The 64,260-nt window shown below is 36.9% G+C and overlaps 5 protein-coding genes across 5 annotated transcripts; 2 read left to right on the top strand and 3 right to left on the bottom strand.

Moving 5' to 3' along the window:
- Positions 1 to 3,734: 3,734 nt before the first annotated feature.
- On the top strand, positions 3,735 to 4,286 carry LOC116116603. Its single transcript, XM_031402669.1, has one exon. It carries the CDS (start codon positions 3,735 to 3,737, stop codon positions 4,284 to 4,286), a length of 552 nt encoding a protein of 183 aa, XP_031258529.1.
- Positions 4,287 to 21,140: 16,854 nt separating this feature from the next.
- On the bottom strand, positions 21,141 to 25,069 carry LOC116116980 (cyclic nucleotide-gated ion channel 1-like). Its single transcript, XM_031403022.1, has 7 exons — positions 24,772 to 25,069; positions 24,081 to 24,549; positions 23,739 to 23,945; positions 23,135 to 23,415; positions 22,868 to 22,979; positions 22,548 to 22,784; positions 21,141 to 22,206 (listed from the first exon to the last, which is right to left on the bottom strand). The coding sequence occupies exons 1-7, from the start codon at positions 24,774 to 24,776 to the stop codon at positions 21,748 to 21,750; spliced, it is 1,770 nt and encodes a 589-aa protein (XP_031258882.1). The 5' UTR covers positions 24,777 to 25,069; the 3' UTR covers positions 21,141 to 21,747.
- A 14,999-nt stretch (positions 25,070 to 40,068) lies between these two features.
- LOC116116279 (cyclic nucleotide-gated ion channel 1-like) lies at positions 40,069 to 41,676 on the bottom strand. The gene is made up of 3 exons (XM_031402380.1): positions 41,467 to 41,676; positions 40,780 to 41,060; positions 40,069 to 40,429 (listed from the first exon to the last, which is right to left on the bottom strand). Exons 1-3 carry the CDS (start codon positions 41,560 to 41,562, stop codon positions 40,363 to 40,365), a joined length of 444 nt encoding a protein of 147 aa, XP_031258240.1. The 5' UTR covers positions 41,563 to 41,676; the 3' UTR covers positions 40,069 to 40,362.
- A 7,219-nt stretch (positions 41,677 to 48,895) lies between these two features.
- On the top strand, positions 48,896 to 49,675 carry LOC116116594. Its single transcript, XM_031402661.1, has one exon. It carries the CDS (start codon positions 48,896 to 48,898, stop codon positions 49,673 to 49,675), a length of 780 nt encoding a protein of 259 aa, XP_031258521.1.
- Positions 49,676 to 58,774: 9,099 nt separating this feature from the next.
- LOC116116584 lies at positions 58,775 to 63,143 on the bottom strand. Its single transcript, XM_031402649.1, has 2 exons — positions 62,208 to 63,143; positions 58,775 to 58,858 (listed from the first exon to the last, which is right to left on the bottom strand). The coding sequence occupies exons 1-2, from the start codon at positions 63,141 to 63,143 to the stop codon at positions 58,775 to 58,777; spliced, it is 1,020 nt and encodes a 339-aa protein (XP_031258509.1).
- Positions 63,144 to 64,260: the final 1,117 nt, after the last annotated feature.

The raw sequence follows: 64,260 nt of genomic DNA, 5'->3' as shown, positions 1-64,260 counted from the left end.
GTGTTGTCTCTAAGATATGTCGATTTTTTCTCTCGGCAATGCTATTTTGTTGAGGAGTTTGGGAACAAGAGGTTTCATGAATGAGGCCATGGTGTTGGAAGTAAGCCTGGAATTTTGTATTGACATATTCACCTCCATTGTCGGTACGGAGGGCCTTAATGTTAGCAGAAAATTGTGTTTGAATCATCACATGAAACGACTGAAACACTCCAAACACTTCATCTTTCCGTTTCAGCAAATACAACCAAGTCATTCTAGTGCAATCATCAACAAATATGACAAACCATTTATTTCCAGATGGAGTAATAACAGGGGAAGGTCCCCATACATCTGAATGGAATAAAGAAAAAGGCATGTCTTTTTTTGTGTGGCTTACGGGGTAAGGAACTCTATGACTCTTGGCTACAATACATGTCTCACATTTAAATGATAAGTGTTGTAATGTAGAAAACAAAGCTGGAAAGAGATGTTGTAAATATCCAAAGGAGGGATGTCCCAAGCGATTATGAAGAAGCCAAATTTGCCGTTCTTTGTCAGTGGTTGTGTGTCTGATCTGATTGGCTTTCCCTAAACTGAAGTCATCCATGTAGTAGAGTCCCCCTTTTTTAGTACCACGCCCAATGATCTCCTTGGTGAGAATATCCTGAAGAAGACAAAAAGTAGGATACATTAATACAACACACTTAAGGTCAGTTGTAACTTGACTGACAGAGAGCAATTTATTTGATAAAGATGGAACAAGTAAGGTATGGTTTAGGGAGAGAGAGGAGGATAAGGCCACTGTTCCCGCTCCCGTGACTGGATATTGGACTCCATTAGCATTTGCAATACAAGTTCTCCTGGGTTGAGTGATATGTGAAAAATCATGAGAATCGAAAGTCATGTGATCAGTAGCCCCGGAGTCTATAATCCACATGCTATCATCGTGATCATGACATGTAATCAACACTTGTCCACAGTTACCTTGATCACTGAGAGGTGTGGAAGGATTCGTCGATTCTGGTTGAGCAATGAAAGATAGTTGTGGTTCAGCACTTGCAACAGCTGCCTTCCCTGTGCCTTCATTAGTGCCAGGCCCCTCACGTTTTTTCCTTGCCTGAAAATCATTCCACCACTCAGGATACCCATGTAACTTAAAGCAAGTTTCACGGGTATGTTTCATGTTGCCACAATGGGTGCATTTCCCTCCATCAGATTGAGGTTTTGATTTTGGTTTTCCAGGTTTGAATCCTCTGGATGCCATAACTGCACCTGGAGCAATGTCACTACTGGATGTCATTACTGCTTGCCTAATGTCTTCACGTCGGACATGAACATATGCCTGCTCAACTGTAGGGAAGGGTTGTAATTGAAGCATATCACTTCGAACCTTGTCCAATTGATCATCTAAGCCATCGAGGAAGACATATACTCTATCTTCCTGTAAAATGGAGTTATATTTCTGAATATCCCCTGCACATTTCATTGGGTTAGGACGACGAAAATCAATTTCGTGCCATAAACCTTGAAGATCATTGTAATATTTTTCAATGGATCTACCCGCCTGTCTCATGCGAGTTACACGACGCCGAAGGTCATATACTTGGGATTTATCAGTTCCATCAAAAAAAGTTGTAGCAATTGAATCCCATACCTGTTTAGCAGTTGGGAATCGAATAAAATTACCAATCAAGGAGGGGTCCATTGAGTTGATTAGCCATCCTTTGACAATGGCATTTTTAGTTCTCCATTTCCGGAAAAATGGATCAGTTTCGAGAGGTTGTGGAGAGTCGCCAGTAATATATCCCAGTTTGTCTTTCCCTGAGATATACATCTCAACAACTTGGGACCATTAGGCATAGTTGGAATCACCCAACTTAATGCCAATAGGAGCATTTGAGGAATCGGATGAGGTCTGAGAGGAGGTATGGACTTTGGTCAAGGCCTCTGTTATTTTAGTTGTCCAGTCATCGAGAGTGGACTCTGCCATGGTTGCCGAGATCCTAGGATCTTGCTCTGATACCATGTCAAAAGTTTCTGTTTTTTTCCAATCTATTTTTCCCATAACAGAGTACACTAGTATATGTAGATACACGGTAAGCTATTCTAGGATATACATGATCTAAGGCTATTGCTATGGCTGAAGAAGACTCTGTATTCTGAAGAAGCAAGAAGAATAAACAACAATTGCTATGGCTGGAGGTTTGTAAATTACTTTTGCATATATTCCATGAGTATTTAGATGTTTATAATTGATTGTATTATGAACTTTTATATGAACATTGGAATAGAAATGTATTTACATTTGGTAACAGAGCCTTGTTTGAATCTCTGCCTTGTAAGAAATTGTTTGTTGCAAATTTGGACAATATTGCATAGATTTGGAATTTTTTCAATTAAAACCTGTACTATAAATCAAGCATAACTTTTATTATAAATAGAATCTGTTTTCGATTTTGGTGTCATTGGAATCCATGTTGAAAAAGCTTTCCAACGATATATTATTTGTCAAAAATGGAGTTATGATTGCAAAGTTATGCTAGTTTAAAATTTCGGTTAGAAATTGTCATTTGGGTGTTTTTGGTAGCCATTTACGGCACCGATTTGAGACGAAAATGTCATTTGGGATGTCACCGATATAGGTCATACATCCGCATTCAAGTTTCCCCTCTAAAACGCTGAAAAAATGGCCAGAATCGGGCTGTTAAAATCTGCAAAAAATAGGTTAAAAGTTACAGAAAACGGGTCAAGAAGAACCGATCCAATTGGGAAAACAGGTCAAATCGACTTGGCCACAGTCAAAGATTAGAACGGGTCAAACGACCCAGTCAAACCAGCCAGAAACCTGACGGGTCAACTCAACCCGGTGCGTCAATGAGCCAACCGGTCAACGAACTGGTCAACAGGTCAAACTGGGTCAATGAACTAGGTAGAAGGTCAACCCAACCTGGTCAAATGGGTCAAACTAACCTGAGTTGACTAATGGCGCATATGGGTGCGTGTGCTTGCGTCAGGCGCATGGGGATATGTGTACAGGCGCATGCAAGTGCGTGGTAGTGCCATGTAGGCGTGTGGTAGGGCCGTGTAGGCGTGTGCAAGCACGTGGTGGGCCCTTAAGGCGCATGAAGGCACGTGCAAGGATATGTTGGCTTCTGGAGGAGCGTGAATGTGCATGGGGATATGTGGCTGCGTGCGGTTTGGTCACGGTGGCGCATGGGAGTTGGTGACATCACGTATGATAGTTTTTAAGTCATGTATTACGTTGTTATGCATAAATAATGTGTTATTCTTGTATTGATTTGTGTTCTATTATATTATATGCAATAACTCATGTTATAATTATTTGATGTTTTATGATCGTATATATTTGATTAATTTAGAGTAGTCACAACATCTAAATTATGATAATATATGCATTAAGTAATATTAGTTTGTGATCATATTAAAGTTAATAACATCGTTTTGTAGTTAATCATATTAATACAATCATTTTACCCACAGGGAATGTTATATTTTCATGATTAATTAGGGATGAAATAGAAATTATTCTTATTTCTTAATTAGCCCACAGGTATTATGAAATAATAATAATTTCTAGTTTCATCATTAAAGGATAATGAATCATAATATGTAATGTCTTTATCCACAGGGAGATTTTATGATATGTCGATTCATTTATGATTTATTATTTGTTTTACATTAGTAAACTTATAATTGTTATTGATGGTTTGCGCCTCATAATTTTTTTAGTAAGCATGTCTATTGATATACTTATAGTTGATCAAACCTTGATGATGGTTGAGGATAAGGTTCCTAATTTAAATGGTGATAACTACAAATCCTGGAGAGAGGCTGTCCTTCTTCATTTAGGGTGCATTGATCTTGATTATGCTTTTCGTAAGGAAGAGCCACCTACACCAACATATACTAGTTCTCAAGCTGGGATTTCTTTGTATGAACGGTGGGAGCAATCCAACCGTTTAAGCATGATGTTTATCAAATCTCACATTACGAGTAGTATTCGTGGGTCAATACCAGAGTGTGAAAATGTCAAGGATCTAACGGATGCAATTCATGTACAGTTTGAAACATCAGACAAGGCATTAGGTAGCACCCTAATGAGTAGATTGACATCCATGAAGCTCACTGGTATTAAAGGAGTTCATGAGCGTATTACGAAAATGAGGGACATTGCTACTCAGTTGAGATCCCTTCAGATGGTGATTAATGATGATTTTTTGGTGCATTATGTCCTGAACTCTCTCCCGTCTCATTATATTCCTTTCAAGATATCTTATAACACATAAAAGGATAAATGGTCAATCAATGAGCTTTTGACCATGTGTGATCAAGAAGAGGAGAGACTGTTTCAGGAAGTGAATGAAACTGCACATATGGTGATAGGAAATGTCAAGTACACTTCAAATAAGAATAACAAGTGGAAGGGAAAAGGCAAGCTGCATGAGGTTACGAGCAAAGGAAATAAGGACAATATCAAGTGTTTCTTCTGTAAAAAGAAGGGACACATGAAGAAGGATTGTCCTAAAAGGAAGGCCTAGCTTGATAAGAAAGGTAGTGTGTCATGAATCTAATATGATTTGTGTTTCACATAATGATTAGTGGATTGATTCTGGTTCTACAATCCATGTTTCTAATACCATACAAGGTTTTCTGGATCAAAGGAAGTCGTTGGGAAGTGAATGCAGCATCTATTCGAGAAACAGGATGCCTTCACATGTTGAAGCTGTTGGAACATTTAGACTTATTTTAAGCACTAATTATATTTTGGATTTGGAACGAACCTTTTATATTCCTAGTTTTTCTAGTAATTTAATTTCAGTTTCTAAACTTGTACCTTGTGGATACTCTTTCAACTTTTATGGTAGTTCTTTTAATTTAATTAAGAACTCATATATTGTTGGAAATGGTACTTTGGTTGATAGTCTGTTTAAAATTCATTTAAGTGATGTTATTCCTTATAGTCTTATGACTTCACATGCCAGTACTGGTATGAAACATATTGTTATGTATGAAAACTCTTCTTTTTTGTGGCATAGGAGATTAGGACACATCTCCATTGATAGGATTAAAAGGTTGGTAAATGCTGGAGTTCTTGAAACTCTTGACTTTACTGATGTATGAAAACTCTTCTTTTTGTGGCATAGGAGATTAGGACACATCTCCATTGATAGGATTAAAAGGTTGGTAAATGCTGGAGTTCTTGAAACTCTTGACTTTACTGACTTTGATACTTGTGTAGACTACATTAAGGGAAAGCAGACTAACAAATCCAAGAAGGGTACCAGTTCTAAACTTGTAGAAATCATACACACATATATTTGTTACCCTGACATGAGCTTTAGTGGCCAGAAATATTTCATCATGTTTATTGATGATCACTCACGATATATGTATCTCTATTTGCTTTATCACAAGGATGAAACGTTGGATGTTTTCAAAATATATAAAGCAGAAGTAGAGAAACAATGTGGAAAACAAATTGAGATCGTGAGGTCTAATAGAAGTGGTGAATATTATGGTAGATACACTAGTACGGGACAAGCACTTGGTCCATTTACTAAATTTCTTCAAGAGCACACCTTGACTAGCACACCATCTCAGAATGGTGTAGCAGAACGGAGAAATAGAACATTAATGGATATGGTACGGAGTATGCTGAGTAATTCCAAACTTCCTCATTCTTTATGGATTGAAGCTCTCAAAACTACATCGTATATATTAAACCGAGTTCCAACTAAGGTGGTTCCTAAAACGCCATTTGAGTTATGGAAAGGTTAGAAACCAAGTTTAAGTCATTTACACGTTTGGGGTTGCCAATTGAAGTTAGAGTTTATAATCCATAAGAACGGAAGTTAGATCCTAGGACTATTAGTGCATATTTTATTAGATATGCAGAAAAATCCAAGGGATATAAGTTTTATTGTCCGAACCATTCCAGTGGAATTGTTGAATCAAGAAATGTCAAATTTCTTGAAAACAATGTGGTCAGTGGGAGTGATCAAATCAGAGACTTAGTCCCTGAGAAAATTGATGTTTTAGACAATGCTCCTCCATTAAGTAAAAGATTGGTTGTTCATCCAAATAGTGTGAATAATGAGGAACCACTCAGTCAAAGTACACATTCTGATGAGATTGTTCTAGAAGATCATTTTGAACAACCTCCACTACAGAAGAAATAACCAGTTGTGCAACAGTCTCAATAGGAGACTGTTGATACAACACTAAGGAGATCTACTATAATAAAGAAATCAGCAATTCCTACTGATTATGAAGTGTATATGAAAGAGTCTGACTGTGACATAGGTATTGAGGATGATCCAGACACGTTTTACAAGCTATGGATAGTAGTAAATCTGAGTTATGGTATAATGCCATGATTGATGAGATGAATTCTATGGTAGATAATAAAGTTTGGGACCTTGTTGAGTTGCTTACTGGAAAGAAACCTATTGGTTGTAAATAGGTATTTAAAACCAAAAGAGATTTATTAGGCAACATTGAGAGATACAAGGTTAGGCTTGTTGCCAAGGGATTCTCACAAAGGGAAGGGATAGATTATAAAGAAACAATTTCTCTAGTTTCTAAAAAGGATTCCTTTCGTATCATAATGACATTAGGTGCCCATTTCGATTTAGATTTACATCAAATGGATGTGAAAACAGCTTTGCTCAATGGAGACTTAGAGGAAGAGGTTTATATGAAACAACCTGATGGGTTCATTTCAAGTGATAGTAAGCCTTTGTTTTGCACGCTTAAGAAGTCCATTTATGGACTTAAGCAACGCCTGACAGTGGTATTTAAGATTTCACACTGTTATCTCTTCATTTGGTTCTGTAGAGAATGTCATAGATCAGTGTATATACCACAAGGTCAATGGGAGTAAAATCATCTTTCTTGTGTTATATGTCGATGATATTCTACTTGCAACCAATGATTTGGGTTTGCTGCATGAGGTGAAACAGTTTCTCTCTCAACATTTTAGTATGAAGGACATGGGTGAGACGTCTTATGTCATTGGCATTAAGATTCATAGGGATAGGACTCAACATGTTTTGGGACTATCTTAGGAAACCTATATTAACAAAATTCTTGAGAGATTTAGGATGAAGGATTGTTCACCCAGTGTTGCACCCATTGTTAAGGGTGACAGGTTCAATCTGAACCAATGTCCTACACTTGAGATTGGAAAGGAACAAATGAAAACTATTCCTTATGCTTCAGCTATTGGAAGCCTAATGTATGCTCAAGTTTGTACTAGACCTGACATTGCTTTTGCAGTTGGCATGTTAGGAAGATATCAAAGTAATCTAACTTTGGATCATTGGAGAGTTGCAAAGAAGGTCATGAGGTATCTTTAAGGAACTAAAGGTTTCATGCTTACTTATAGACGGTCCGACATTTTAGAAGTCGTCAGATATTCAGACTCAGACTTTGCTGGTTGTGTTGATTCTTGGAAATCAACATCCGGATATGTTTTTATGCTTGCCGGAGGTGCTGTATCTTGGAGAAGTGCCAAATAATCTTTGGTTGCCAATTCTACCATGGAAGCCGAGTTTGTTTCTTGTTTTGAGGCCATTACACAGGGTATTTGGTTGAGAAGTTTCATTTCTAAGCTTGGAGTTGTTGAGTCTATCTCTAGGCCAATAAGGTTGTATTGTGACAATTCAACTGTTGTATTCTTTGCTAAGAATAATAAGAGTGGAAGTCGAAGTAAACACATCGACATTAAGTACTTCGCAATAAGGGAGCACATTAATGCCAAAGAAGTGCTCATCGAACACATACATACCGAGCAGATGATTGTTGATCCTCTAACAAAAGGCATGCCACCAAAGATGTTCAAGGATCATGTAGTTCAAATGGGACTATGTCCCGCTTTGTCATTATGAGAGGTAATACTTTCATTCTCTGAAACTTTGTAATTTAGTTTGTTTTCTCTTTTAAGTTGTATACATTTTGGTTAGAGACAAACAAACATTCTGGAGGACCTGGAACAAACATTTGAGGTTTGTTCTTAAAGTAATATTCCACATTTAAGCGTTTATTTAGAAAGAGAAAAATTGCATAGTAATACATGGAAGGTAATACTTGTTTAAAAGGGATTTACCGCTATGATTCATGTAATTTTTTTTTTTTCTGATTAAACATACAACATATACATCTCCTATGTTCTGGATTATATCATAAAAGTTTGGACCAAGTGGGAGAATGTTAGACTTTTAATTATATTATGGTCCTACACTTTTAATATAATTATATTATGGTCCTATACTTTTAATATAATTATATGATGGCTGATGTGGATTATAATAAAAAATACATTAAAGGAGATTTTACAGGTCCCCATTTGATGCAATTTTTCATTTTTGATTCCCAAAACCGTCGCTCTAAAAATTGCAGTTAGTGGAAGACTCCGTATTCTAAAGAAGCGAGAAGACTAAACAACAATTGCTATGGTTGAAGGTTTTTTAAATTACTTCTGCATATATTCCATGAGTATTTAGATGTTTATAATTGATTGTATTATGAACTTTTATATGAACATTGGAATAGAAATGTATTTACACAAAAAGCATACACAAGACACTGACTTTCTTAGTTCAACTATTTAATATTCTACATACGCCTAAGAAATAGTAGATGTTGCCATTTTCTATGTAAAGGAAAACAAAGAGAACAAGATCCCCCACACCCAAACTCCACCACTGAAGTGAAAGTACATTATATATCCAAACCTGAGAGTTTGCACCCTACCATCATAGACAATAGAATAACTTCATTAGAAAAAATCTACTTTCTATGATGCCAGACTGAAGAGCATAATCAAATATTCTAAAATCTAAACTATTTAATCTGGTGTAATACAAGAAACACTTCAAAATTCGTTGTCCAGGAATTTATAATCACAGTAAAAAGAAACAGAACCATTAACATATCCCATGTCAGGAGTCAGGACGGCATGTTGCCTTCCAATATACAACCTCTCTTTCGATGGCAAAAAAGCACCATAACCCTCCAAACACCTACTGAGGACTAGCAAGCCACTTGTTGATCAGCAAGATATGCACAACTCAGAAAGAAAATACTACTTAGGCTACGCAAAGCATTAATAATATTCTAGGCTCACGCCTATTATTAAGTTAAATTAATGAGAGATTATTTGAGAATAAAAGCATGGTGAACTCTTAGATGGCCATGACTCAAAGGATATTAGAATTAAAGGACTTTTGAGGTGGAATGCCAACAAATCATCAACATGTCTGTTGATGCATGATTTTGACACCAACTATTCTCACGTGATAAATTTTGAGTTGGCTCAGAAGTCACACGTGATTATTGAAGTATTTATCTAATAAAAAGGTAAAGAACAATGTTTAAAGTGGTTCGGATGCTCACAACGTGAATCCTACGTCCACTGGTATTTGAATTAATGAAGGAGGTCAGGTCGCGTACAGCGAGCTGATTTATATCTTAAAAAATACAATAGGGAGAGAAAGAGAGTATGCTATTTCAGAGAAAAATTAGTCAATCCCACAAACGGGAGAGGAGCCCTCTATTTATAGTGAGATGAACCAAGGTAATGATTACTAAATTTGTGAGTGGGATAGATGCTGTGCAAATCATTCTTTACGTCTCATTGCTCACCTGCCCAAGTGATTTCCTCAAGTTGTGCAGGGATTGGACACGTAGACCTTTTCTAGCCTTTCGCTAGCCTAGCGCATACCCACTGCACTGGCAGGAGCATGCTGCTAACGTCATCACCTGATGTGGCTACATCTGAGTGGTTGTAGAACCTTTTTTAAGCTCTAACCACCCATGCTGACAAGGCTCGGTGTCAGCCCTACATTCTCAAGCATAACAGAAGTCCCCTAGTTTTTTAAGGTTTGACGATTGAACCTTGAAAACCACACAATCATGCCTTGATTTGATGAGTTGAGTGACCACTGGTCGATCCGACCTGGTTGTAAGGAGGTTGCAAAACATTTTCATATAGGTGACTTGAAATGGTTTTTTGTCCGTAAGGTCTGCGACCTGTACTAGACCTTGTTCAAGGTCATAGCAATGATTCCGGTCTTGGCCGAGGTTCACGACTTGATTATACTTAGCATATTTTTTGTTGAAGGCAAAGAGTCACATTGTGTAACAACTGCTGTAAACTAGTACAATGCATGCATAATAATAATAGAGAATGGGCCCAAAACTTTTCTTTTTATTATAAGTAATAAGTCTTTTATACACAAAGAGCATCCTTAACAAAAAGCCATTTTAAAAGACAAAAACAGGGGAAATAGTGTAGCTATTGCTCCTCGCTTGCCGACGCCCCTCCGACTGCATCATCACCTAGTACCTGCATCCACAAAGGAAAAGAACGGGGTGAGTACAAAATAATGCTCAGTAAGTAAACCCTCTATCTGTCTATCCCCGTGTATATTTCTCTTAATTCTTTCCTCACACTTTCTATTGCTTTCTATTAAACGTCATGGCCTCATCTTACCGGAGGTACGGCCGGATGGCGTTCACACAGCACCATCTCACTCTTCATGTCTGTTGGGTGGAGTTCACACAGCACCAACCCGCTCTTAGTGACTAACGAGTGGGGATCAGAAGCACCTACCCGTTTTCGTAACTATGGGTGGAGACCACAAAGCAGCTACCTGTTCCTCATGACTTTCGGGTGACGATCACAAAGCATCAACCCGTTTCTAATAACTGTGGGTGATGATCACAAAGCATCAACCCATTTCTAATAACTAACGGGTGACGATCACAAAGCATCAACCTGTTCTAATGCTCTTCTCATTCACTCTACTCTAGCACTTCTCATCTCTCTACCCTTAGAGTAGTTGAGCAGTACACAAAGTTTCCTACTCTTTCTTAAGTCACTTCTCAATGCCCAATTAATGATATGGATGGTTCATCTCCACTAATGCACTTAGAAATGCCAACGCAATATTGCAGAATTAAGGTTCATTACTCATACTCAAACCTCTATTAGGCATTTCATCAAACAACTAAGTGCATAACAAAACATCTATAACCATAATTCTATGTCTTTCTCTAACCATCCAAATGGAGAAAACTCTCTCACATAGCCATAATCCCTGCCATAGATAGCACTTCCAAAAAGGATTTCTCATATCCTTCAATTCATCTCAACACATTCCAACCCATATCTCACTTCTCACAATTGAAGTGCATGAACAACCACAAGCAAATATAATCTCCATTTAAAACTCATTAACATAGCATATAACATGTATATAACATACATACATAATTGCTATGAAAACCCTAATCAAGAAAATTCTCAAATCTCAACTTGGGTTGGGATTTACTTACTTTGATATGGAGAGATCTCACTAGCTCTTCTTTCTCTTGGTTTGCTTGACTCTTTCTACTCTTAAACAAATGAACCAAAAGCGCAATATTCAATATACATAAAATCTCACACAGCTTACATCCAAAGCAAGAATCCTTACCTTAGGATGCCTTAGATTGATTTTCTACCCCAAAACACTCCAAAAGCCCTCTAAAATCCTTGAAAAATGAAAGAGAAATTGAGAGGAAGTAAGAAAGAAGAGGTGCAATGGAGAAGAAGAATGAAGGGTTTGCAATGACTTAATCCTTTTAATGAAATTTATGCACAAGCATTCCCATTTTGCCTTACTCTTCCTTGGAATTCCATCTATATCCTTTGATTCATTACAAACACACCCCCATATCACATATTCTCCATGAAAATCCTTACATTTTACTCCCCACTTTTCCTGCTAATTAGGGGTAGAATGGTCAAAATGCCCTTAGGGAAGAAAATATCTAAAACTTAACAAACATTTTGGTCGGCCGTTGCCACAGCGAAGAAGATTCTGTCGCCGCGGCGAAACTGTCCAGCAGTTTCCCGTGGCTTCAACACCTCTTTGCCGCGGCGAAGCCTGGAACACTGAACTCCTTCTATTTCAACCAATTTCAGGGCAAGTATTCAACATACCACTCAATCAAAGGTCAACCAAATAATAATACTAATAAACCAACTCAAATAAGAGCAAAAGAAGAAACATTAGCTACGTAGCTCAAGTGGGGCGTTACACGTCGCATCGCAACTGACACGTGACGAAGAGTGTTTTATTTAATGACCTCTTTAGATGTTATCCGTTGTGCTTTGGCAACGAATGCATCAATGAAACACCTTTTGCTCTGACAAACGTGTCCTATGCGCAATAAGTGCCAACCATGCGCATTAAATGCGAGCCATGCTGAAACGACATTCCCTATCATAACATTAAATGCGGATGTGAGTGCATTTAATGTGGAGGAGGGAAGCGAGCCGTTCGAGTATTTCAACGGAGAGAAACGACGATTTGATTTCTCGAAGCGTGACGGTTACTCTTTCCCGTTGATTGACGACACGTGGTCGTGATCAACGGTGAGAGACGATTTCCGTTCAAACGTCATTTGACTTCAGGAAAACCAAGCACCACTTCCTTCACTAGAAGAAGATTGAAGGCAGCTTTGGTCCATTTAGCTTCGGCGAGAATGCCTGAAGTCTTGGTAGCTTCAGTAAGCAATATTGAGATATGAATAACCCTTATCAAATACTGGAAAAGGAATAAGCTCATTCGAAGCAAAAAGATCTCGACTCCCATTTTTGGAATATCAATAACTAAAGCGAGTAGCATCTGGCAGAATATAACAGACTTAGTGTCTTGGTCTAATAGGAATGTAATTACTTAAAATTGATTGTATGAAAATAATAATTAAGAATCTGCCTTAACAGTGGGATTGGGGAAAGGACAAGAAAGTCAATTATGGAGAAGTGCAATAAGTAAGGTTTAGCTTTATCTATGGTTGAAGTAGGCAGCAGAAAGTTAACATAGGTCATATAAAAGAAACCGAAGAATGCGTAGAGCTCAATAGCCGAAATGGCGCAACTTTTATCAAATCCAAGGCACTTCACTCGACAATTGATGACAGGGACATAGAAGAATAAAGGATCCACAGAGATTGCAATTACACACGAGATGATAGAAAATTCTAGAACCCAACTGGCTTGCTTGGATCAAGGGTTCTCTTCCCATAAAGCAAGCCCTCAGCCATTAAGTGATAACAAGATTGTGGCAGTTCTCTTATCCTCCTAATTCCTTTAATTTCATTACTAGATTTTGTACCTCATTGAAGATTTCTGGAGACTGCTCGGGAAAATTGCCTTGTTATGTCTTCCTCTGAATTCAGTTCTTGAGACCTGAAGGAAACAGAATGAATATGGTTTAAACATTTGTTAATCACTCTGTACATATGCATCCATCATAGTAGGAGGAGCTATTTGAAGTTAATTAAAACATTCAAACAACTCAATGAAGGGCTAGCCACAAGATTTATCATTCTTCAATTGGGTCAGAACTTCGTGCAAAGAAAAAATTGTTCAACAACAAAAAAAAAAATGGTAAATTTTAATTCACTTACATTATCAAGAATGTAGAGCCCAGTAGAAGAGACAAACTTTTGATTTTTGCAGATTTGGCCTGGTGTGTCAAACACTAAAGGAAAACTGAACGTCCTTGGATTCTTCAAACTGGTCTCTTCAAATAGCAGATAAGCACTTTAATGGAAAACTCTGAGGGAAATTACTAGAAATATGCTTAAACTATTGAGAAATGGTTAGAGAGATTCTGGGGAGTCGAATTTTGGTCATTCGGGGGAGGCAAACGGTATAGACAACTCATTTAATTTTTATTTTTTTTAATCATCAATTATCAATTCATTACTAGAAATATGTTTTGTTTTTCTTTCATTAATTTTTATGTTTCTCTTCTATAATTTGCATGTGAGAAAGATCGACCCTATCCCTGTGTCTCGATCTTGCGGGGAATCTATGCCATTACGAGATAAATAAACTAATTTATGGATCAACAGTAGCTAGGCATGATATGTGAAAAATTGGATATTTCACTTCATTGATTTTTACAATTGGATATTTCACTTCATTGATTTTTACACTGAAAGTTACAGGCGTTATATAGGGGAGGTACAATCTAAAGAATCTCATAATTATGTGAATTACAATATACCGACATAATTAAGAGATTACAGGAGATCAAAATATTATGAGTATCCTAAAATTGACAAAATTAAGAGATTGCATAATATTCAGGAAATCTCAACACTCCTCCTTAAGTTGGTGCGTAGATGTCATACAAGTCCAACTTGTCTAAAACTTGTAAGAAAATACGTTTGGAGACAACCTTGGTAAGAATATCGGCCAATTGATCATCTAATCGAATCTTGGGCAATTCAATAATCCTCTCATCTATTTTTTTTTTTTTTTTTTTTTGTGATAAAAAATCTATCTACTTCAACATGCTTCGTACGATCATGTTGAACTGGATTGTGAGCAATATCACATGTTGCCTTATTGTCACAATATAACTGGATTTGTTGATTAGGTTGATAGCCCAAATCTTGCAACAAAAATCTTAGCCACAAAGCTTCACAAATCCTAAGTGCCATTCCCCTAAATTCTACTTCAGCGCTTGAGCGTGCCACAACATTATGTTTTTTGCTTCTCCACATGATTAGATTACCTCCTAAAAAAGTGAAATAACCAGAAGTAGATCGTTTGTCATCCACTGATCTAGCCCAATCAGCATCAGTATATGCATTCACATTTTGGTAGTCCTTGTTTTTAGAAAATAAGATTCTCTTTCCAAGAGCATATTTTAAACATCTCAAGATACGCATGAATGCGTTCATATGCTGCTCTTCAGGATTATGCACGAACTGACTGACTATACTCAATGCATAAGCAAGATCTGGCCTAGTGTGAGACAAGTTCATCAATCTTCCCACAAGTCTCTAGTATTTCCCTTTGTCAACAGGTATTTGATCAGTCTCGACTCCTAATTTCAAACCTTCTTCGATTGGTGTATCAGCTGGTTGACATAAAGATACTAGTTTCCTGCAATACATCCAAGGCATACTTTCTTTGTGATAGAAAGATACCTCTGTTAGATCGAGACACTTCGATTCCGAGAAAATATTTCAAAGAACCTAAGTCCTTTATCTTGAATTCTTCCGATAAGTACTTTTGTAGAGCCTTCCTTTCTGCTGGATCATTTCCTGTAATCACTATATCATCCACATACACAATAAGTGCAGTGATCTTTCCTTGCTGTTTTTTTAAAAAATAGTGTGTGATCTGAATTGCTCTGATGGTAGCCAAAAAACTTCATAGCTTTGGTGAACCTCCCAAACCATGCCCTCAGAGATTGTTTCAACCCATACAATGACTTTTTTAACTTACAAACTGTTTGGCTATGCCTCCCTGGAAGAATACACCCTGGTGGAGGATCCATATAGATCTCTTCAGACAATTCTCCATGTAAGAAAGCTTTCTTCACATCGAACTACTATAATGGCCAATCCAGGTTTGCAGCCAAAGATAACACGACACGTATTGTGTTGATTTTGGCTACAGGTGAAAATGTCTCTATATAGTCTATCCCATGAGTTAGGGTGTACCCCTTTGCTACTAGTCTTGCTTTAAATCGTTCAATCATACCATCAGCTTTATACTTCATAGTGTAAACCTATCGACATCCAACAGTCTTCTTTCTTGGTGGACGATCAACAAGTTCCCAAATCTTATTCTTCTGTAACGATTTCATCTCTTCATTCATGGCAACTTTCCATTTTGGATCAGATAAGGCTTCATGCACACTGTTAGGAATAGATATAGCAGATAATTGATTCACAAATGACAAATTTGATTATGACAAATGATGTTTAGATACATAATGACTCATGGGATATTCGACCTTACTAGATAGCCCAGGTTCGTATATTGGTTTGGGAATCCCTCTAGTACTACGTGGTGGTAACTGTTTCCTAATTGGTTCAAACTCTAAATCAGGAATATTCTTAATAGGTGGTTGTGACATACTAGGAATGAGAGACTCGGTCTGAGAAGTTTCTACAGACGGGTTTGATACCACCTCCACATTTTCATCATCCACTTCATCTTCTTGTTGAACAACAGGTCTAGTTTGTGACTCATAGTCTCCCATATCTTGAACAAAATCTTGAACAACATAGTCAAGAGTCTAAATTTCTTCCTCACAATACTCCCTCGAAAGTTCAGACTCGGAGGAAAAATACATCAATTCTTCATGGAAAATAACATCAATCGTCACAAACGTTTGTTGAGTTGGAGGATGATAACATCGACACCCTTTTTGATGAACACCATACCCAACAAGAACACATTTCAATACACAAGGGGACAACTTGTTGCGTTGATGTTTATGGAGGTGAACAAAGGCGATACAACCAAAAACCTGAGGTGGTAAGTTTGGGACCGTTGGAGCATTCATTGCTTTACCAAGAGCCTAAAAAGGTGTTTGGAACCCAATAGAACTAGAGGGTACCCGATTGATTAGGTAGGCTACAAAAGTAAGTGCTTCTCCCCAAAAAGATAACGACATGTGAGCTTATATTAGTGAGGCATGAACGACTTCCAATAAGTGCTGATTTTTTTGCTCAACAACACAATTTTGTTGGGGTGTGTTAGGATAACTAGTCTGATGAATGATACCATGTGTTGCCAAGTACTGTTGAAGATTTGAACTTTGATATTCTCCTCCATTATCACTTGAAGGACCTAAATCTGTGCATTATATTGCGTGTGAACCATTTTGTGAAATCTCTGAAAGAGAAAATTAACCTCCCCTTTGGATTTCATTAAACATACCCAAGTCATCCTTGTACAGTCATCAATAAAAGTAATAAACCAACAGGATCCACCTAAAGTAGTAACTTGTGATGGCCCCCAAACATCTGAGTGTATAAGCATAAAAGGACTTGGACTTTTCTTTAATGTTATTGTGGGACTCGATGACTTTTTTATAATTCACAAACATCATAGTGGAAGTTACTGATATCATTTTTTCAAATAAACTTAGAAAAAATTTCTTCAGATAACTGAACGAAGCATGTTCAAGGCACCGATGCCATAATCAGATGTTAGATTTTTGTTTATCCCTTTTAGAGTAATCTATTGTCAAAGCTTGCTGTAACATGGAAAAGTTTTTTTACTCTAAATCTAAGTAATACAATTGCCCCCATCTAATACCACAACAAATAGTCTGTTTTGTTTGAATGCTCTTAAACTCACAAAATTCAAGCCAAAAAATAACCACACAAGATAAGGCTTTGTGGTGTGCTGTCTTAGGCAACCAAGATTAAAACCTAAAAACACATGTAGTAGCGTGAGTAAGGATCGTTCCCACGGAGAGTGTCTAACCGAGTTTTATGTTACGTGAACAAGCCTCGCAAGGGGGGGGGGGGGGGGGGGGGGGCGTGGGTGTTTGAGTAAAACGAAACACTTTCAGGAAAAACAATTCAAGTTAAATAAATCAAAATCAATCAAATAACGAAACTTGGTCTAGTCACACCACCATCGGAATCTTCCAACTGATCATTGATGCAAATATTCAATTCATACCTTGAGTATTCACCGTTGGAACTATTTTCCTATCTCTCCTTAGTTGTAATTAATTAGGAACAAGTATCTAATTAATCTTACTAATAGCAACCCTAGACAAGTGCTAAAGGTTTAATCTAGTGGCACCTTAAGGGCTAGAGAAATCGATGAAGCTGAACAACACAACACAAGCGATTGTATTAATTTAGTTGAATGTTCTTCTTAAGATTTAATAATTCCTGATGCGCAAATTCTTAAACCCTAATTACTCACAAGTTGGAGGGATCAACAATTACGGATTTGATATCAACTTAGCAGTAGATTGCAACAATAATACACTATTAACCTCCTGGTAATTAAATGAAACAACATAAAATAGACATAGAAGAAACATTCAATACTCAAAACAAAATTGAACACTAAAATAAAACAGTTAGATCTCACAGTTTATTGATTCCAAGGCCTTCGTTTCCTTCAACCAGTTATAAAAGTTTTAGCCACCCATGGCCATAATCAAAACTCCAAAAGAAAATTATAGAAGAGAGGAAAGAGAGTCCCCCATACTAGTCTAGTCTCCCCCTTTAATAAAAATCCAATTCAAGTATTTGAATTCTACTATCTCCTAAAATATTCAATATCCTAAATAACATTATCCTTATCTGATTCTTCTTAATTGCAAAATAAATAAAGTCCTAAAATAATATAGCAAAGTGGTGTGTCAGCTGTAACTTGTGTGCAACAGGTCTTCAAATCTTCCAATAATAAACTGCCTATTTGAATTGCATGATAATGCAGAATGTTCCAAAGGTCAGTTGTACAGGTTCGTCAATTTCAAGCCGGATTACACCTTGATGCAGCAAGTATCTCTCCAAACACAAAACATAAAGTTGTAGATCTCTTTCTTAGGGTTCTACACATTTTGAATCATCTCAATCAGAGCTCGGATGAGAGAGTTATGCCCAGATTACGAAGCAATGTTGAAACTATCCATTCACCTACTTAGTTTGTTATGCATTTCACGCCTCCATTTGCATCCTAAATCAAAATGAATAACAATGAGTAAATTTAGGCAACAAATAAGTATAAAAGACTAGACATTAAGGGTTAATGGTCCTTTCCCAAAGACTCGGTTAGATTCACCATTGACTATAGAAAACAAAGTTTTGTGAGGATGACTTAAGATTAGAACCATGCTATAATCAAATCTCATATGATCATTACACAAATCAATTATTCATGCACTATTAGAAAAGATGTACCCATATGTAAAGACTTACCATCATTTCAAGCAGTGGCTACAAATAATGAAGATTGTTTAGCATCTTCTTCTTTTCCAAATAGCACCATAGACCTTCTCTTCTTGTTGTTGGGCTTGCCGATTTCATCTGTGCATCATGACTCTCATTCTGAGCTTCTATTCCTAAAGTTTCAGCGAAATCTGGAGCAACTTTTGCAATAAATTTCTCTACACATCTTTTTTTTTTTTCTTTGACCTTTCTTTCTTTTTTTTTTTTTTTTTTTTTTTTTTTTTTTTTTTTTTTTTTTTTTAACCTTTAAAGCCTTTAAACTAAAAAACAATAAGTTATAAACAAAAAAAAAAAAAAAAAAAAAATCTTCTTGGCTTAAAGGATGGTGGCGGCCACACATTGGATCAGCGATTGGAAGATGGTGGCAGCAATGGATGTGGTGAGGTTCTTCTCCGGCGATGGTAGCAATTGATTAATGCTCTGGGCTTCTTCTCCGGCGATGACAACACAAGATTTGGACGTGTCGGCTCGGTATTTCGGCGTGTCTGTGACAATTCGGACTTCCAGTGGTCAGTTTCTGGGAAGTTTGGCGATTTACTTGACTTGAGTGATGACAGGAGCTGCTAATCAGTGTCAAAGGGTAGCAGCAGATCGGCTTGGTGGTTGGACTTCTCGGTGTTGGTGTTGGTGTTGGCGTTGGCTTCTTCTAGGTATTTTTCTTTCGATTGGTTAGAATTGTTTGAAATTTTTTGTTGTTTGTAGGAGCTACAGATGGTTGGGGTTTGGGTTGTTTGATGGTAGTCGTTTTCTTTTTCTTGGATTGACGACAACCGAATGGATGGTTACTCATAGGTCAATTTTCCGACGGATGCTCTACTACAATGAGCAATTTTTTGGATCAGAACCTGGCTTTGATACCACGTGAAAAAAGCCGGTAACTATTAGTGTAAAAATTAATGAAGTGAAATATCCAATATTTCACTTCATTGATTTTTACACTAATAGTTACCGGCTTTGTATAGGGGAGATACAATCTAAAGAATCTGATAATTACGTTAATTACAATACACTGACATAATTAAGAGATTACATGATATAAAAAATATTATTAGTATCTTAAAACTGACAAAATTAAGAGATTACATAGAAATCTCAACATGATAATACAGGAAATTTCGATAAAAAGTTTTTTGGATTGGACAAGAAGTTGGGGACTCTGGATATTGTTCTCCATCTCTTGCTGCATGTCTTTCCTATAATGTATAATCCAAAGTACTGCAACGTAATGATTCTTTTGCTTCTTGTTTGGTATTTGATTCTTAATTGGTTTGGTAGATAGGATCTTCGATCGAATTTGTTTTCCATTTTGACCCTCTTCACTCTAGCAACAAAGAAAAAACTAGTCTGAGATTGGAGTCACTCTAACATTAGAGCATTAGAGTAAAAAAGTTTTTAATATATATTTTTATTCCTTATTTAAGTAATATTTTGTTTATAACTGAATTATAGTACCATACAACCAGATAAAAATTACACAAAATTTATGTAAAATAACTATTTTATATTTTATTTTTTGTATAGTTGTATGACTCACTTATAAATATAGCATTGTTCTTCTTATTTTTATAAAATTAAAGTAACTCTTATATACATTTATTATTCCTCTTTTAAATTTTTTTATATTAGTTCTTATTTTTTATAAAATATAATTAGTTAATTTTTTTTGTTAATTTAAAGAAATTTTAATATTCAATTTCTAACACTCTAGCGGAGCTCTCAAGTCCCAAGCACTCCTGTAGCCGTTGGAGTGAAAGTATGAAAGTAATGGAGGACAAAATAAAAAACAAATGAATGAAAGGTCATATTGAACTGACCAATTAAGAATGGGTCAACTGTAATATACACGAAAAAAAGGTCCTTTCAGTAATTTTTTCTTGTCATCTGTCTGGACAGTCTGGCCCAAGTTTTAACCACCATAGGACTGATTAATTGCAAGTACATCTACATATCGACAGTCTCTTTTTTTTTTTTTGGTTTTAAACTCAGAATTACCTTTTTTTTTTTTTTTTTAATAAGAAGTCTTTTTTTTTTAGATTAGGGTTGGTATCATAAATTAATTTAATTTAATATTTAATTCCATTTAAATAAATAAGAGTTCTCCCAGATGATAATATTATAAGTAATATTACAAATATTATATTTTTATACAATATAATCTAATAAAAGATGATTTGATAAAAATTTATTTTTAATTTAATATCAATCAATCATCTTTTACCATTTATATTATATATAAAATATTGTATAAAAATACTTTACGTGTATTATTATATTAATATTATACCTAAACACTTTCTAAGAACTGACAAAGAAAGTTACAGAGCATTTAATATTCCTTCAATGAAATAACGTGGAAATTCAGTTCCTGAAGGAGGTTTACAGCATAGCAGATAATAGGTAGAAAATCTTCAATAAAATAACCTAAGGAGTCTGTCCAAGTGAACTGTTGACTCAAAAAACAAAAGAGACTTCGACTCACATTTCATAAAATCAGCAGTGAAATCTTAGGGTCTTGCCCTCACAATTCATAAAATCATCGTTTACCAGTTACCTCCCCTGGCTGTATAGAACTTGTTATTGTAGGACACATCAAAGTACATTAGATTGGTAATAGATTTAGATTCTCTTTTACCCATTAATTACTAAAAATAAAATTAAAATAATAGAGCTTGAGCAGATAGTGATGATATGAAACCGCTAAATAAAATTCATATGAGTTAATCCAGCCCAGAAAGTATCTGAAATACTCCAGCAAAAAGAAATGAGAACTCTGCGCATCATTATAGAGAGCTTAGATCATCAGTGCAACTCAATAAATAAAGAGAAAAAAAGAAAAAAGGCCATGACACGAATCTTTATTATTGCTATTTATCTATCTAACAACTTATCTGTTATGTTCATGTTCTTCAGAAATGGTATCATGAACCACTCCGCGGCTGAGACTGTGTTGTTGGTGTTCACTCCTCAGGTAGATGTTCGTATGTTCTTCCTAGAACGTAAGACCCTTTTAAAACGCCAAAATGATTGTATGAAATGTACTGCTTGTTCTTTTGCAAATACATTTTGCAAATCTTCGACCATGACAGTGAAAGCTTCAACGTTCTCAACCGCTAGAATAGTTGTGGTTGAGATTGGGAGGCTGGATGAGTATGGGTCAGCATGAACCCAAGTGACAAGTTCTTTTCCACATACGTCACCATCTTTCAACAAAATATTTTTGCGATTGTTGCGATCAGTGGTTGGAAAGCCTGTTGTTATATCCCTGGAAGTGTAGGTCCGGAGCTTGCCTTGCACAATAATGAGCATCTCATCAACTGGATCTCCTTCTCGAGCAATGCGAGTATGCTTATTAAAGCTAACTGGCTTTAAACGATCACACAAGTCCTCCAATGCTGATTCACTCAACTTTCCAAACTCTCCTACCTTGTTATACAAACAATATAACAATGAAAATTGATCCAATATCCAGCAATCAAAAGTGTGAATGAAATTAAAAGGTAGACAATTGCAACTTGTAATTGCCACTAATCTCATGAACAAATACTGAGAATGAAGTTCAATTTCTAGACTACTGTCGGTTTATTTCTTTTAAGTTACCTATGAAATACTAATTAGTTAAATATCAACTATCTCCCTAGAATTTTGGTGACATGAGATGGTGAAGATACAAAAATAAATATAATCTAAAATGTTGATTATTGTGATTCTCCATAATCAAAAGAGAAAAAAAAAAAAAAAAAAAAAAAAAAAAAAAAAGAACTCACTTTTCTCAGCAATTCTAAGCAGAGTTCGCACTTTATGTTCTTTTGTAGGTCCCTGGGAAACTTATTGAGCAAATCTTCAGCATGAACAATTTTGGTTTCTAGCCCTTTGTAAGGCTGAAATTTCTTGGCCTCCTTTTGGAGTTTTTCGGAGAGATTCCAAAAGGACATCCACTGCTCTGTCTCACGTCCCTGCAATCTCAGCTCCTCTGATCTTATTGTTTCAGATTGCAGATATGTCTGTTTTATAAGAAGCATTATTCATATAAACACTTCATCGTAAGCATTGTAAGATAAATTGAGCAAGAAAATAATACACTAACCTGCATATTTCCAACTAAAAAGACAAAAACTACCACAGCATAGATGGTAATGCATATCACCAAGAAATTTTCTGGAACAAAGGTACTTGGTTTGAGGTTTTGACCAAAACAACTGCAAGAAATCGTATTGTGAATGATTTGGACAACACGAGAAAGATCAAAAACTCAAAGCATACACAAGACACAATGATTTGCTTATTAGTTCAGCAACTTATCTACATAGGCCTAAGGAATAGTAAATGTTGCTGTTTATTATAAAAAACAAACCTGAGAGTTTGCACCCCCCATCTTAGACAATAGAATAACTTCATTAGAAAAAATTTCCTTTCTACAATACCAGACTGAAGAGCATCATCAAATATTCCGAAATCAAAGACTGTTGAATCTGGTGTAGTACAAGACACATTTTGAAATTCGTTGTATAGGAATCTATCATCACAGTAAAAAGAAACAGAACCATTAACATATCCAGTGTCAGGACGGCAAGCTGCCTTCCAATATACAACCTCTCTTTCGATAGCAAAAAAGTACCATAACCCTCCAAACACCTATTGAGGACCAGCAAGCCACTTGTTATCAGAAAGATACGCACAATTGAGGAAAAAAATACTACTTAGGCTATGCAAAATATTAATAATATCCTAGGCTCAGGCCTATTGTTGAGTTCAATTCATGAGAGATGATCTGTGAATAAAAGCGTGGTGAAGTCTTAGATTGCCATGACTCAAAGCATATTAGAATTATAGAACTCTCCAGGTGGAATGCTAACAAATTGTCCAGATGCCTAGTGAAAAATCTAAGATAGAAATAATCATACTTTGACATAAAGTAAGTCGACAATTAATGTAAAAGGTAACTTAATTTAACTTACATGACCACCTTGCAAGTACAGAAGAAGGTTGAAGGCAGCTTTGGTCCATTTAGCTTCGGCAAGAATGCCTGAAGTCTTGATAGCTTCAGTAAACAATACTGAGACACGAATAACCCTCAGCAAATACTGGAATAGGAATACGCTTATTGGAAACAAGAATATCTCGACTCTCATTTTTGTAATCTCGATAACTAAAGTGAGTAGCACCTGGACAGAGTACAACAAACTTAAGTGTCTGCAAGTGCTATCAACTTATAATTATAACCACTTGATGTTAGTCTAATAGGGAATGTAATTACTGAAAATTAATTGTGAGAAAAACTAATTAAGAGTCTGCCTTACCAGTGGGATTGGGAAAAGGACAAGAAAGTCAATTATGGAGAAGCGTAATAAGTAAGGTTTAGCTTTATTTTTTATTAAAGAAGTAGGCAGCAGAAAGTTAACATAGGTCATATAAAAGAAACCGAAGAATGCGTAGAGCACAATAGCCGAAATGCGCAACTTTCTATCAAACCCAAGGCACTTCTCTCGAGTATCGAGGACAGTGACGTAGAAGAATAAAGGATCCACAGAGATTGCAATTACACACGAGATAAGAGAAACCCAGAACCCAATTGGCTTGCGTGGATCAAGGGTTTTCTTCGCATACAGCAAGCCCTCAGCCAGTAAGTGATAACAAGATTGTGGCAGTTCTCTAATGCTCCTAACCCCCTTAATTTCAATAGTAGATTTTGTACCTCTTTGAAAATTTCTGGAAACGGCTCGGGAAAATTGCCTTGTTATGCCTTCCTCTAAATTCAATTCTTGAGACCTGAAGGAAAGAGAACAATAAATATATTTTAAGGATTTGTTAATCACTCTGTACATATGCATCCATCATAGTAGAAGAAGCCATTGAAGTTAATTATCACATTCAAATAACTCAATGAAGGGATAGCCACAAGATTTATCCTTCTTCAACTGGGTCAGAGCTTCTTGCAAAGAAAAAATTATTCTAACAACTAGAGTGGCAAGTTTTAACACAATCACTTACATCATCAAGAATGTAGAGCCCGGTAGAAGAGACAAACTTTTGATTTCTGCAGCTCTAGCTTGGTTTATCAAATACTGAGGCTAGGATTTCTTCATATCGATATCTTCAAATACCAAATAATTAAACACCTTAATGGAAAACTGCGAGGGAAATCATTAGAAATATGCTTAAAATTTTGAGAAATGGTTAGAGAGATTCTGGGGATTCGAATTAAGGTTCACTCAGGGGAGGCAAATGGTATAAACAATTCATTTAAAACGCGCTTAAGATAATTGACTTTACTAGATTCAAGTGACCTGCAGCATTACGAGGTAAAGCCTTTGACTTGAGAACAGATTTTAGTACTCCCGCTAGCTAAAAAAGAAAGAGGGAAATAAATTTTCTTGTCTAAATAGAGCATGTTGGGCTTGGGTTTTCTCATGTGGAGGATGGCCCAAAATCCTAAAGCCCAAAAATAAAAGAGAAAAATGGCACAGGTTTTTTTTTTTTTTTTTTTTAGTAGATGAACAGTAAAAAACGTGGATATTGTTCACAGCAACAAAAACTGCAAAAGTGAGAAAGAGGTAACCACAGTAGTTTATACCGGCGACGATCTGGTGAATCTTGCTATGTTTTTGCTTAAATTTTAGAGCATTGTTGTTAATGGTCTTCACATCCAATGGTCAGTTTCTTGATAACCATTTTTTTTTGTGGAGTTTTACTTCTTGAAAGACAGTCAAATCAAAGAATTGAGTTACAGAATTTTCAATCCATCTCTTCAACCGGACAATCGGAAGGTAATCTCTAGTCTGATCAACCTGATTTTTGGTCAGAATACAGAGCACGTTTGGGTCTTCAATCTGAACGGTTGGTTTTCGATTTTAACGGCTGATTTGAAGTTATACAACTTGCATTTCAGGTGTTTTATCGGTGATTTTTCTTCATATTTTCGTAACTCTTTTGTGTATTTCACTTTGTTAGAGTTGTGATAAAGCTCTTAACTTTGTGTGGAAAATCATTGGTGATTTGTGACTGTTGTAAACACTTTTTATTATGATGGATTTAAGTAGATCATTCGATCCTATTGGTTTTTAATTTCTTCACATCGAAGAGGTTTTTTCACGTAAAATTGTTTGTCTTTTGTGAATTTGATTGTTGTTTCAGGCATATTTGTTCAAAGTTTTGCTCTTTACAAATTCATCCAAGTAGAAAATATTTTGTTAGTACATGATTTCCTTTCAGAGCATCCCTTTAGTTTCAACGCAAAATTTAAAGCGTACAATTCATCAAGATATGGAATTTTAATATTCATGTTTGGGATAACTTGTTGATTCTTTTAATTATGTCCAACTCTTGCATTTTGTTCTGCAATTCTATCTGCATTTAGAACAACACCCATAATTTTCTACTTCTCAGAAAAAAAACTGCTTTACAATATAATCAGCAGGCATACAACCCATATATAAGACATGACCAAAGACAAATATATCGTTCTCAAATTGATCTTATGAGAGTTAGAAAGAGTCAATTAATGTTTAAAATTTTGGCCTGTAAAGCCAATTATGAAGTTTCCAAATGACCAAAGAAGGAACGTGGAAGCACAAGAAACGCAAGGCAGAGGAAGGTGGGTAGAAGTAGGGAATATTTCGCTTGGACTGGTTGTGCGTTTGGAAAAAACCCAGAGAAACAAGCAAAAGCAGTGTGGATAGAGACATTATTTTGGCTTATTTTATTTTGATTTCCATATCTAATTTACTCTTAAATTTAGAAAATAAAGTTAATGAAAATACAAACTTTCTTCAAGCAGATTGAATACTGCTTGTATAAAACTATAAACCATGAAAGAGCTCCAATTATAAGAGTATTTATCATATCCACACAAGCAGTAGTAAAACAAAATGCATGAAATCTGAGTTGAATATGGTTTATACTTTGCATCACTTTGACGGATTATTAATTTACGCTGACATACACGGGGTCCTCGTTTGAGTAAGCCCAATTAATAATTGAGTTTAGAATTGATTTGCAAATATTTGGGCCTGAGTCGGGTTAGATTGGGTAAACCCAAATGGGGTTAAGTTTTTTATTATATGTATTTTATAATAATGCAAAACCTAAAGTTTGAGAAAAATAGAGAGTAAGAGTGAATTGCTAATTAACAGTGAATTGCTAATTATTTAAGAGTGAACTGCTAATTGTTTTTTACTTTTTTGCTTTATTATGGTGTGTGTTTTTGATGCGGTTTTAAAGTCATTTTTCCTTGTATATGCAAAAGAATATTTGAAGACTTTTAGAATTTAATGCATGTAAAAAATAAAAATAAAAAGTGGAAGTGTTTTAAATGTAGACGTTCACATTCTACATTAATTGTTGACGAAGGCGAGCTCGACAAGTCAAATCCGTGAGCCAATCTCAAGTCCACAATTTATACTTTCAGACTCCAAGACTGGAAATTTCCAAAAAGACAAAAATCCTGAATATTATTTGTTGTAACAAACCGATTAACGCAAATAAACACTGAACATGCGAACACAAGAAATCAAGAACAATCACAATATGAGTTTTATCGTGGTTTACTTATCTAGATTAAATAAATTACGTCCACGTTGAGCTCCGAAAATGGAAAAGCTCACTGTACTACTTATTAGAACAAGGTCCAAACAAGAACAAGTACAAACCAAGATCAAACCCTCACCAAATTACACGAAAATCTCCCAGTAATTAACCCTAGAGAAACTCACCAGGAATCTCTAAGCACAAGAGCAAAGACTCTTCTGATTGACTAACCACTTAACCAATCAACCCAAGTTACTAAGATTTCAAGAACTTGAATAAATCCCTAAAATGAGAGCAAACTGAATTTATTTTAGTAGAGATGACAACCTGAGTGTAAAAGTGAGGATTCTAACTATATTCATACACTTATATACCGTTGACCCCTTTGACAATCCTCAGCCGTTAGATATGAATTTGTTCGACGATTAGGATCTAACTATATGAATTTGTTCGACGATCAGGATCTAACTCATGTTGTCTCAAAACGCAATGTTTCATTAATCCCCAAAGCAATATCGTTTCAATCTTCACTTCAACAATCTCCACCTTGAAGACTTGAAAGTCCCAGTAGTGCAGTTTACTCTAAGCCATATCCCTCATAGCTCCAGATCATGTTTGTTTACTCCATTGATAGCAACTTCAAACAGTGCTTGAACTTTGTTGGTGTGATGATCTTTGTCCCTATATCAGCTGGATTTCCTTTAATGGGTACTTTCTTCAATTCAACTACTCATTGGGCAACCAAATCTCTTACAAAGTGAAACCTAACATCTACATGCTTGGTCCTTTCATGATAGACTGAGTTTTTACTCAGATAAATCGCACTCTGACTGTTTGAGTGTATCAAATACTGAGGCTAGGATTTCTTCATATCGATATCTTCAAATACCAAATAATTAAACACCTTAATGGAAAACTGCGAGGGAAATCATTAGAAATATGCTTAAAATTTTGAGAAATGGTTAGAGAGATTCTGGGGATTCGAATTAAGGTTCACTCAGGGGAGGCAAATGGTATAAACAATTCATTTAAAACGCGCTTAAGATAATTGACTTTACTAGATTCAAGTGACCTGCAGCATTACGAGGTACAGCCTTTGACTTGAGAACAGATTTTAGTACTCCCGCTAGCTCAAAAAGAAAGAGGGAATTAAATTTTCTTGTCTAAATAGAGCATGTTGGGCTTGGGTTTTCTCATGCGGAGGATGGCCCAAAATCCTACAGTTCAAAAATAAAAGAGAAAAAAGGCTTTTTTTTTTTTTTTTTCCTTTTTTGAGTGGGTAAACAGTAAAATTCACAGCAACCAAGACTGCAAAAGTGAGAAAGAGGCAACCACACTAGTTTATACCGGCGACGATCTGGTGAATCTTGCTATGTTTTTTCTTAAATTTTAGAGCATTATTATTAATGGCAAGATCTTCACATCTAATGGTTAGTTTCTTGATAACCATCTTTTTTGTGGAGTTTTACCTCTTAAAAGACAATCAAATCAAAGAATTGAGTTGCAGAATTTTCAATCCATCTCTTCAACCGGATGATCGGAAGGTGATCTCTAGTCTGATCAACCTGATTTTTGGTCAGAATGCAGAGCACGTTTGGCTCTTCAATCTGAACGGTTGATTTTCAATTTTAACGGCTGATTTGAAGTTATACAACTTGCATTTCAGGTGCTTTATCGGTGATTCTTCTCCATGTTTTCGTAACTCTTTTGTGTATTTCACTTTGTTAGAGTTGTGATAAAACTCTTAATTTTGTGTGAAAAATCATTGGTGATTTGTGACTGTTGTAAACACTTTTTATTATGATGGATTTAAGTGGATCATTCGATCCTATTGTTTTTTAATTTCTTCACATCGAAGAGGTTTTTCCACGTAAAATTGTTTGTGTCTCTTGTGAATTTGATTGTTGTTTCAGGCATATTTGTTCAAGGTTTTGCTCTTTACAAATTCATTCAAGTAGAAAATATTTTGTTAGTACATGATTTCCTTTCAGAACAACCCTTTAGTTTCAACGCAAAATTTAAAGCGTAGAACTCATCGAGATATGGAATTTTAATATTCATGTTTGGGATAACTTGTTGATTCTTTTAGTTATGTCCAACTCTTGCATTTTGTTCTGTAATTCTATCTGCATTTAGAACAACACCCATAATTTTCTACTTCTCAGAAAAAAAAAAAAAAAAAAAAAAAAAAACTGCTTTACAATATAATCAGCAGGCATACAACCCATATATAAGACATGACCAAAGACAAATACATCGTTCTCAAATTGATCTTATGAGAGTTAGAAAGAGTCAATTAGTGTTTAAAATTTTGGCCTGTAGTGCCAATTATGAAGTTTCCAAATGACCAAAGAAGGAACGTGGAAGCACAAGAAACGTAAGGCAGAGGAAGGTGGGTAGAAGTAGGGAATATTTCGCTTGGACTGGTTGTGCGTTTGGAAAAAACCCAGAGAAACAAGCAAAAGCAGTGTGGATAGAGACATTATTTTGGCTTATTTTATTTTGATTTCCTTATCTAATTTACTCTTAAATTTAGAAAATAAAGTTAATGAAAATACAAACTTTCTTCAAAGGAGATTGAATACTGCTTGTATAAACTATAAACCATGAAAAAGCTCCAATTATAAGAGTATTTATCATATCCACACAAGCAGTAGTAAAACAAAATGCATGAAATCTGAGTTGAATATGGTTTATACTTTGCATCACCTTGACGGATGATTGATGGTACCTACCACACCACGCGTCTCGTTTGAGTAAGCCCAATTAATAATTGGGTTTAATATTGATTGCAAATATTTGGGCCTGGGTCGGGTTAGATCGGGTAAACTCAAATGGGTTAAGTTTTTTATTATATGTTTTTGTAGTAATGAAAAACCTAAAGTTTGAGAAAAATAGAGTAAGAGTGAACTGCTATTTATTTAAGATTATTATATTCTCACTATTTCTGAAACTCATAAAATTATTTTTTGAATGTTGGATATAGTTCCTTTATAGAATAAACTAGGTAAATCGATTGTTTTTTACTTTTTTGCTTTATATGGTGTGTGTTTTTGCTGTGGTTTTAAAGTCATTTTTCCTTTGTATATGCAAAGAATATTTGAAGACTTTTGGAATTTATTGCAGTAAAAATAAAAATAAAATGGAGTGTTTTAAATGTAGACAAGTCAAATCCTGAGCCAATCTCAAGTCCACAATTTATACTTTCAGACTCCAAGACGGGAAATTTCCAAAAGACAAAAATCCTGAATATATTGTTGTAACAAACCGATTAACCAAATAAACACTGAACATGCAACACAAGAAATCAAGAACACATAATATGAGTTTTATTGTGGTTCTCTTATCCAGATTAGATAATTACGTCCACGTTGAGCTCCGAAAATGAGAGAGCTCACTGTACTACTTATTAGAACAAGGTCCAACAAGAACAAATACAACCAAGATCAAACCCTCCAATTACACGAAAATCTCCCAGTACTTACCCTAGAAAACTCACCAGGAATCCCTAGCACAAGAGCAAAAACTCTTCTAATTGACTAACCACTTACCAATCAACCAAGCTACAAGATTTCAAGAATTTGAATAAACCCTAAATGAGAGCAAACTGAATTTATTTTAGTAGAGATGACAACCTGAGTAAAAGTGAGATTCTAACTATTCATACACTTATATACCGTTGACCCCTTTGACAATCCTCACGCCGTTAGATCTGAATTTGTTCGACGATCATGATCTAACTCATGTTGTCTCAAAACGCAAGTTTCATTATCCCAAGCAATATTGTTTCAATCTTCCTTCAACAATCTCCACCTTGAAGACTTGAAAGTCCCAGTAGTGCAGTGTACTCTAAGCCATATCCCTCATAGCTCCAAATCATATTTGTTTACTCCATTGATAGCAACTTCAAAAGTGCTTGAACTTTGTTGGTGTGATGATCTTTGTCCCCATATCACTGGATTTCCTTCAGTGGGTACTTTCTTCAATTCAACTACCCTTGGGCAACCAAATCTCTTACAAAGAAACCTAACGTCTACATGCTTGGTCTTTTTCATGATAGACTGAGTTTTTACTCAGATAAATCGCACTCTGACTGTCTGAGTAGATTTTAACCTTCCCATCATTGGTTTGCTTATGACATCATTCCCTGCAGCAAACAACCACTTTGAACACATCAGCAATGGTAATACTCGCCCTTTGTTGATGAAAGTGCTATAATGGGCTGCACTGTGATTTCCAGCTTATGTAGTTTCCACCAAGTGTGAAGTAGTAGGCAGTTGTGGATTTTCTGGTGTATTATCCCCTGCAAAATCCAATCTACAACCCCACAGATCAAGCATAACATTTTCTTGCAGTAACTTTAAACCAACACTTAATGAGCTATTAATGCATCTAACACCCTTTTAGGGAGTCCAGGTTCATTGCCAGGGTTGACAAACTTCTAAGTATTGATATTAAAAAAGATAGGTCAGGTCTAATGCTATCATTGCATACATTATAAGCCATTTACATTTGCGTATGGGACAACATTCATCTTTATCATCTTAGCTTTAGTTTTAGGACATTGGTCTTTACTTAGCAAAATGTTTGCTGAGGGCATAGAGACAGTTTTGAGTCAGTCATTCCAACCTATTTATCAATTTCTTTAGGGAAGATTCGTTCAAGTTTCAAACAGTTATTACTCCTTCTCTAGATATCACCATTCCTAAAATTTTCTTGGCTTTACCCAGGTCTTTCATATCATTTTGAGCTTAGTTTCTTCTCAAATCTTGTATTCTTGACTTGGTTCCATGATTAGCAACATATCATCAACATACAATAGGAGGTAAATTGGCAGGTTTTTATCTAAGTCAAAATAGAAGCAACTATCATATCTACTTGTTCTAAACCCCAGGCCTACTATGAAGGTATCAAATCTTATAACCATTGCCTAGGGGCCCGTTTGAGGCCATATACGTACTTATGTAACAACATACATGGTTTGGCACCCTATAATCAATAACCCTGTGCTGACACATATAAATTTGCTCATCTAAATTCCCATGAGAAATGTTGTGGTTACATCTAGCTGTTCTAATTCTAAGTTTTGTGAGTAGCAATGGAAGCATAAGTCTGATGGTTTTGTATTCACTACTGGGGAAAGACTTCATTGAAGTCTATTCCCTCTCTTTAGGTATAACCTTTGGCACCCGCCTGCTTTATACCTAGGGGAATCGAAAACTGAAAACCATCTTTTAGTTTATAAAGCCACTTACATTGAATAAGTTTCTAGTCTTTGGGTTTGGGCACTAAAGACTTTTTGTTTACCTCTAGTTAGTGCATCTCCTCCCCATTGCTGCTTTCCACTTGTCTTTATCTTTAGACTTCATGGCCTCTTCATATGTTTCAGGTTCTATTCTTTGGACTTCTATACCTATAAGCAGGTAGTAAAAATTAGTTCTGCTTAGAATAGCGTGTAGGTGGCCTTACCTCTCTTTGGTTCTATCCCTTGTAAGTTGTTACTATTGTAGATCAACTTGTTAGTGTTCTAGGATTTCTTCAACAGATTTTTTTTTCCTGGTGTTTCAGGTTCAAAATGTTCTGTTTCAACTTCAATTTGAGTGTCTGAATCTGGTTTGGATAGGGTTAACCTGCTATGTCCGGGCTTCACCCATTTGTGTACTTTCTTGTAATATCTCACTTGAGGTACGTATTATAAGATTTGCTGTTAGTTAAAAGTTTATTGTTTCAACTTTAATTGAGTTGGTTGAATTGTTGCCTTGAAATTGTTGAGTTTTGGGAAGTTGGAAATCCAATCTTCACCGGGGTGAAGAAAAAGCTTCGCCGCAGCGAGGAGAGTTTGCCCCCACGGGTAGGTTCTGCCCTGTTTCGCCGGGGCGACGCAAGGTTCTTCGCCGCGGCGACGAGCCTAAGATAAGGTTTCTTGAGTTTTCTAGAGAATTCTTCTTTTGGGGCACATGACCATCTACCCCCTAATTAGTAGGAAAATTGGGAGTCAAATGAAAGAAATTTATAGAGATTGTGTTTGGATGGGGATGTTATTTGTAAAGAATCAAGGATATAGATGGAATTTCTAAGGAAGGGCAAGGGCAAAATGGAAGGATGCTTATAATAGAACTAAAAGAGTTAAGTGTAGAGAAACCCTTTACATCTTCATTCCACCGCCTCTTCTATTTGCCCATTTTCTCTCAATTTCTCCCATCCAATCTTCCAAATTTCTAAATGATTTAAGAGGGGTTTTGAGTAGAGATTTCATCTAAAGCATCCTAGGTAAGGATTCATGCTTTTTTGAGTTTTCTTATATTTGTAGTGAAGTCTTATTTGGTTGTTGCTGTCCTTGTGGTGTGTTGTGTGGTGAGAGACAAGGCCACAAAGGGAAGGAAAAGTGCTAAAGAAGTCATCTTTGCACAGTAAGTAAATCCACCAACTTGAGTTTTGTATAAGTTTTTGTGTAGAGATGTATGCATGATCAGTTGTAGTATGATTAATGAGAAAATGAATTGAATAGTAGCTATTTTGTAGTGTTATAAGATTCCATGTATGAGAAGTGTTTTAATGTGTATTGAATGAAATTTGAGATGAAGTTTGAGAGATTGTTGTGTGAAGCTTTTTGGGAGTGCTTTTCTTGACGGGATTATGATTTTGAGGGAGTTTTTCCCCATTTTGGATAGCTAAGAATGAAGTATAGTAGTAATTTTAGTAGGGTGTTTTATGCAAATGAGTTGTTTGAGGAAATGCCTAAGTGAATCTGCCCTGTCACTGCCGTAACTTTCTAAGAAATTTTTGGACATCTTACGGTTTGAACTGGGCTGAGACTAAAACATCAAAGATGATCCCTGTTCCTAAGCTTTAAAACGAGACCAAAACCGTAGTAATCCAAGGTGTAAGCATAAGTTATGGCTGTTTTAGCGTGACCTGTGCAGATGATGGTTTTGAGGAAATCTTGTAGTTGGCATTTCATTAGTGCATTAGGGAGCATGAGCTAGCTCTAACACCTTCGTTTATACACTTGAGAAGTAGCTTGAGATTTAGTAGAATTTGAGTGTAAGCTACTTTAAAGTTAAGAAAAGGATAGAGTACGTTGTGCGATGGGAACCCGTGGTAATGGGTAGAGTATTCCCGCATGTACGCCGCATTGAGAGAGCGCATGAGTATCAGATAGGAAGTGGTGTAGCCCGTGAGAGTGCATGCGGATGAGGGCTATACCCGAGTACCCGAGAGGAGAGATTATTCACTCACATGGCCAAGGTTTCCGAACCATGCATAACCGAGTCTGATCGGCTAGAATGATTAGAGGTCCCGTAGAGTGGGAGCGAGTCCCGACCGTGCCCGGTAAGATGGGTCGTGACTTGCTAAAAGGTATAGAAAAGTTTCTACAAGAAAGAAAGAAAAAAAAAAAAGAGAGAAGTACCCAAAGAAATTGAACGAGGAGTTGTAAGGAAAGATTAGAGAGAGAGAGTTACGGGCTACATGAGTAGAGTTTACTTACTGAGCATTGTTTTAGTCGTCACCCCGTTGTTTTCCTATGTTTTGCAGGACCTAGTGAGGACACTGTCGGATGGATGTCGGCGTTCGAGAAGGAGTGGCTACACTGTCCCTTATGTTTTTGATGACTTTTGTATATGTCATACATTTGTGTAAAAATGTATAGTTTGTAAGAATATTGTATATATGTTTAATAGAAAATTTTGGGCCCAATTTCTTTATTTTTATTTTATATGTATTTCATTATAAGCTTTTGAGTAGTAGTGGCTATTACATTTCTATAGGGTTGGGAGATGTTTCAGTGTTTCTAATGATTCCTTGATTAGTGACAGAAGCTTTACAAGGGAATTCACTCTCATTGAACACTACATCTCAACTTACAATTATTTTTACCCATGGAGTCTCCCTATTCCATAATCTGTACCCTTTTGTGCCTTCTTGGTAACCTAGGAATATGCATTTGGTGGACCTAGGCTCAAGTTTCCCTCCCACAATAGGTGCATAAGCAGCACACCCAAATATTCTTAGGTGGCTTAAGTCTGGTCTCCTCCCAGACCAGATCTCTTCGGGGCATTTCCCATTGATGGTAGTGGATGGGCTTCTATTTACAAGGTAGGCTGTAGTAGCAAGAGCTTCCCCCCCCCCCCCCCCCCCCTCATATGTGTTTGGTAGCCTTGAGGTAAATAAAAGGCACCTAACCTTTTCAACTAAGGTTCTATTCATTCTTTCTGCCACCCATTCTGTTGATGGGTCCTAGCAACAGTTCTATGCGTTAGAATGCCATGCTCTCTACAAAAATTATCAAACTCAGTGTTGCAAAATTCTAGCCCATTATCAGTTCGTAAAGCCTTTATTTCTTACCTAGTTGGTTTTCTACTAGCAATTTCCACTCTCTAAACTTGGTCAAAGCTTGGTCATTGGTCTTCAAAAGAAATGTCCACACTTTTCTATTGTAATCATCAACTATTGATAAGAAGTAACTGTTTCCACCATGAGATTTAATTCTTTCAGGTCCCTAAAGGTCAAAATGTAGGTATTCTAGGCAATTTGTGGGTAGGTGAGTTTCCTTTGAGAAACTCAGTCTGTGTTGTTTTCCTAACACACAGTTTTCATAGAATTCCAGGTTAGAGATAGTGTCCTTGCTAAACATTCCCTGACTGTTAAGGGTATTCATACCCTTCTGACTCATATGCCCCAACCTAAGGTGTCATTTTTTAGTTACAGACTGTTTAGTAGGAGGCAATACAGTATTGAAACATTTAGGATGAAAGTCTCCACAGAGTATATATAGACCATTTCTCTTTTCCCCTCTAAGAACCAGGTTCTAATTTTTATACACATACAAGCATCCATTGTTAGCCTTATAGGAATATCCAGCCTCATCTAGGGTCCCTAAGGAGAAGAGATTCCTTTTTAAATCAGGGATATACCTAACTTTGGTTAATTTTACAAGTTTTCCATCAATTAGTTTAAGGGTTACACTGCCTATTCCCTTAACACTACAAGCCTGATTGTTACCCATATCGACAGTCTCATTTTCATGTGATTTTAGGTCCTGAAACCAGTTCTTGTTTGGGCTTATATGGAAGGAACAGCCTAAGTCCAGGACCTATTCCTTAGCAGTGTCAAATGTTGACACTGTCAAGACCTCAGGCTCATCCAGTTGGTTCTTATTAGAGGTCAGGCTGCTTTTAGTGTTTCCTTGTTTTTGTTTCGTTAACCAATCAAAACAGTTCCTCTTGATATGACCAGGTTTATTGTAGAAAAAACCACTTTCTTGTGTCTAATTTTGTTTTATTATTACCCTTCCACGTTTTCTTGTTCTTAGACCCCTGCTGATACTAGTTATTTTTTCCTGCTTGGCTAGATTCTGGCCTACTTCTTACAAACAGATTGCTACCTGATCTTTTCTGGACTTTTAGCTCTAGTTCCCTAGCTTTGAGTCCTGCAACTGTCAAGTCTAGACTAGGCACAATCCCTAAATACTGTAGAGCATTCTTTACTACTAGGTATTCATCTGTTAACGAATTCAGTAAGATCATTGCTAACCTGGTGTCCCCTAGTTCTTGGTCAGTTCCTTTAAGGATTATAGTCATTTTTAAAAACTCATCTAGGTTGTCTTCAATTGACTTAGCACTATCCATTTTGTATGAAAATAGGGCACCCTTTAAAAACGCAGTAGTAGGTGCAGACTGTAAAGAGTATAAGGTTTCGAGTTTACCCCATAGGGCTAGAGGAGTTTCTAGCCCATCTACCTTCCACATGACATTGTCTGACAGGTTCATCACTATGAGATTATATGCCTCCTCATTGATCTCATCCTTCTTCCTCAGTTTCTCTTCTGGTAGGCCACTTGGATGTGTCCTTCTCCATGGCAATCCTCACCTTGTTGTGAGAAAGTAGTGCCTTTATCTTTTTCTTCCAACTGCCGAAATCAATCTTTCCATCGTATTGTGTGATTTCCAGTCGTGTGGTTGTCATGATATAGGTTTTTGCGTTTAGAGATTGTGTATGTTTCAAGAAGCCCTAATTGAAACCCTAGACAGTATAGACAAATTGATTCTTGAAAGATTGCTAAGGACCTAAATCTTCAAAGAACCTCCTTAAACGATGATTTGACAACTAGAATTTTGAACCATAGAACTCTAGATCACCAAGGAATGACCCAATTTGAAAAGCCCCAAATCTTGACAAACCCTAGGACTTCCAGAAAACCCTAGATCAATCGATGATTTAACAAATCAATCAATCCTAACGTCTATTAGCTCTGATACCACTGTTGTAACAAACCGATTAACACAAATAAACACTGAACACACAAACACAAGAAATTAAGAACAATTACAACACGAGTTTTACCGTGGTTCACTTATCTAGATTGGATAAGCTACGTCCACGTTGAGCTCCGGAAATAGGAGAGCTCACTGCACTACTTATTAGAACAAGGTCCAAACAAGAACAAGTACAAACCAAGATCAAACCCTCACCAAATTACACGAAAATCTCTCAGTAACTAACCCTACAGCAACTCACCAAGAATCCTCAAGCACAAGAGCAAAAACTCTTCTGATTAACTAACCACTTAACCAATCAACCCAAGTTACAAAGATTTCCAAAACTTGAATAAATCCCTAAAATGAGAGCAATCTGAATCTATTTTAGCAGAGATGACAACCTGAGTGTAAAAGTGAGGATTCTAACTATTCATACACTTATATACCGTTGACCCCTTTGACAATCCTCAGCCGTTAGATCTGAATTTGTTCGACGATCAGGATCCAACTCATGTTGTCTCAAAATGCAGCGTTTCATTAATCCCCAAAGCGATATCGTTTTAGTCTTCACTTCAACATTATTAATAAGGTCATAAGCTAAATAATAGACTATTAGTAATAAACAAAATACTTATGTACAAGAAAAAAAAAGTATTACCATCCATAGACCCAAAAAGAAATTAAAATAGAATTAAGCCAATTCAATCGGGAAAATCAGTCTTGACACAACGATACAGCTTTATGAGACATTTAAAGAGACTCGAATAAAAAATTAACCTGTAGAATGTTTTTATATCTCATATCTAACAAGTTATGAATTGAAACATACACCTAACCATTCAATCATCAAATACTGCAGTGTTTTGCCATAACGTGTGAACAAAATTTCTTCTATGACAAAATGTCGTCGTGGTTGACAACATTGTCGGCACATCACATTGATCGGCAGCCAGCAAGTGTAAAGGTATCAACACTGTAAAACTACCCGCCGTTGGTAATACTAGCGGATGACTCCGCTAGTTAGTTTTCAAATTTTCAGTTTTCAATATATTTTTATTATTTCATTTTAAATATTTTTAATAAAAGAAATTCATAATTTAAGTTTACTTTGGGGTGTTTTTGTAATTAGCTCCCCCAAAAGCAACTTTGGAAATCTAAAAGCTACAAAATACTGCTTTTAAAGTACTTCAATAAAACATATTATGTAATAATATACATTTAAGTTCTATAATCAATTTTTGAAATGTGTTTACAAAACACATTTGGAATAATAGCTAATAGAACAAGTGATTATATATGGGAGAAACTATAATAACCCAAACTGACCTTTAATTATGTATGTATAATGTGTCTTAAAAATGATCATATAGAAATCTGCAGTCTTTTAAACTGTCATCACCTGGTGAGAATTATGATTATGCGCCATTTATGGCGTAATTTGTTTTAACTTTCTTCCCGCAAATAATTTCTCTTTATGTGACCAAAAATAGAAAGTTTCGTAATGCTCTGGTCAGTTATGCACATGGTTAAGTTAATGATCATCAACTAGGCTTCTTTATTAAATAAAAGCGAAATCTTAAGTTCATTTATTTCTGCCTCCAGTAAAACCTTTCTAAGGGCATTTAGAGACTTAAATAATCAGTATAAATTGTAGAATGTTTATTATCTCACACCTGAAATGTCATAAATCAGAACTCATCTAACTAATCTATTGTCCTTCAGGATTAATCTCAGGTTCTGCTGGCTGCTGCTTGTGCTTAATGAATATTTCCTTCAAGTCATAGGCAGTAAGAAGAAAGGCCTCCAAATTCTTAAGCGCCTTGACAGTTTTGGTTGAGGCTGTGGGCCTGGATGTGTAGGAATCAGCCTGAAGGCCCTGAACCCAAGTGACAAGTTCTTTCCCAAAGAAATCACGATCTACCAAATGATCCTTGTCGTTGTTGCAATGATCTGTGGCCCTAGAGGTGTATGTTCATAGTTCACCATTAAGCAAGAAGAGAATCTCGCTAATTGGGTCTTCCTCCCGGACAACGAGAGTGCCATCAACATAGAAAGTTGGCCTGATACGATAACATAGTTCCATCAACGTTGGTTGTCCCCAGTTTTGAAACTCTTTGACCTTGACATACATATAAAGATGAGAGTGCAAGCACTATCTAAACAATACTAGTGGATTTAGAATAAAATTTTAAAAATTACAACTTACTTGACAAAGTATCTTCTTTGTTATCCAAATAATTTGTGAGACAGAAAAAATTCAGAAACGACATAATTATGTTGGCTTGTGGTATAAATGATTCGTACTTGGGTATGAATTTTGTTTATATTGCTAATTTTTTCAGTAGAAAAATTAATATAATTCCTGTGCTTATTTGTATTCTAATAATTTTATTGATTCATTAAATTTTAATATAGGAAGCATCAATGACAATATATATATACACAATCTTGTATATTTCTGTAGAAGATCAAAGAGAAGAAAATGATGGAATAATGAAGCGAAAACATTTGAAGTTCAATCAAGGCTATAGAAAGTATAAACCAAGGTACTCACTTTCTTCAACTTTGGTAAGCAGAGCTCGATCTTTATGTCACGGTGGAGCTTCTCAGGAAGAACATTGAAAAAAAGTTTCTATGTGAAGAATTTTGGTTTCTTGTCCTTTGTCTAGCTGTAAATTTTTTATCACTTTCTTTTGCAGATTTTCGGAGAGCTTCTTGAGGGACATCCACTGCTTTACCGTTTGTTTCACTGATTTTTCTTCGGATGTCAGATATGTCTGTTTTGCCGGGAGCACCATTAGTGGAAATTAGATTCAATGAGCTTCAATCTTAAGCATGTTGAGATAAGTAGAACATGTACCAACCTGCATATTTCCGATTAGAAAGCCAAACAGCACCGTGGAATAGATGACTACAGAAACCACACAAATATTTTCTATGTAATCTGTAGTTGGTGTCAGGTTTTGGCCGAAACAACTGCGAAGTATTCCATATAACAATTAAGCTCAAAATTTATTAACTTACATTATTTTATGAAGTTATTTTAGGAATCATACATTTAAAAATCAGTTGATACTTTCAAGATATCCTTTTATAAAATAGATTATCAAAAAATCGAATTAAAAATTAATAGCTTCCAAACTGTATTTATTAAAAATTATTTAAGATATTAAATTAAAAAAAGATAAGTAATTATATTTTCATATGCACAAACCTGAGAGCTTGCATGCCCCATCTAAAACAGTATAAAATCTTCCGCAGAAATTGGGGTTTCCTTTCCACAATACCAGACTTAATAGCTTCGTTGAATATTCCAAACGCTGTGATCTCGCTAACATTTTGTGTTATTTTAGGACAACGTACATGTTCTTTATTCTTATGCATATCACGACAGAGGAAAGAATCAGGTTTAGAATTCTTCCTCAAAAAATAGTCTTCCCTCCAACACTGCAAAATTTTATCGATAGCAAAAGAGTACCATAACTCTCCAAATACCTATATTGAGGATCAAATTAGAAAGATATAAACAACTGAGGAAAAAAAAATTAATAATGATTGTTAATTCATTAAATATTACACTCTCAACGGAATACCGCATCAACACTATGACAAATTAATGGCCCATTATCACCTATTTCTAATTTTTCACTATTTTAAGATACTATTTATGCATGCCAAACACATTTTCGAAACTCTTAAATTTGAAAACAATTTGACAACATAATATCAAATGCAATTTTTAGATTGTTATAAAACCAATAATCAAACAGACCGAATACATATGATGAGTTTTAAATTGAATACCAATGTAGTGTTTATGTGTTGAATTTTGTTTATAAATCGTGACATCTGTGATACCCAAGTAAATTAGCAAAAATAAGTGGTGACTGAAGTAACCTACATGACCTCCAAGCAGATAAAGAAAAAGATTGAATACAGCTTTGACCGACTTAGCTTCGGCAAAAAAGGACCGACTTAGCTTCGGCAAAAAAGCCATTAACCTCAGTAGCTCTTCTAATAGTTAATGACAGTCCAATAACCAGTGGAATATATTCGAAAAGAAACAAGTCAGCTGCCGCCAAAAAGATCTGGTCTTTCTCTCCCGTTGTAAAATAAGGAAGTACCGTCTGCACAAACCACAGCAAGTTTAAACAACTCTTTTTATATATGATGAGATTATAAAACAAAATTAGCCGTCGAAGAATTGATGAGCTTACCAATGTCATGAACAGTACTGGTATTTGAATAAAAAAGAAATGTTCGATCGCGGTTTTAGAACTACGATTAGATGAAAAGAGATTTTTTTTTTTTTTTTTAAAAAATTGGGCGACATATAAAAATTAAAGAAGACCAATCGTAGGGTTTAATTCATTGACGATTTCGAGGCAATTTTGATCTAAATTGATCTCATAAGCGTAGTAATGCAAATGATGCATTAAGATAACAATCATATAAGTCGCAATATATAGCCCGCGTCCCCAATTGGATTCTATATCAATTTTGTCACTCATCTAATTTAGAGCTTTTCGCTAGGATCCGGGTAGCCAGGCATGACAATGACAAGCTAGTAATTTATTCGGAACGCCTTGAGGATTTTCACGTTGCGTCGAATCACTCCCGCTCTCTGGATCAGAAGCCTGAGGCTAAGACTGAGAGTCCTGTGGCCTGAACAACACATAAATACGTAGTTCATAACAATTCAAACATTCTGGCCGCAAACAAGCACTTAATGCTGTAACACTAAACTAGAAAATTTTCAAAGACAATATAAAGATTACACTCAACCATCACTTACATGATGAATAACGCAAAGTCTTTGGATTTCGATTTGCGAAATTGTTCTTCAAGTACTGGATCCTTTAGTAAGTATATAAAGCCTAGAGGGGGCCATAAATTAGTTGCTTTATTTGTTGTTTGAGCTAGAAGTAACGGAAATTTTAGGAAGAAGTATAGTATAAAGGAAAAGTAAAGAAATGTTGTATGTTTAGCCCAAGTCACTGAATAAAGGGTACAACTGAGCATATGACAACTTCCTTAATTTGGTAAACTAATGCTTTTTGTAGGTCCTCTTTAGCAGATTGTTGGAATTTATTGTTTATTGCATGAAGGGGGCAAAAGGAATAACCAAACTGTTTATTTCTTTCTCTTATTACTTTTCAATTTTTATTATTATTGTAACCAGTTCAATTAATATTAAAGCAAGAATAAAGTGATTATATAATACTTGCTTAGATTCTAGATTTTTGTAGCAAAAAGAACTTGTTAGACATACCATATTTATTGATGGTAGATTTCAGCACCAATAACTCGCACGTGCAAAATGCTAAGCGGGCTTAGAAGTTACACGTGATCTGGAAATGTGTAGCAAGAGACTAAACAAAATGTGGTTTTTAAAGTGGTTTAAATGCTCAAAAGTGGTTCCTACGTTCACTGCTGTTGTATTAATAGATGGTTACAATCAGGTCGCAGATAGCGAGCTGAGTTACAATCTAGAGAGAATAGAGAGAGAGAGAGAGAGTGTGTGTGTGTGTGTATGCTGTTTAGACTAAGATAAACCAATCCCGTAAATGAGAGAGGAGCCCTCTATTTATAGTGGGAGGATTCAATGTAATAATCATGAGCCTACAGTCCGGCAGGTGGAGTACAATTCCTAACACGCCTCTCATTGGTTGTCTGCATGAGAGATATCCATAAATTGTGTAGGGCTTGGGTAGGTGGATGATTCATAGCCATTCACAAGTCTAGCACTCACCGCTGCACTAACGAGAACCATACCTCTTTCATCATTGCGCGATGTGGCAACGTCTAGATGGCACAGATCCTCCCTGAATTCTGATTGGCTCTTGCTGACGAGAGCCCACGTTAGTCCTAACTTTTTAGGCATAACAGAAGCCCTCCAGTTTTTAAGGTTTAAGGATTGAACCTTGAGAACTTCATGATTATGCCATGACCTGACTTGTCCTGAATGACGTTTGGTCGAGCTAATCGAGTTGCGAGGAGGTCACAGCATCTACCTTTAAGAATAACACAAGCAACCTGAGGTGGCCTTCTCCCATTTAGGCTCTGAACCTGTTTTCGGCTGGTCGGGCTTTTCATATCAAGGAGAGCTTGGATGTTCTCGGGGTTGATTTCGATGCCCCTCTAGTTAACCATATACCCCAGGAATTTTTCCAAGGATATTCCAAATGAGCATTTAAGAGGATTGAGCTTCATTCTGTACCTTCGGAGTATGTCAAACATCTCAAAGAGATGCGCTATGTGATCTAAGGCGACATGCGACTTGACCAGCATGTCATCAACATAGACTTCCATTGACTTTTCGATCTGCTTAAAAAACATACTGTTAACTAGCCATTGGTAAGTTGCCCTAATGTTTTTTATGCCTAAGAGCATGACCTTGTAACAATACAGTCCCCTATCTATAATGAATGAGGTATGCTCTTCGTCCGACAAGTACATCGGGATCTAATTATATCCCGAGTAGGCGTCCATAAAACTCAATAGCTTGTGCTTGGAGGTGGCACCGATGAGCTGGTCGATCCTTGGCAAGGGAAAGCTTTCCTTCGAACAGGCTTTGTTGAAGTCGGTGAAGTCAACATAGGTTCGCCACTTGCCATTAGGCTTCTTTGCCAAGACCGGATTTGCTACCTAACGCAGGTAAAAAGCTTCTCAAATGGACTTGTTCAAAAGGAGCTTATCTACCTCAATTTTCAAGGCAGCATAGCATTTAGGGTCCATTGCTCTTCTCTTCTGGTGAACCGGCTTGACTGCACTGTCAACGTTTAGTGCATGACATATAACATTCGGGCTGATCCCTGTCATGTCAGCATGAGTCCATGTAAAAATGTCGATATTCTCTCTAAGGAAGCTTGTCAGGTTGTTGGCAAGCTGAGAGTTGAGATTACTCCCGATTCTTAACACTTAGGTCGGCTCATTTTGATCAATTGATACCTTAGATAAGTCCTCAGCTGGCCTACTGTGAGGGCACTCTTGGATGCGAGGATCCAAGTTATCCTCTACTGGGCTAGGCTATGGCTCGATCCTACTAATCGCCATAGCCTGCTCGAGGATGCCTATTGGCCTTCATTTTCCCTTGCATGCCATCTGCACTGCTCTTTTGTAGTAGTCGCGAGATTCGTGTTAAGATTCGTTTACTTCCTTGATCCCTGTTGAGGTGGGGAACTTCATTTTCATATGGTAGATGGAGGTGAATGCCTTGAAATTTCTCAGTAGAGGTAGTCCCAAAATGCTATTGAAGGTGGACGGACAGTCTACAACAAAAAATTCAGTCATTTTGGTCATTTCATTGGTTTCACCCAACGTGGCTAGGAGTGAGATCGTCCCCCTAGAAATCAGATGATCTCCGGTAAAACCATAGAGAGGGATGAAGGCAGGCTTCAGGTCTGCCTTGTCCAGTTGCATTCTCTCAAAAGCTCGTTGACACAGGATATTCACAGCGTTTCCATTGTTCACCAACATTCAATGGACTTCGCACCGGCCTATTTCAAGTGCGATGACGAGTGCATCCTCATGGGGATGATGCAATCGCACCACATCTTTCTCAAAGAAGGTGATCTCTTTTTCTCTACGAACCTTAACGAGTCGCGGGTCGTGCTCATTACACTCATGGGGTCATGATAGGCTTCTCGAGCATACCTCTCCTAGGCACCTCGAGAATTTCCTGCGAGGTGTGGTCCTCCAAAGATGATCCCTACACAGTAGAGACCCTTACGACCTCGACGCTTCTTCCTTGGTTCCTTTTGCTCCTTTTCTCGAACGGGAGTTAGACCATCGACATACTCTTTGAAGTACCCTTACTTGATGAGGTCTTCGATTACTTACTTGAGAGCTCGATAGGCATCAGTGTGATGCTTACTATCTCGATGATAGCAGTAGTATTTTTTGCTGTTTTGGGCTGATGGGAGATTCTTCATGGGCTCTGGCTCTCCGAGCAAGCTGGCCTCCGCTGACTTATCCAAAATGGCCGATACTGAGGCATTCAAAGGAGTGTACTGATTTTTGTCGCTATCACGATGAGGAAGTAGGGCATAAGATTTCTTGGGCTCAAATTGCTGCTTCTTTCCTTTCCGCTGATCGTCATTAGCCCATTTGCAATCAACCCTTCTATATTCTCATCCTAGTCGGGAGCACTGGTCGAGGGACTGAAGGCGTGGTGATTGAGAGCAGCCATGGAATTTTCAATTCGAAGATATTTCTCGTCGAGGTTGTAGAAGCGAGTGAGGGAAACATCATCCTCAGATTGCAGTTCCTTCCACAAATCTATCTGTAGGCGGACCCTCTCGATGATGAGAGTTGAACGGACTCCTCGGGAGTATGATCCACCTTGTAGAGTTCCCTATGGAATCTGTCTATGTAAGACTGGAGGGATTCATCCATCTCCCACCATATGGTGCTCAGGTAGCTCAACGATATTGAAAACTTCCTGTTCGCCTAGAAGTGTCTCAAGAGTGATGAGGTCATTTGATGCCAGCTGATTGATCCTGCAGAAGCGACCTGAACCAACGCTTGGCATGGGTAGTCAAGGTTACTGCTAAGTAGTGACATTTGGCCAAGTCGGAGACTTGATGGAGTTCCATGAGGTCGTTGAACTCATAAAGGTGATCCTGCGGATCTGAATTCCCATCGAATGCCCACATGTTGGGCATTTTGAATCTCGATGGGAGAGGAGCATCTAAAACTACTGGAGAAAAGGGAGACACCTCTACGACCTTCCCACGCCCATTCTGTTGAGCCTTAACTGATCTAAAGCTCGTTATAGTTCCTCAATCTAAGGTAGCAGAGCTGCCTGGGGATCACTTTCCGCAACGTGGGTTTAACCCTCATGGTTACGGTTAAGGAAAGACCGCAAATCAGGCTCTTCCTCAACTCGATCGAAAGCTTTGGCGAACCTTGACATACGCTGGTTAGGGCCGTGTGAAGGCATTGAATGGCTTGGGGAGTTTTTTCTATCTCCATGGTGGTCCAAACCAACCCGTGGATGACAGGGGTTTCCTACATGACGACGATTGAGGTCGTCATTTCGGCGACACTAGGAATCTCCCTACGTTGCACTCTTGTGGGATTGCCCATGCAACGTGGTGTGGGACGGCTCATGCTGCAACATGTCGCCGAGTCACAATGCCATGGGTATTCTACCCGTTGCACGACTAGTGTTCGCTGGTCCCTCGGAGCCTTTTGGTCCGCTGCTCGCCACTTATTTTCCTTACTTTTGTGCATTGTAGTGCACGCGGTATGGGCTTTTGCCCTTTTTTGCGCTTTCACGCGACTTGCATGCGTCTTTGGCATTGGCACCGCTTCATTGGATTATGGCGGCACGACCCAATCCAAACGGTCTAGCCTTTGGCTAACCGTTTAGAGAGTATTATTGAACCTCTTCAAGTAACTCATCATGGCTGGGTTGAGCTATGAGGTTGAGGGAATATCCGCTATGATACTATACTGGACTAGCAGCACTTTGGGAGAAGTGTCATCTTGTACTTGGGGAATTTCTTCATTGTCAAAGTCGGTCCGTTCAGTTTCGAAACTGTGGGCCATTTGCTGATGGGTAGGACCAATTAGTCAGAGGTTTCTGATAAAGAGCATATACTAAATTAGGCCCTCATTCTAGTGCCAAACTATTGATGCTATATTTCAGCACCAACGACTCGCACGTGCAAAATGCTAAGCGGGCTTAAAAGTTACATGTGATATGGAAACGTGTAGCAAGAGAGTAAATAAAAGGCGGTTTTTAAAGTGGTTTGGATGCTCAAAAGTGGTTCCTACGTCCACTGTTGTTGTATTAATAAATGGTTACAATCAAGTCACAGAAAGTGAGCTGAGTTACAATCTAGAAAGAATATATATAGAGAGAGAGGGAGAGTGTATGCTATTTAGACTAAGATAAGCCAATCCCGTAAATGAGAGAGGAGCCCTCTATTCATAGTGGGAGGATTCAAGGTAATAATCATGAGCCTGCAGTCCGGCAGGTGGGGTACAATTCCTAACCTGCCTCTCATTGGTTATCTACATGAGAGATATCCTTAAATTGCGTAAGGCTTAGGTAGGTGGATGATTCCTAGCCACTCGCAAGTCTGGCACTCACCTATTGCACTGACGAGAATCATACATCTTCCATCATTGCGCGACATGGCAACGTCTAGATGACACAAATCCTCCTTAAATTCTGATTGGCTCTTGCTGACAAGAGCCCACATCAGCCTTGACTTTTTAGGCATAACAATATTTAAAACAAAGAGTAAAAAATGTGTCCTTTTTATTTAGGGAAAAGGAAAAACTTGTGGGATTTTATATGTTATGAAAATAATATTAATATATTTTGTACTGGAGATAACTTGAATTAGCTTATAAATTTTAAATGTGATTGGAAAGATGAATATATATACTTTGGTGAAGAATGTCGCTAGGATCTATAGCCTCTATGAATTGCTAGCTATTCATCTCTTTGAGTTATGTTCATCAATTAATTAGTAATTAGACGGCTTATAAATTTTATTTTTAAGGGATAATTATATATTATTTCTGGTACAAAAGTAACAAAACACGTGATTATGATGTGTCTTTCTGTGATTCTCCATATCCATCAATCATCTTTATTTAAATGGAAAAGATAAAGTTAAGGTTGGAGAGATCTTATCACCTCATTTTTATTGGTTAAATTAAGCTCTTACCTTTTATTGGGACAAGACAATCTTGTCTACAACTTTAGAAATAACCAACTTTAAGAAGAATCTTTGAGTAGGNCATGGGAATTTGGTATTTAACGTGGTTAAGACAAAGCACACCTGGTTTTTTCGTTTTGCTTTTATTTCCTTATGACCTCTTTTCTTGCTTTCTTGTTAAGTGGAAGCAGCGTCGGTGCAAGTGTTGATGCTGAACTATATGGGAAAGTGTTAAGAAGTCAGACTTTTGAGTTTTAAAAGAAAACTCTGATTTCATCTAACAAAACACCGTGTGAAGTGGACAATGCACAATAATAACTAGTTTTAGTTTGCATATTAGCTGGATAAGTGCTAATCATGTGATGCAATTTTTTAGGATAGTGGATGTTTATCTTTTTGTTTCTTGCTAGTGTTAGCTAAATATTAGTCAGATTAGGTGACGTAAAGTGTATTCTTGTTTTGTTTTCTTCTATATAATGGAGCTCTTTTGTTATGAATGAATAGATCAGTTTTTCATCAGTCATTCTCTGAAAAACTTGAACATGGTATCAGAGCTTTAAGTGTTCTTTCGAGACCTTAATCAATTGTATTTTTGTTCTTGAAACACTTTCAAACAAAATTCCCACCTATTCAAAAAGTCACAACAACGACATGGCCAATACATCTGGACCATCAATGCTTGCTACACCGATTTTCTCTAGGAAACACTACATGCATTGGGCTAAAAGAATGAAGATTATGCTCAAGGCAAATGGCTTGTGGGATATTGTCTGTGATGGTTACAAAGAATTGGAAGATGATGTCGAGTACACAAGTGCACAAAAGAAGGAGAACAAGGAAAAATCTCAAGAAAATTCAAGAGCTCTTGCCTTTATCCAAAGTGGGGTGAACGAGGCCATATTCTCAAGAATTCTAATTGAGGAAGAAACCAAAACAGTTTGGGAGGTGCTTCAACTTGAATTTGAAGGGTCAGATAAGGTGAAATCAGCCAAGTTGGTGACTTTGAGAAGGGAGTTTGATAGGTTAAGGATGCAGGAGACTGATAGTGTGAAGGAATATGTCAACAAAGTCCAAGAACTTCTGAGTCAGATGAAGATTCATGGTGAGGAGTATCCAAAGAAGCAAGTAGTGCTGAAAATACTTGCAAATTTACCTCCCAGATTCGATTCGAAGGTGCATGCTATTGAAGAATCCAAAGATTTGGACACTCTAACCATCAATGAGCTTATTGGCTCTCTACAAGCCAGTGAGCAAAGGGTTGTAGGAAGAATGGAGGGAAGCACAGAGGGTGCGTTTCAGGCCAAGCAACGAAAGAAATGGGATGCTGATGATAAGAAGGGGGGAAAACTTAAATTTCCTCCTTGTCCTATCTATAGAAAGACGAATCATGCTGAAAAGAACTGTTGGGTGAAAAAAAAGTCTAAGATTTAGTGTTTTAAGTGCAAGGGACACGGTCACAAGGCCAAAAGTTGTAATAAGCCGATGGTCAGTCAGTCAGATACATAGCCAAATGTCGAGGAAGCTAATGTGGCCGAGGAGGAACTTGGAGAGAACATGTTCATGGTCATAGGTAGAAGACAAGATAAGTCAGATTGGCTTATAGACAATATTGAAGATATATCAGTTTAAGCTCCAGTCAGTGCACATCAGTTTGACTTCCAGCTTAACATACTAATTTGTAGAATTGGTTAAAGTTGTTGTGTTAGTTTATTGGTGTAATAGTTTGTTACGGTTAACCATAGTTAGTTGAGTTGAGTTAGTACTCAAGTAAAGTGTACTCCATTCATTTGTAATTTTTCCAGATCTTGAATGAAATTCTTCTTCATTGAACTCTCTGTAGAAAAGTTATTATGGTATCATAGCTCTAGGGTCTCGATCTTCAAATCAGAGGAAGAAGATGGTTGAATTTGTTCATCAATCTTGGTCGACCTTGTTTTGATTCAAATGCTCAAGGTTAGTAAGCTGGAAATTAGCTCCTATTAGCTGGAATTAAGTTGAAATCTAAGTCGAAAATAGCTTTTTTTCAAGTCAAAATTTGTTGGATTTGTTTTACGGCAAGTTTTGTTTGTTTCAAATTGATTGTCAATTACAAATTGGAATCTTCCTCTTGTTTCTTCCGAAGCTTAAAATTGTGAGTTACAGAGGTTCTTTCCTTTAAAATGGTAAATACTAGTTTTCTTATAGATCCAAATTCCCCACTATACATACACTCTTCAGACACACCTGGTACAATGCTAGTGATAGAGCAACATATAGTTACAGAAAATTATGGTATCTGGAGTAGGGCTATGACAGTTTCACTACAAGCCAAGAACAAATTAGGTTTTGTAGATGGAACATGCAAGAAGCCATCAGATTCGATTTTAGGTGTACAATGGGAGAGATGTAATTCTCTTGTCTTAGCTTGGCTTTTTAACACAGTTTCGAAAGAAATCTTCAATGGAATTGTGCATTCCACCAGTGCACATCAACTATGGCAGGATTTGCAGGAGCAATACCACAAGGTGAGTGGAACTAGGATTTATGGAATTCACCGGGAGATTGTCAATCTCACACAGTGCACTATGTCAGTGGTGATTTATTATAATAAGTTGAAGGCATTATGGGATGAGCTGAGTTCTATGATCAGTTTACCACCACCGGACAGTGAATCAGCCAAGGCATACCTGGAACACTTAAAACAACAAAGGTTGTTGTAGTTCTTAATAGGGCTTAATGATACATATTCGATGGTGAGGAGTCAGATACTCTTGATGTCTCCATTACCTTCAGTTAAACAAGCTTACTCGATTGTCAATCAATATGAGAGTCAGAGGATTTTGGTGGGAGCTAATACTAGATTAGATGTGACAACTGCTTTATATGCACAACATACACAGAAGAATTCTAAGTACAAAGGCAAAAAACCCTATACAGAATGTGACTTTTGTCATTTGCCAGGTCACAAACGAGACACCTGTTATAAAATACATGGGTATCCAGCTGACTTTAAAGGAAAGATGAACGGATCCAAGGGAAATCATCTGCTAATCATGCACAATCATAGTCTACTATCCAAGCGCCTACTATCTCTATTGATTCTGAAAAGGATTCACTTGGAACAATCCTCTTAGCTGAGCAATATTCATAGCTTCTTCAGCTGCTCAGCAAAGAAAATGTGTCAGCCTCAGCAAATGTAGCAAGTATTGCCACATCCACATCCATTTCTCTTCTTTCTTGTTACAATGAAACTGAAAATTGGATAATAGACTCAAGGGCAACATACCACATGACCAGTAGATTGTCTAGGTTGAAATCTCTTGTCGACATGGATTCTAGCCCACACATTTATGTTGGCCTACCTAATGGTACAAAAACTAGGATTAGACACACTAGTTCTGTTCGTTTGGATGAAAGAAGTAGTTTGGATCATGTTCTGCATTTGCTTGATTTCAAGCATAACCTGTTTTCAATTTCCAAATTCACTGCCTCTAATAACTGTGTTGTTACATTCTACCTTGATTTTTGCTTAATCCAGGACCTCTGGAGTGGCAAGTTGAAGGGGATTGGTAGACAAAGCCAAGGCATGTATTTCTATGCTCCTTGTACACAATCCATTCTACAAAATTCTGACATTCCTACACTGGCCAAAATGATTTCTACTAATGATGTTTGTAATTCAGTAATGAATAATGGTTCCAGTTTTACTTCGCAAAAATGTTTCTCTTAATTCATTTATAGATTTCCATGTTTGGCATCAAAGGTTGGGACATTTACCAAATTTAGTTTTTAAACAAATGTTGAAAACCTTACCAGTTGATGATTCTTTTCATTGTACAGTTTGTCCATTAGCAAAACAAACTCGAATTCCTTTTCCATTAAGCAAAAATTTTTCAAACAATGCTTTTGATCTTTTACATTTGGATGTATAAGGACCTTATAAAATACCTACTTTTGGCAATGCTAGATATTTTTTCACAATTGTGGATGATTGCACAAGGATTACTTGGCTATTTTTAATTCAGTTCAAATCTGATGTTTTTCAAGTGTTCGAACAGTTTTTAACTATGGTCCAAAATCAGTATCATGCGACTCCCAAATGTCTTAGATCAGATAATGGGTTAGAGTTTTTCAATAAAAATTGCCAAGAGTTGTTGCAAAAGTTAGGTATTCACCATCAAAGCTCTTGTGCTTACTCTCCACAACAAAATGGTGTTGTGGAAAGAAAGCATCGAAACAAAGCATAGACATATCTTACAAGTGGCCAGGGCATTGAAGTTCCAATCCAATTTACCACATTCACTTTGGGGTTATTGTGTTAAAACAACCGTATATTTGATTAATAGATTTCCCACCACAGTGTTGCAAGGTCTTTCTCCTTTTGAAATTTTTTTTTTGGCAAATCTCCTTCATTAGCACACTTGAAAGTATTTCATTGTTTTGCTTATTCTACAATTCTTCCTCCTAAGGATAAATTTTCTCCAAGATCCACCCCATGTGTGTTTGTAGGATATTCTTTAGAAAAGAAAGGTTATTTACTGTACAATTTGGATACACATGCTATTTAGGTTACTAGAGATGTTGTCTTTTATGAGCATGTCTTTCCATTCAAATTACCCACTACTAGTAAGACTGTTTTTCCCTTAGACACTTTCTTAGAAACTGACTCATATGAACCCTATCCATAATCTGGACAGTTCTCTACTCCAATCATAGAACCATATGTGCCCTCTAGTTTAACACCTATAGTAGACTCCTCTACTACACCAACCAGCCTTAATCCTGCACCTGATTCTGCCAACCTAGAAGCACCTCCTCCTGTATCTTTAAGAAAATCACAAAGAGTCTCTAAACCACCCAATTGGACTATAGATTTTCACTGTCCTACACTTCTCTTTTCCTCACAAACTCATTTAGTCAAGTATCCAATTTCGGATTGCCTTTCCTATAACCATCTTTCACCTCAATACCAAGTATATCTTAGCAAAGTGTCCACTTTGACTGAACCTACCAGTTTTTTTCAAGCTTCCAAAGATCCTAACTGGATTGAAGCTATGTACAAGGAGATCAAAGCCTTAGAAGACAATCACACTTGGTCCTTGGTTCCTTTGCCTCCTGATAGGCATCCAATTGGATGTAAGTGGGTGTACAAATTGAAATATAATGCTGATGGAACCTTAGAGAGGTATAAGGCTAGATTAGTAGCCAAGAGTTATACACAACAAGCAGGGATTGATTATGAGGAAACATTTTCCCTTGTTGTGAAAATGGTCACAGTGAGGACTATTTTATCTCTTGCTTCCATCTATGATTGGTCATTGTATCATCTTGGTGCATGTAATGCTTTCTTACAAGGGGATTTAACTAAGGACATTTATATGACTTTGCCTCAAGGATTTCATAAGCCTACTGCCCCAAACATTGTCTGCAAACTGAACAAGTCATTATATGGCTTAAAACAGGCTTCCAGTGCCTAGAATTTTAAGCTTACTATAGCCTTAGTTCAAGGAGATTTCTCTCAATCTAAGTCTGATTATTCTTTATTTGTTAAGAAGCATGATACTCAAATGGTGGTAGTTTTAGTCTATGTAGATGATATAGTAATCACGGGCAGCAGTTCAGAGTTAATAGTTCATACCAAGAAATTGCTTCATTCTCATTTCAAGCTTAAAGATTTAGGTCTATTAAGATACTTCCTTGGTTTAGAGGTAGCAAGATCAGCTAAGGGCATCACTGTTTGTCAAAGAAAGTATGTTTTAGAATTAATTTCCACTACTGGTTTATCTGGAGCTAGGCCTTCTTTTATTCCTCTTGATCAGCATAAAAAATTTACTTCATCAGGTTATGACAAACAGTTTGCTATTTCCGGGGATCCTCTACTGCCTGATGCTACTATTTTTCAACAACTCATTGGAAAACTTCTTTACTTGTGTATGACACGTCCATATTTGAGCTATTCAGTTAGTTTATTAAGCGAATTCATGCATGCTCCTAAGGTGTCTCATATGCAGGCTGCCTTGAAGATTGTTAAGTATATTAAACATGCTCATGGTTTGGGGTTATTTTTCCCATCTGATAACACAATTCAGCTTAATGCTTATTGTGATTCAGATTGGGCCTCCTGTTTGATTACTCGGAGATCAATTACTGGTTTTTGTGTATTTTTGGGAAGTCTCTTTTGTCTTGGAAGTCTAAGAAGCAAGTTACAGTCTCAAGGTCTTCTTTAGAGGCAGAATATAGGGCCATGGCTTCTGCTGTATGTGAAATTGTTTGGCTCCAACAATTATTTTATGATCTTGGTTTTCCTAGTTCAACTCCTATCCTTCTTTTTTGTGATAACCAGACAGCCTTGCATATAGCCTCTAATCCCATGTTTCATGAATGTACCAAGCCTATTGACATTGATTGTCATATTGTTCGCGAGAAGATACAAGCTGGTCTTATTCAGACTAAATATGTTCCTAGTAATGAGCAAAGGGCTGATATCCTTACTAAATCTCTTGGCAGTCATTTACATCATCATTTCCTTTCCAAGATGGGAGTGCTTAATCTTTATCACTCACCACCTTGAGGGGGGGTCTTGAAGATATATCAGTTTAAGCTCCAGTTAGCTCCAGTCCAGCACATCAGTTTGACTTCCAGCTTAGCATACTAATTTGTAGAATTGGTTAAAGTTGTTGTGTTAGTTTACTGGTGTAATAGTTTGTTACGGTTAACCATAATTAGTTGAGCTGAGTTATTACTTAAGTAAAGTGTACTCCATTCATTTGTAATTTTTCCAGATCTTAAATGAAATTCTTCTTCATTGAACTTTCTGTAGAAAAGTTAATAGACATCCGATGTACGAGTCATATGACTTTTGATTCAACATTGTTTGATGATTGGATACCATGGATAGACCTCTCATCACCGATGGGAGTGGTGAAGAACTGCTAGCAGAAGGCAGGGGACCATAGTTGTTCAAATTGACCAAGAAAGAGGGCGATCAGGAACGTACTGTATGTGCCAAGGATTGATCAAAATCTATTAAGTGTTGCATAGATGATGAGGAATGGGTATACACTGATTTTCAAAGATAAATCTTGTACCATTCTTGATCCAATGGAAAGGGTGCTCGTTAAGGTTGCCGAGGTAAACAATGGTTTTCCTATGTCATTAAATTTGGCCCGAGAAACTGCATTCTGGTAGAGTAGACCTTGCTAAATTGTGGCATAGGCGTTTTGGGCATTGTGACGTGAGGAAATTACATCATATGAGCGAAGAAAAATTGGTGTTAGGTCTACCAATGTTGAAGGCTAGTGGAGTGATTGATGAGCCAGAAGCATTGGCCAAGGAAAATTCTATGGATGAATCGTTTATTGAGGAGCTCGATGCTAACCAATTGTCTTATGAAAGGCTAAGTAATATGACCAGAAAAAGCATTTGTGAACCTTGTCAGCTTGGAAAGATGAAGCAGAAGTCGTTTCCTAAGAACAAAGCTTGGAGAGCAAGTGAAAAGCTTGGGCTTGTGCACTTTGATTTGTGTGGACCCATGAACAACGTCCTTGAATAATAATCGCTATTTTATTTTGTTTATTGATTACTATTCTAGGATGTGCTAGGTCTACTTTCTAAGCCGGAAGAATGAAGTGTTCGAAGTCTTCAAGAAGTTCAAGGCATTGGCTGAAACTCAGACTGGGTGCACTTTGAAGAAGATTCGTTTAGATAATGGCCGGGAATATATCAATTTTGAGTTCAACAAGTTTTATGACGAATTTGGGATGGAGCATTAGCTCACAGTGTCATACACGCCTTAGCAAAACGGGTTGGCTGAGAGAAAGAATCGGACTATCATGGAGATGGCCTGATGTATGTTGCTAGAAAAGAATATGCCAAAGTCCTATTGGGCAAAGGTAGTGAACACGACAATTTTCCTACAAAATAGGCTGTCAATAGTAGCTATCAAAGGGAAGACACCATATGAAGCATGACATGATGAAAAGGCTTCAGTCCAAGATCTGAAGGTATTTGGTTCTGTGTGCTATTATCACATTCTAGATGAGAAGAGAGATAAACTAAGTCAGAAGGAAGAGAAGGGTATACTTGTTGGTTACAGTGATCATAGTCAAGCTTACTAGGTACACAATCCTTAGGAAAAAAAATTAATTGTGAGTCGGGATGTGATAGTAGCTGAAGATGAAGCATGGTCTTGGGATAAACAAGGTTTAGTAGAACAGGAACCATGTAACTATTGGCTGGAAGAACTATGGTCAGCTCATGAATTTGAAGCTGATGAAGAACCAGGAGAACAAGGGCCAGATACACAGAATGATTTCGACCAGGAAAATGAAGATCCTCCTCCTCTAAGGTACGGATCAATTGTTGAAATTTATGAGAGAAGTTTAGTGATGTTTGAAGTGCCTACCACCTTTGAAGATACAACTCAAGACAAAGAATGGCAGCAAGCCATGTTAGAGGAGATGAGGATGATTGAAAAAATGGCACATGAGAGCTAGTGGATAGGCCAGTCCACAAAAAGTCAATTGGTGTCAAGTGGGTCTTCAAAATAAGAAGAACCGGATGGCTCTATGAACAAATACAAGGCCAAATTAGTGGTGACGGGCTATGCACAGAAGGAAGGTATTGATTTTTCGGAAACCTTTGCACCTGTTGCAAGGTTGGATATGATAAGGCTTCTTATTGCATTAGCTGCTACGAAAGGGTGGTTAATTCATCAGCTAGATATGAAGTCAGCCTTCCTGAATGGCTATCTTGAGGAAGAAATTTTTGTTGAGCAGCCAGAGGGGTTCGAGGTAGCCGGGCAAGAAGAAGAAGTTTACAAGCTTACTAAAGCTTTGTACGGGCTGAAGCAAGCACCACGAGCCTAGTACAGTCGGATTGATTCGTATTTGACCGAAAACACTTCAAGATGAGCCAAAATGAAGCAACACTTTATGTCTTTAAGCAAGAAAATGGAGCAGAACTGATTGTGTCACTTTATGTCTTATATCACTATATGTTGATGACACAGTTGAATAGGGTGCAGAGTAGAGTGTATGAGACTGCCTTTTTTCAGCAGATAATATACTATTGTGTGCTCCTACTGAGGCTGAGAAAACTACTGTTGCTATGCTTACCATACTTCAGCAGTTGGCATTGAGTCGGAACCCAAATGGTTCATTCAACCATAGCAATTATAAGATTGTCTATGTGGCACCGATGAATGCTCTTGTTGAAGCTGTTAGTAATCTTTCTAATCGTTTGCAAGTATATGATGTCAAGGTGAGGGGGCTAAGCAGAGACCAGAAACTCACGCGCCAACAAATTGAAGAAACACAAATAATTGTGACCACTCCTGAGAAGTGGGATATCGTTACCAGAAAATCAGGGGATCGAACCTACACGCAGCTTGTGAAACTGCTCATCATTGATGAAATTAATTTGCTTCATGATAATGGAGGGCCTGCGCTTGAAAGTATTGTTGTCAGGACTGTTAGGCAAATTGAAACCACAAAAGAGCATATTCGATTGGTTGGGTTTGTTGGAGTTGGGCCTAACTTCTCACCCAAAAGACCTTATTAAGTGAGAGGATTGTCCACTCTTTTAAACCCATTGGCTTGAGCGTGCCTTGTCAATGTGGGATCTCCAATACTTTCTCTCATGATCAAGCCCATATGGTCCACTTACCTATGAATGAAGGTAGTTTGGCAGTCCACCATTGGTCAATCACTCAGCTCAAAAGGGGCTGGCTCTGATACCACTTGTTGGAGTTGGGTCTAACTCCTCACCCAGAAGACCTTATTTTAGTGGGAGGATTGCCCACTCCTATAAACCTATTGGCTTGAGCGTGCCTAGTTGACAGGGTTGTCAACTACACTCCCCAATTATGAAGATTTGGCTTTATTTTTACGAGTGGATTTGGGAAAAGGGTTGTTCCACTTCAACATTAGTTATAGACCTGTCCTCTTTCTCAACGGTCTATTGGGATCGCAGTCGAGAACCTGCTGCAAAGGTTCCCGTTGATGAATCATTAGTGTTATGAAAAGGTTATGGCAGTTGCTGGAAAGCATCAAGTTATTATTTTCGTCCACTCCACGAAGGAAACAGCAAAAAGAGCTTGTGCAATATGAGATGCCGCACTTGAGAATGATACCCTTGCTAGCTTCTTGGAGGAAAGTGTCAGCCATGGGATTCTCCAAAGTCACACAGATATTGTCAAAAGCAATGATATTAAAGACCTTTTACCTTATGGTTTTGCAATTCATCACGCTGGGATGACAAGGGGTGACCGTGAATTTGTTGAGAATCTTTTTGGTCATGGACATGTGCAGGTGTTGGTTTACACTGCAACTCTTGCTTGGGAGGTGAACTTGTCTGCTCATACAGTGATCATTAAGGGAACCCAGATTTACAATCCAGAGAAAGGGTCATGGACCGAGCTTAGTCCTCTGGATATTATGCAGATGCTTGGTCGTGCTGGAAGGCCTTAGTATAATTCATATGGGGAAGGGATTATCATTACTGGTCATAGTGAACTCCAATACTATCTTTATTTAATGAATCAACAGCTCCCTATCGAAAGTCAGTTTGTGTCCAAACTAGCTGATCAGCTAAATCTGAAATTTTCCTTGGGACTGTCCAAAATGCTAAAGAAGCCTGCAATTGGATTGGATACACTTACCTGTACATTAATCATATGTTAAGAAATCCTTTGCTTTATGGTTTGTCGCTTGAAGTTCTGAAAGAAGATACAACATTGGCGGAGAGGAGAGCTGATTTGGTAAGAATCTCTGTAGTGTAGCTTCTTTTCTTTTTTTCATCGATTGGCAGGATCTCGTTGTTTACCATTCTCATTTGTTTGATCTTTTGGATGCATGTTAGTTCTAGTTGCATTTTTAATCTGTTCCTTTTTCTCCTGATGGTGTTGCTTAGTATGGGGGGGATTTTTCGTTCACCAAAATGAATCAAGTTTTTGGTCCTTTGCATGAGGATTTGACTAGGCATTTAAAGATATGTATGTAAACTTATGAGTAATACTACACTTACAAAGAAATTTTACAAAGATCTATATACAAAGTGATGTGGCAAAAAATGAATGGAAGAGTGAATTTAATAAGTTTGACTTTTTGTTTCACTCTTCCATTTGTTTTTTGTCACCTCACTTTGTATGGAAATCTTTGTAAGATTTCTTTGTAAGTATAGTATTATTGGTAAACTTATTTCTGCCCATGATTGTTTCCATCACTGCACTAAGGCTCTTTTTACTTGTTAAATTTTATTTCAAAGTTTCTATTGATTTGGGAGTCTCTGTGTGTGGTTGCAATTTTTTGTTTCAACTTACTTAGGTTATATTTGTATCTTTTATAGTATTTTCATACAATTATTCTTCATACTTGCTGCGTTGCTTATCAACAATGGAACTTGTCTTTAAGGAAACAATAAGAAAAAAAAATAGTTTTTTCGGTGTCCTCTTGTATTTGTCTCTTTTTCTAATATATCGGTGGTCTTGTACACCTTGTAGCTCACCAGATTGATTTGTCTATTGCACATTTGATTGGACCATTTTACTGTTAGTTTATTTAAATCATCCTAGTTCTTTCTTTCCATTTGCTGAAACTTATGTTGGACTGTTGTTTGATTTCTTTTTTGTAGATTCATTCCGCTGCCACCATCTTGGACAGAAAAAACTTGATCAAGTATGATAGGAAAAGTGGATATTTCCAGGTTACAGACTTGGGTCAAATTGCAAGCTATTACTATATAACTCATGGGACAATAGCCACATATAATGCGCTGAGCTGAGCTGTTAGAGGCATAAACAAAAGATAAATAGCAATTTGAATTATCATGAGAAGCCATAATAGTAATTTGTTGTGAAGAACAATGAACCACAGAGGTCGTAGGTAGAGATGCTGACCCAAAAAGCCAAATATTAGGAGAATAACCATCCCTAACATTACAAGAAATAAGTTGAAGACCAATAGAATTCCAGAAGTAACCAAAGTAGAAGTCAAATTCACCATAGGTTCAGAATACAAATATAATCAAGTTTGTGAGTGCGACAGATGTTAAGCAATTCCATTCTACTCTGGGGAAGAATTCAAATATGTAACAGTTAGGCAAGATGAGAAGATGGAGCTGGCTAAGCTGTTTGACCTTGTTCCCATTCCCATAAGGACATTAATGCAACCTAGGTAGTACTCTGTCCATTGAAATATGCTTTAAGTTGTTGGGGCACTTTCTGTTTTCTTATGGAGATGAGACTTGAGAGTGGACATTAATGCAACCTAGGCAGTACTGTGTCGGCTCTTGGCAAACAGTGTCCAATGCCTTTTTTTTTTTTTTTTTGACACTTGATTAATTACCTGATTTTGCCTTGGTCTTCCTTCTACCAATTTGCATTCATCATGCTCAAATATCCTTCCATTTCCCCAGCTTTTAATTTTTTGTTCATGACTTGTGATGTTCTTCTATATTAGCTATGCTACAAACATTTGTTCGAGTTTGAATCTGCATTACCCAGCCGAACAGTTTTTTCAGCTTGAGGCTTTCTTTTCTGACCGTTGATGGATGTTGGTAGTCTTGCTTGGTTTTTCCTGCTTCTTAAAGAAAATTATTTGGCACTCAGAATTTCTCCTAGTAACCTGATTTTTTTGTCCATTTTACTTTTAACTATTGGGACTTGTATGATGCATCTATTTTGGCTATGCTTCAAACACTTGTTCCAGTTTGATTATGTATTATGATGTAACCACTAATTTTTTTTCTGGTGTGTGCTACTGCTTTTATATTATGCAACAAAATCTGCTTTATAAATTTCAGATGTCTATTGTGCTAGTTTTTTGTCTAATATTATGTTGAATTCAGGGATGGTGTCAGTGAGTCACAGTTCAATCAAGTCTTGAACATTGAACTTGATCCCAGCATAGAGGTTTAAACCCAGTGCCTTTAAAATATATGTTTTACTAGTTTTAAACCTTAACGGTAATCTCCTTGGAACTAAAAAGACTAATAATTCCAGGCATGCAAGTTTTTGGATGAGAAATGGTGCCCCAAGTTTGTGGTGATTGCTGCACAGTAAAATCACCATACTAAGTTCTTTCAATCTGGATTTCCTGATAATGTTCCACCTGGTATGCCTTTATAAACTCTTCACACTGGAACTCTTTTACAGCATTTGGTGTAACAATTATTGCTGCCTCTGCAGGAACTGTTCTAGACAACAGAGTCTTTCATCCGAAGAATAACGATTTCTATCTTTGTGCATATGGTGGAATGATTGTAAGTATTTTTCAATTTTTGAACTTGAAGTAGTTCGACTTAGTGCAAATGACTTAAAACTAACCTAACAGAATAGAATTAAGAAAGGTGTATGCTGTGATTGGTTTGGATCTTTGAACTTAATATTATGATTTTAATATAACTCATACGTATATAAGATTAATCTGTAGTAACTGTTATGATCTGCCATCTGCAAATATTTCAGGTACCGGAGAAGCACTACAACCATTTGGCTTGGGTAAGTTATTTTGTCATCATATTAACTAGTCAACGACTATTTTGGTTAAATTCAAGATGTGCTTCTTTAATAGTTTTGTATAAAAAGAATATAGGAAATTTTTTTGGTGGTTGTAAAAAGGAAAAAAATAAGAAGAATTGTAAATGCAATCTTTAGTTATTCATTTGTAATCTTTGAAGTTGGTTTACTTTTGAAATTTTCAATGCAGATTATAATGTTAATTGAAAAGACAAGTAACAATTGTAAAAGAGTTAGAAGAAACTCCGACCTTGACCTTGTCTAAGCTTAGAAAACCACAGCACAGCACTAGTCATCCCTTACACTCTCAAGCTGGTGTAGAAAATACAAAGAACATATTTTGTCACAATCAAACCCTTGCTCTGGCGAGTCAGTGGTAATAGTTTGTCGTGGGTATAAAACACTTTTGGAGATTGAGATACTATATGCGCAGTTGCTTTGTCCTCCCCACTTTGATGGGTTAATTACCTTGGAACACACCCGTCCATCTTTGCCACGAAACAAAGCTTGATCACCTAAATCATACAGCTTCACCCATTCCATCCTTGACAAGTCTATTCTGTAAAGTTCAGGAGAATCAACTACAAATAACTGATCATTTGAAGCCACCAACCTAACCTGCTGATCAAAAAAAAGGCCGATATGAGGTGCAAATTTCAGTTCCAAAAACCTCAAATCACAACATCTCAGGTTGAATATCCCAATCTGAGAATCACTGTTTAGAACATATATCCTACCATCAAAAACAATTATATCCAATATATGCCAACCCTTGTTATCATAATGGTATTCTTTCCACTTTTTATCTCTGGAAGTACATAACTGCAAGCTTGAGCCATACTCAGAAAGAATCATAATAAGAAAATCTTGACCTTGAGAAGCAAAGATGCCACGGTCATCACAATCATAATCCATAATACAACTACAAGGAGGCCGGGGCATGCAAGGAAATTGGATTTGATGTCCTGTAAAAGGATTTATAACCCATAAACAACCTCTTGAAACATCTTCTGCCTTGAGACAGAACAAGATTAAGTACCCACTTGAAACACCAAGACAGAACTTGAAGTCCCAAATATATCGAGGCAGCTTTCTCTTGTATTCCATTCCAGTAGCTAGGTCAAAGAAATAACAATACTTGTTAACCCGGCCTGATGCATGAGCAACAAGTGGTGAATGAGATGTCAAAAAACTCTGCTTAAATTCTGAATAAAACAATCTCCAGCTTCTGCAAACGCGACCAAGGTTTCGATAGTCTACTATATTCAGACTCTTAGAAACAATCTCAAGAAGTTCTTGCGGAAGATCAGCCCATGATGATGATCTCTTATAGCGGACCCTTCTTGCCTCATTGGATCTTCTATTATTATCTCTTTCCACCAACGTGCCTGCAATATTTGTCATAGCTGAAAATATTATTCAAGGAAAACTTTATGAATTTTATTGATGATAAATATGAATAACTGAGAAACATAATAACCGCATTTATTTATAGTAGGCTAATCATAATTCTACTAGCAAAAGTAGTTAAAATAAAATAAGACATCCTAATACTACTAAAACAATAAATCATAAAATCCTAATAATGTACTACTTGAATCATAAAATAAGAAATCAAGTTCTAATTAGAAAGAGAAATATTCCTCAAAAATCAAGTAGAGATATTCCTACATCTCAAACCACCTTCGATTAGAAGCCCAACACGTCGTAGCGTCTTCACATTCAGTGTCCGGGTCCGGAGATTTTTGTATTGAATCTAAAGACCTCAACACCGCCTTAAAACTTCAAAGCGGCGGTAAGATGATAAACGTGAAACCACGTACTTCCATGATGGCTTTATTTCTCACCCAAAACACTAAAATAACGATGATGAAGGTCATTGAAAATTTTATTTTCATTTTTTCCTTACCCGGTACCCATCCCACCCTCGCGAGCTGCAGCATTGTCCACCGCACTGCTCCCAATCTGACCCCAATAAAACTGCCCCACCCCATCCCATCCTATCCTCCCATAACAGAACAAAAATGCTCTCCCCCGCCCTAATGTTAGTCAGTTTTTTTTTTTGGGTAATGGAGCTTGTTTTGTAATTTGGTTATTGTGAAGATAGAAGATTGCCGATGGTTGGTTGCTTGGGAAAGATTTGATAATCAGATTTGGGTTTTGTTATAAGAGTAAACGACGTATTCCCGCCACGAAAATCCTAAGTTAATACCTCTGATTTTATTTATTCTAAATAATCACCCTCAAATTAACATAATTAGTGACGGTTGGATTCTAATAAATACTATTACCAAACTGCCCTTCACCCCATTCCAGCCAACAAAGCCACCACTAGAACCCATACCAAACTACCACCACAACTGGCCAAACCACCACAGCATCCAAACCACCATCACAATCGGCCAAACTCGATAACAACCACAAAAAATCAATAAAAAAAACAAAACAAAATACAAAAGCAAAAGCGAAAAACAAAATAAAAACCCTAGGGGGGGCTTAAATCAACGTTGAAAAGCAAGAA

The sequence above is a fragment of the Pistacia vera genome, unplaced genomic scaffold (assembly GCF_008641045.1).
Source record: "Pistacia vera cultivar Batoury unplaced genomic scaffold, PisVer_v2 Contig123, whole genome shotgun sequence".
Taxonomy (NCBI): domain Eukaryota; kingdom Viridiplantae; phylum Streptophyta; class Magnoliopsida; order Sapindales; family Anacardiaceae; genus Pistacia; species Pistacia vera.
Note: the sequence above shows the minus strand (reverse complement) of the source record. Positions and strands in the feature narration are given on the sequence as shown.

Coding starts and splice junctions, on each gene's coding strand:
- LOC116116594 (XM_031402661.1), top strand. CDS start 48,896: ATGGCCAATACATCTGGACCATCAATGCTTGCTACACCGATTTTCTCT.
- LOC116116980 (XM_031403022.1), bottom strand. Junction 23,946..24,080: donor TCCTTTTCCCAATCCCACTG/GTAAGGCAGACT, acceptor TACTCTGTCCAG/GTGCTACTCACTTTAGTTAT. Junction 22,207..22,547: donor GCTTAGAATTGCTGAGAAAA/GTGAGTTCTTTT, acceptor TTGTATAACAAG/GTAGGAGAGTTTGGAAAGTT.
- LOC116116584 (XM_031402649.1), bottom strand. CDS start 63,143: ATGACAAATATTGCAGGCACGTTGGTGGAAAGAGATAATAATAGAAGA. Junction 58,859..62,207: donor ATGGACGGGTGTGTTCCAAG/GTAATTAACCCA, acceptor ATCCAATTGCAG/GCTTCTTTAGCATTTTGGAC.
- LOC116116603 (XM_031402669.1), top strand. CDS start 3,735: ATGTCTATTGATATACTTATAGTTGATCAAACCTTGATGATGGTTGAG.
- LOC116116279 (XM_031402380.1), bottom strand. CDS start 41,562: ATGGCTTTTTTGCCGAAGCTAAGTCGGTCCTTTTTTGCCGAAGCTAAG. Junction 41,061..41,466: donor TTTATCTGCTTGGAGGTCAT/GTAGGTTACTTC, acceptor TCCTCAATATAG/GTATTTGGAGAGTTATGGTA. Junction 40,430..40,779: donor TGGGGCATGCAAGCTCTCAG/GTTTGTGCATAT, acceptor GGAAATATGCAG/GTTGGTACATGTTCTACTTA.